The following is a 72,089-nucleotide window of genomic DNA, read 5'->3' on the forward strand; positions in this document are numbered from 1 at the left end:
TTGGCCAAAGAAACAGAACACTATTTTAATTTGCAAAATAAAAAATATCGTCATCCTGTCAATACTATGATGTTACTGAAGACAGTAGTTTTCAATGGGTGTGTTCGTAAATTCACTCTAGAGTGCCAGAGTGTGCTCAGAGTGCGCTCTGGGCGTGTGTAAATTCAGAGCATTGTCAGATTGTCTGTTCGTTTCGCTCTCCGAGCATTCAGAGCGCACACTGGATGCTCTGGCCGAGGAGTTGGGATGATCTGAGCGTTCTGACCTCACAACGGCAGTCAAGCAGCCAAGTTAACTGGCTAAAGTTCGCTAGCTTGCTAGCTACTTCCAGACACAAATGAGAAAACCTCACTCTGATAATTTTACTCACCCTAGCAGAGCTGGTTAGGCTGTTTTCATGTTATCTAGAGCGCTGGTGACTGTAACTGTGCTGCTGGCAACAAATATATATATATTTTTTGCCAACGTTTACTGACACAGGTCATATTCAACAGGTGTTGCGTGTTCGTAAATTCATCAGATGTTCTGCGCTCTGGCACGGAGTAGATAGCCAGAGTGAATTTACGAACGCACCCAAAATTCAAACTACAACATTCAGTTAGACTGATGTTGTAGTATAATATAGAATGCCTAGTATGCTCACAACTGCATTGTGGTATAGATATTGCCATCTCTTGTACATACAGTGGGGGAAAAAAGTATTTAGTCAGCCACCAATTGTGCAAGTTCTCCCACTTAAAAAGATGAGAGAGGCCTGTAATTTTCATCATAGGTACACGTCAACTATGACAGACAAATTGAGAAAAAAAAATCCAGAAAATCCCATTGTAGGATTTTCTATGAATTTATTTGCAAATTATGGTGGAAAATAAGTATTTGGTCACCCACAAACAAGCAAGATTTCTGGCTCTCACAGACCTGTAACTTCTTCTTTAAGAGGCTCCTCTGTCCTCCACTCATTACCTGTATTAATGACACCTGTTTGAACTTGTTATCAGTATAAAAGACACCTGTCCACAACCTCAAACAGTCACACTCCAAACTTCACAATGGCCAAGACCAAAGAGCTGTCAAAGGACACCAAAAACAAAATTGTAGACCTGCACCAGGCTGGGAAGACTGAATCTGCAATAAGTAAGCAGCTTGGTTTGAAGAAATCAACTGTGGGAGCAATTATTAGGAAATGGAAGACATACAAGACCACTGATAATCTCCCTCGATCTGGGGCTCCACGCAAGATCTCACCCCGTGGGGTCAAAATGATCACAAGAACGGTGAGCAAAAATCCCAGAACCACACGGGGGGACCTAGTGAATGACCTGCAGAGAGCTGGGACCAAAGTAACAAAGCCAACCATCAGTAACACACTACGCCGCCAGGGACTCAAATCCTGCAGTGAGAGACGTGTCCCCCTGCTTAAGCCAGTACATGTCCAGGCCCGTCTGAAGTGCATTTGGATGATCCAGAAGAGGATTGGGAGAATGTCATATGGTCAGATGAAACCAAAATATAACTTTTTGGTAAAAACTCAACTCGTCATGTTTGGAGGACAAAGAATGCTGAGTTGCATCCAAAGAACATCATACCTACTGTGAAGCATGGGGTTGGAAACATCATGCTTTGGGGCTGTTTTTCTGCAAAGGGACCAGGACGACTGATCCGTGTAAAGGAAAGAATGAAAGGTGCCATGTATCGTGAGATTTTGAGTGAAACCCTCCTTCCATCAGCAAGGGCATTGAAGATGAAACGTAGCTGGGTCTTTCAGCATGACAATGATCCCAAACACACCGCCCGGGCAACGAAGGAGTGGCTTCGTAAGAAGCATTTCAAGGTCCTGGAGTGGCCTAGCCAGTCTCCAGATCTCAACCCCATAGAAAATCTTTGGAGGGAGTTGAAAGTCTGTGTTGCCCAGCGACAGCCCCAAAACATCACTGCTCTAGAGGAGATCTGCATGGAGGAATGGGCCAAAATACCAGCAACAGTGTGTGAAAACCTTGTGAAGACTTACAGAAAACGTTTGACCTGTGTCATTGCCAACAAAGGGTATATAACAAAGTATTGAGAAACTTTTGTTATTGGCCAAATACTTATTTTCCAAATACATATGCCAATAAATTCATAAAAAATCCTACAATGTGATTTTCTGGATTTTTTTTCCTCATTTTGTCTGTCATAGTTGACGTGTACCTATGATGAAAATTACAGGCCTCTCTCATCTTTTTAAGTGGGAGAACTTGCACAATTGGTGGCTGACTAAATACTATTTTTCCCCACTGTACGTATATAATGGCGTTTGATAAAAAGTGTACTGACAAGTGTCTAAATGACTCCAGCTGCATCAGAAACCAGTAAAGTGTTGACTTCAACATCTGGATCAATTCATTGTGATATTCATGTAATGTATTTGGAAGGAACTAGCTTTAATCTCACTTCTAAAACAAATGATGCAGGGAGTTGGTGTATCATTTCAACTTTAATTTGTTGGCAAGTTAAACATGTTTCAGGTAGACTAGCTCGTTAAGAGCATTGGACCAGTAACCGAAAGGTTGCTGGTTCGAATCCCCGAGCCAACTAGGTGAAAGTCTGTCGATCTGAGCAAGGCACTTAATCCTAATTACTCCTGTCAGTCGCTCTGGATAAGAGTCTGCTAAATGTCTAAAACGTAAAACAGTAGATCAGTCTGTTAACGTAGTAAATAAGTAGACAAAGTGTATTTTCTCTGGAGAACAGTATGGCAATGTCTGACATACAGTGCATTTGGAAAGTATTCAGACCCCTTGACTTTATCCACATTTTGTTACGTTACAGCCTTATTCTAAAATGTATTACATTGATGGGGGGGGGGGGGGGACAATCTACACACAATACCCCATAATGACAAAGCAAAAACAGGTTTTTAGAAATGTTTGCTAATTTCTTAAAAATAAAAAACAGAAATATCACATTTACATAAGTAGTCAGACCCTTTACTCAGTACTTCGTTGAAGCACCTTTGGCAGCATCAAGTCTTCTTGGGTATGATGCTACAAGCTTGGCACACCTGTATTTTGGGAGTTTCACCCATTCTTCTCTGCAGATCCGTCAGGTTGGATGGGGAGCGTTGCTGCACAGCTATTTGCAGGTCTCTCCAGAGATGTTCGATCGGGTTCAAGTCCGGGCTCTGGCTGGGCCACTCAAGGACATTCAGAGACTTATCCCGAATCCAGTCCTGCATTCTTGGCTGTATGCATAGGGTCGTTGGAGGCGGCGTATGGTAGAGAAATTAACATTAAATTCTGGCAACAGCCCTGGTGGACGTTCCAGCCAAGGTGTCATGTAAAAAATCTTCCCAGAGTTAAATAGTTCCCAATCGTTCTAATTTCTCACAGCGTGAAAATGTTCCCAGTTCAAAATGTTCCCAGTTAAATAATTGCCAGCCGCACACAGACTTTTATCATTTAAACCATATTATCAACCGACTGGTAGAGCATGTTTTGACAGTTGATTTAGAAATAGATATGAAAAAATATTCACTTGAACCTGATTGGTCAACTCCCCTAGCCCTCCTGCATCAATTTACATAATTTGTATCCTTTTGGTTTGCTGCAGTTCAGTGGTGGCACTAAACTTTGCCCACTCAGTGGGCTGTAAGAAAACTCAATTAGTCACCAAAGATTTGGAATAAAAGGCAGGAACTCAGTTGGTGAGGGATTATTATTGCACCATTCCTGTTAGTAGAGACCATGAAGAGTAGGAATATGAAAATAAAGTTAAATGTAAAAAGGCTAAAAAGCACACATTTCATAAACATATGCTCTAACAGGAGGTTGATACACTATATGTGGACACCCCTTCAAATTAGTGGATTCGGTTATTTCAGCCACACCCATTGCTGACAGGTGTATAAAATTGAGCATACAGCCATGTAATCGCCATAGCCAAACATTGGCAGTAGAATGGCTTTCCTGAAGAGCTCAGTGACTTTAGGATGCCACCTTTCAGTTTGTAAAATTTCTGCCCTGCCAGAGCTGCCCCGGTCAACTGTAAGTGCTGTTATTGTGAAGTGGAAACGTCTAGGAGCAACAACGGCTCAGTCGCGAAGTGGTAGGCCACACAAGCTCACAGAACAGGACTGCCGAGTGCTGAAGCGCGTAAATGTTTTCTGTCCTCGGTTGAAACACTCACTACCGAGTTCCAAACTCTGGAAGCAACGTCAGCATAAAAACTGTTTGTCGGGAGCTTCTTGAAATGGGTTTCCATGGCCGTGCAGCCGCACCAAGCCTAAGATCACCTTGCGCAATGCCAAGCGTCGACTGGAGTCTGGAGCAGTGGAAACGCGTTCTCTGGAGTGATGAATCACGCTTCACCATCTGGCAGTCCAACGGACTAATCTGGGTTTGGCGGATGCCAGGAGAACGCTACCTGCCCGAATGCATAGAGCCAACTGTAAAGTTGGGTGGAGGAGGAATTATGGTCTGGGGCTGTTTTTCATGGTTCGGGCTAGGCCCCTTAATTCCAATCAAGGGAAATCTAAACACCACAGCATACAATGACATTCTAGACGATTCTGTGCTTCCAACTTTGTAGCAAAAGTTGGGGGAAGGCCCTTTCCTGTTTCAGCATGACAATGCCCCTGTGCACAAAGCGAGGTCCATACAGAAATGGTTTGTTGAGATCAGTGTGGAAGAACTTGACTGGCCTGCACAGAGCCATGACCTCAACCCCATCGAACACCTTTGGGATTAATTGGAACGCCGACTGCAAGCCAGGCCTAATCGCCCAACATCAGTGCCCGACCTCACTAATGCTCTGAATGGAAGCAAGTCCCTCAGCAATGTTCCAACATCTAGTGGAAAGCCTTCCCAGAAGAGTGGAGGCTGTTATAGCAGCAAAGGGGGCACCAACTCCATATTAATGCCCATGATTTTGGCATGAGATGATTATTTTTGACACTGACGCGTTTACCTTGAACGTAATATTGTTGGGAACCTAAACCGGTGGGTTTAAGTGACGCATAGTTTTGGACAGGTTTGTAGACAATTTTCTTCATATTGTTGTTTAAGATCCAGCACACTATTGAAGTACCGGACATTATAAAGCAACTTCATCACAACTCTCTCAATGACATTCAATTCAGCATTGAAAAAAGGCACAAGTTTAAGTTTGTTCCACCTGAGTGAGTCTAACCACAAGTCAGAGACAACTAATATGACACCAAATGCGTTTGATAGGTCATTTTTGTCTTCTTCTAATGCCTCTTAAGGGGAAAGTAATCCAAAAGAAACTGAAATTAATCATACTACGTTACTGAGTTTGGGTAATCCCAACATTACGTTACTTAACTAACGGATTACATTTAGAAAGTAACCTACACAACCCTGCCCGTGACCAACCAGCAGCCAATTTTAGATGATTTCCCATTATTTAGCCTGTTATACATTACCTCTTGGGTGCACTTCCCTATCTCTATACCACCAATACTCGAGTGCATAGTGTAGTGTCCTCAAACTCAACTCTGGACCACGAAGCCAATGCCACTGCTTCCCCTCCCCTAGAGAGCATACGCGAACCAGATTGGGCAAATTTGCCATTTATCGCAACAGTTTGTGACAAAATTATCCGTAGAGCGGAAAATGCAATGGAAACACATTAACTTTTCAGTAAATGTAACTTAATCACGCAAATAAAGTGTCTGATGGAAACACCTCTGGTGGGGAAATGCACATTTTTTAAATGCAGATTTGATAATATTTGCATGATCTGTCGCAAATTAGATAGAAACCTAGCTATTGACAAGTATTTTTCACCCTCATCTTGAGGTTAATTATTTTCACAGCAAGGCTTGAATTCAATTACACAAGCTCTTTGAGACACACCAACAGTTTCAGCATATACAATAGGTTAGAACCATGTCATTCAAGAATATTTCCATTAAGTACAAATATTTATTCTTAAAACAAAATTAAAATTAAGGGAGAGGGAGAGATACAGTAAAGACACTTCTCATCACGTAGCATCTGGGATGTGAGAACATTACAGAAAATCTGGCTTTTAACACAATTGAAACTCCAAGATCAGAGTGGGCATGGATGGCCAATACATATTGTGCTGGAAAGAGATCATAGTCCTTCAATGTACTTGTGAGTAGTCCCTTAAGTAAAAAAAAAAAAGTCTAACTGACAGGACTGCAAGCTACACTACGGCTAAAATGCAGACTGAGTATTCCCACACACACGCCTTGACACAATCTCACACACAGCAAATTATAGTTGCCACCAAGCACTTCAGAATCCTAAAAATAATTCCTTAAAAACAAACTAAAGACAAAGTATACCTGTGAATCTCCCATGACGGTTTCTAGACAAAACATACACACTACAAGCACACAGACAACAAGGACACAAACAGTTTCATCTGACCTCCCACCAACCTTGTGGATGCCGGCCCTGTTTGAGTTCAGTTCAAGCCCGCTTGATTGGTCGACAATGAGAACAATCCATCATCAAGGTACAATCTTCTCACAAGTCCTGGAAACATGAATGTTTCAGAACATGTTTAAGGAGGTTCTTTCGAAGTCCACCTTGAGGGAATGGATGATAATAGTCCAGAACAAAGCCCCTGTTACAGTCAATGGCTGCGCTCACACAGGCAACCCAATTCTGAGCTTTTTTCCACTAATTAATTGGTCTTTTGACCAATCACATCAGATCTTTTTCATATTTTGATCTGATTGGTCAAAATACCAATTAGTGGAAAAAAATATCAGAATTGGGCTGCATACCTAAATGCTGCCAATGTGGTTGTTAATAGGAGTTTGTGAGAGGAGGATATGGAGAAGGGGAATGTTCAGTAGAGGGCTTCGTTGTTGCTGCTTCGTGGCCTCTTGATCTTCTCTATGTTTTTCAGGATCATGTCGTGTAATGTCACCTGCAAGCGGATGGGGTTTGGTTATTACAGTAAACAAATATCTGCACCAGAACATGACAGGCTAACAACATAACGTTGATACAACTTGGTTGAACAGAGCCAGAACGGTGTGCATGTATGCTCACATATTGATTCCTCAGCTCTGACACAATGATCTTGAGGCTGATGTATTCCTTCTCGTCTATTTCAGTCACAGTGCGCTGGTAGTCCTCCTGCAGACAGACAGATGGTCAACATCGAGACAGCCTCAGGGAAGCACATCGAATGTAAACAGTAAACACTTACCACATGAGGGTACTTTGTAATTTTTGAGACTAGCTTCGCTCTGGTGATGTAATACCTGTCAATAACAACAAACGTTTGAGACAGTCCAAGGAACAGTTTCATAGATTTGAAGCTCTATGGTTACCCTGTTGCAATACTTGTTTCATATAGGGCGGCAGGTAGCTTAGTGGTTAAGAGCGTTATGCCAGTAACCGAAAGGTCGCAGGTTCTAATCCTCGAGCCAACTAGGTGAAAAATATGTCGATGTGCCCTTGAGCAAGGCACTTAACCCTAATTGCTCCTGTAAGTCGCTCTGGATAAGATCGTCTGCTACAATGTAAATACACACAAGGTAGAGTATACTGTAGCATACCTTGAAATTTGGTCCAGGTAAGAGGCTGCCTCTCCTTCCACAGTCCTGAGCTCAGCAACAGTTTCCTCCTGTGGACAGAAACAACCACAAGACCAGCGTTATCTGACGGAACGTTAAAAGCGTGCAAGTACTGCCCCCTAGTGTTGGAGATTTGTTCATGTTTGGAAAAGTAGACAAGAAGCTATACATGTGAATGTGCATATCTCTGCACTTATATTGATTGGAAAGTATAATACCTGGATGGATACGCCAAAGTTGTTACCATCCTCTATTCTGGGGATTAAGAGCTGGACCCACATTTTGACCTGAGAGTGAGAGACATACAGATGAGACAGTCATTTCTTAACAGTAGATCTCCACTAAGAAATTCAGAGTGAGAGAGCCCTCAAAAGGCAATCAAATAAATCCCTCAAAGAAAAATGGCTGTGTTTGTGTGTGTACATACTGTGTTGCATTTCTCTATGAGGGTTCTTATTTCTGGCTTGACTCTTTCGATCAGGTCCACCAGCTGGCCGTTGCTCTTTATCATCCCCCCTGGCATGACAAACACCTTGGGGCCATCTAGTGAGGTGGGATTGAGAGGTCAAACATCCAAGCAGCTTCTAGCTAATACAGAATACTGCAAATCAGTCAACTATTCCCTTCGATCAAGAAATATATTGAAGATTAATGGTTCTGGCATATGTCGGCATTGACAGACATTGAGAGAAATCAACAAGCGTATTTTACAGCACAGCAATGCCATAAGACTTATTATGCAAGTATTAAATGGCATGACAACAGGCAGTAGGGTTTACCTTGACAGTTTTCATCATCTAGTCCATCTTCCATTTTCCGTTTTCTGGCATTTTGCTATAAACATTAACCTCGGGTTAACATAGGCATTACTTCTGTTACACGTCTCCCTTGTTCAAAGGGTTTCCAAATGTTTCTCCTTTCGAACAGTAATGGTCAAGTGCTTTGAGCACAGTGCCCTGCTTAAAGGGAGTGAGAGACTGCTGTTGTTGGCTATCCTCCATTTTGTTCAGGGTAGTTTATTTTCAGATGTGGAACATACCCTTGTGATCAGACTAACGAAGTTGTTAGGCAGCACCATATGAACAAACGCTAGCTAACTGTGGGTGCAGGCTTTTGTTCCAGCCAAGCAGTAACACACCTGATTCTACTTTTCAGTCTTCAATCAAGATCTTGATTTGTTAAATCAGGTGTTACCTGTAACCATGGTAATGTAATTGACAAAATCATGTTTGTCACTCTGGTATTGAATGTGTAGACTTTCATGATACTGATTTGATGCAAATGAGAATCCATTCACTTACCACATCCAGTCCATCATGACTATTGTTGAGGATGATTGGGTCTGGTACTTTGACATTTATCTCTGAGTGGATCTCTTTCAGGTCTGCGACATTCAAAATGGGCTCCTGGAAAGGATGCAGAAATCAAATCAAAGTGTATTTGTCACACACTTTGTAAACAACAGGTGTAGACTAACAGTGAAACGCTTACTTACGGGCCCTTCCCAACAACGCAGAGAGAAAAATAGCAATATGGACAAAAATCCATGTTGTGATAAACTGCCTGAATTGATGCAATAACGATAAGTTATAACAATGTGCACTACAGTTTTTTGTATTATCTACTAATGGTTTGATGGTTGTAGCCATCAACTGTCCCATTAAATGACTAAAATGACAAAAAAAAAATATATATATATATATATATTATTTCCGTAGTATAGGCTACTTATCGTAATGAACGATATCAGCAAAATTCCTGAGATAATTTTCTGTTTATCGTCCCAGCTCGTGTGGACCATGTTAATTAGTGATATGGACACCGAGGAACTTCAGGCTCTCCACCCGCTCCACTACAGCCCCGTCTATGTGGATGGAGGTGTGCTCAGCCCTCCTTTCCTGTAGTCCATGATCAGATCCTTCGTCTTGCTGACGAGGGAGAGGTTGTTGTCCTAGCACCACACTGTCAGGACAACAAGGGTGGTGCCAGGACAATGCATCACAGCTGACAACACATCATGTCAGCTGTGACAGAGTACTTCAGGGGCTCTGCATTATCCTATATTCTATTTTAACAATGAAATGGACAACAATAGAATCCCTGTTATTAGAATATGAATTACCTTCAGAAAGCTGTCAAGTTCCAGCAACTTTTTAGGGAAAAAGTCTGCGACCAGGTTTTCAGCCTAGTAAAGAACAAACGTTTTTTTTAAACCAATGATCACGTGTGCACCAGCATCAGTATCTACATGATGCCTCCACTACACGATGATTCCAAACTGTTATTTGTGGTTGTTGTTTGTAAAATTTGTGAAATAAAAAGACTTTGACCATCAAAAGTCTAAAATAAGAAAATGTTGACACTCACCTCACCCGTGATTCGCTCTCTGAAAGTATCAACCTATGAGGAAATAACAATAATAACAACTATTTTTTTCCGAACACAATTTATACACCCGAAAGTAAAACCATGTTGAATATGACAGTCCAAGCACACCTCGTGCCATTTGATGGAAGCCGCTGTCCACACCACCAGTTTTTTTCCCCATACCGTAGTGTCTTTTCCTGTAGCTAGCAGGCTACCTATCTAGTTAAATTTGTACATTTGGTAATATTATTGCTCTCCCCAAGAACTGTTAGTGTTACCACAGATTAAATGGGAAATATGTAAATGATTTACTAGTAACGTTACTAGCTAACTGCAGAAAAAGACAGCCTCGTGCATAAGTATTTGTGTGATGCGGGATACTATAGACAAACAAACAAATCGGTGCTGTCCAGTCCCATCAGGATAGATAAACACCACTTGACTGAGCTCAGATTTTTCTAATAGAACACTCATAAGTGATGTTGTGCTAATGGCTAATAACGTAGTTAGCTAAGTAATGAGCAAAATGTAGCTAGCCTCCCTAGCTAGCTAGGCCTGGCAAGCAATCTCAATTATTCAACTTCTACTTCCAAGAAATTGTGAAAACATTACCTTTGTTTTGAGGTCATTGTCTACCTTAATGCCTTTTGATGACATAATTTGAAATAACTCAAATTAATTGATATAAACAGAAACCAAACAACGGTATTATGTTGCTTTTGCCGCACACCGCTTCGAAATCAAGTTATGACGTTGACAACATGCGACTCGCAACACAAAAAAAACACGTGGACCGAAATAAAAAAAACCCGTATGCTATGTTTCTCGTGGATTACTTCTTCTTCTTCAGTGGGGTTTATCGGCGGTTGGCATCCAACATTATGGTGCATTACCGCCACCTACCGTACTGGAATGTGGGCCAGAGACAGGGAGAAACTAAATCCTACCTGCCAACCCCGTTTCTCTTAAAAAAGATAACAAAATATTTGAAGCTATATCTAATGACGTTCTGCTCAATATACTATTTAAACTAATTTCCTGTATCCCCTTCTCCCTCATACTAAATATCATCCTCTCTCTTTCCCTCTGATACTGCCCACACTGTAGCAATACATGCTCCACAGTCTCTATTTCCTGACAATAATCACACTTTCCTGATGGATGCTTTCCTATCACGTTTAATGTCTTATTCAACTGGCTGTGTCCCACCCTTAATCTTGTAAAAATAGCCTCCTCTCTTCTGTCCCTTCCTGCTGTCCTCCCCTCCCCGACTTTCCTCTGTACCTGAAATAAATGCCTTCCCTTATTATTTATATTCCACTGCTCCTGCCATCTCTGCACCATCACTGTATATATCAGTCTTTTTGCCTCTGCCTTGCTCATTGTCACTTCAACATCAACATCCCCACTACTAAGTGCTTGTTTAGCCTATTCATCTACTGCCTCGTTCCCCTCCACCCCCACATGGGCTGGAACCCAAGTAAATCTTATTTTTAATACCCATCTGTTTAATCCTGCCATGGGTTTGTAGCACCTCATAAAGCAGGTATTGTCTGCTACGTGAGCTAAAGGACTGGAGACTCATTAACACTGCACTTGAGTCAGAGCAAATAACTATTCTGTCTGGCTTAACTTCCTCCACCCACTGCAAGGCCAACAGTATGGCTATCAGCTTCGCCGTATATACAGCCAGATGATCTGTAATACGTTTCCTGACTTCCACCCCACACTCCTGCACTACAAATGCTGACCCAGTACGTCCTTGGATCTTTTGAACCATCTGTGTAAATGGCCACAAAATCCTGATACACAGTTTCCAGACGTCTCTTAAAGAAATCAGCTGGATCAACCCCCTCCCTATCTTTCTGTAGTCTTTCCAACACTTCTAGATCAACTACTGGAGGCGGGAGTAGCCATGGTGGATTTACAGGAATAACTACCGTTGGACTAAACTCCCTTCCATACAGTCCCATCTCCTTCGACTGGGTATTACCCACCCACCCAAAGCTCGTGTTCGGTCTTCGCTCATGTTCCCAGCATGCCTGTAAAATCCCTTTCGCAGGATGAGACACTCCATGTCCTTGTAGGTTGACCCAATAATTCATTGCCAGCTGCTGTCTCCTAATCTGCAACGGCATATCCCCCATCTCCACCTGTAATGCAGCCACTGGGGACGTCCGAAACGCCCCACTACATATTCTGAGTCCTTGCCCCATATGACATCTAGCCTTTCCAATGAGGTCCGGGCTGCAGAACCATATGCTATACTGCCAATCTATTACAGATCGGATCAATGCAACATACATGGTCCTCAATGAGGAACGCCCAGCCCCCCACTCCTTCCCTGTCAGACAGCGCATCACATTTAGCACCTTCTTACACTTTCCCACCACTCTCTCAATGTGATCTGCCCAGATCAGTCTAGTATCAAAGTATACCCCAAGGAACCTGAAGGCCCCCACCCTCTCCAAGTTTCTCCCATATAACCTCAAGCATACCTCATCTCCCACCTTCCTCCTGGTAAAGATCACTGTTTGAGTTTTCTCTACAGAGAACCTGAATCCCTGCATTAATGCCCACCACTCTACCTCATCAATTGCTTCCTGTACCTTCCTGACTGTGTATGGCACATTTCTTCCCCTCTTCCATAAGGCACCATCATCTGCAAATAACGACCTCCCTATATCCGGCTGTACATTCTTCCTCCTACCCATATCAAGCTTGATTAACAACCCCTCCTTCCACATCATCTCATACGCCTTCTCCACATCAAAAAAGACAGCTACAACAGTTTCCTTGTTCACCTGAGCCTTCCTGACCTCTGCTTCTAAGCAGAGCACTGGATCCATAATTCCCCTTCCCTTCCTGAACCCACTCTGATATGGCGTTACTAGCCCTCTGCTCTCCAGGAAGTAAGTTATCCTCTCTGTAATCATACGTTCCATAATCTTACATACATGTGATGTTAAAGCTATTGGCCGATAGCTTGTTGGCTTTGTTGGATCCTTCCCGGGCTTCCGGATTGGTACTACTACTGCCTCCTTCCAACTGCCTGGTAGTTTCCCCTCCTCCCACACTCTGTTGTACAACACCAATACCTTATCCAGTGCAACATAACATAGTACACCTCATCTTTCCCAGGTGAAGTTAACCCACCCTTACCTATTGCTCTTTTCACCTCTGCCCTGGTAAATAGTGCACTCAACGCATCATTTACATCCTCCCTCCTTTCCAGCACTACAGGATGCTCCTCTCTCGTGTTCTCTCTCCCCCTCTGCCCCTCCTCTGACAGATTTGCGGAGCTATGCACTTGGACAAATGCTTTGGCCATCATCTCTGCTTTCTCCTCATCCGTTACTGCCACGTCCTCCCCACTCGTCAACACTGGATAATCCCACTCCCTTCTGATCCCACTCGTCCTCTTAATCATCCCCCACACTTCTCCCACAGGTGTCGCCCTTTCAATGATGTCACAGAACCGATGCCAACATGACTTCTTTGCCTGACGGATAGTTCTCCTCACCATGGCCTGGGCCTGCTTATACTGAATCAGATGTTGTAAATTATGCGTCCTTTTCAGTACTCTAAATGCCCTGTTCCTAATCCTCACCATTGCCCCACTTTCCTCCGTCCACCATGGGACTGCTTTCCTCCTCCCTGAACTCTGAGGTATAGCCTCAGTAGCAGCCCCCACTAACGCTATTCTCACCCAGTTATTCATGCTATCTACATCCCCTCTCATATCCACCCGAGCCATCACCTGCTCACTCAGCTCCTGAATTCTAGTGGATTATTTTAAAATACAATATTATATACTGATAAAAAAATGATGTCCGTGTATTACATTAACTGTGTGTCAGTGTTTTTTTTGCGCAGCATTGATCGTAAAAAAAATAAAAAAAAGTGATTCAAATATACGTTCCTGTCAGGTGATCATGTGGGTGTGTTTACATAGCTGACGATGTAAACAATAAAAGACGCCCATCCGGATAAATCACATACCATAAAGGCAGACAATCTGCATTTATTTCGGTAACAGCGATACATTTTTGTTTTCCATGTTATGTTTTAATTCATAGAAACAAGGAGCAATGGACTTCTACATCAATTTGAAGGTGAATTTCAGGGGGAATGCGAAACATTTTCTCCTGTCAGGCTCCGAGACTAAGAGTTGGGAGTCAATGGAGGCCATGGTAAGCAAGGATAACGACGGTGGTGTTTTCATAGCAGCATTCACCTTGGCATACCTTTACCGTAGCCTGTTACTGAAAGCTATCAACGATCGATCGCCGACCGCTTATTTGCTAAATGTTGTATACCTCCTATACATTATTGATACCCTGTAGTTGAAAACATTGTTTATTATTAACATTGCTCTAGCTATGACAATCCAGTATTGTAAAATTAGGGCCTAACGTTAGCTAGTTACAGTAGCTAGCTAAACGTAAACGAACAGAAGAGCAGTATTATAACAACGTCCCAGTCGCAACAACATCCGATCGAGCAATGTTAAAATAAGAGGCGCTGCTATTAATAAAAGTGGATATATTACATTAGGCCTACATTTTGCTGAAATAAATTAGAAAATAATGTATTGCCTGCCCTGCAGAGGACATCCACGTAGATGAGTATACATGCGTCGTAACCATGTCAATGGTAACAACAACAGTAAAGAAGACCAGTGACATTCTTGATATGAGCACTTGAAGCCGTGGTTGTCAAAATACACTACAAATATAACCTTTCGTCTCATTTAGCCCCATTATCATCTATTGTTGAAATTATTCAGTTGCATAATTTTGGGATTAAGTCATATTTACCCCAGTGACACTTTATTGACAACAGTCAGGCTATTGCGATGGAGGGCTACAGTTAATGTTGCTGGTTCTTTGCGGTTCTCATTTCCTTTTCATAAATGTAATATCAGAACAGATTACTAGCCTATATGATAGCTTGGTTCATGTTAGTACTGTACTCTTTTTGAAGTCAGTATGTGGAGCTTATTGATTCAAGGGTATGAGTCTGGCTAATGACACTTGAGGCTTCCGTCTCTCACTCCAGGGTTTAACAGCCCTGCCCTATGATGCCCAAATAAACATTTGAGCCAAGCTGCCTCATCTGACAATGTCCCCTTATGCCAAGATGTGTCAATTTACAAAGCAAGCCATTAAAATATCTTGCAAGAGTGCAATGGGCTGCATTCTCTCTCTCTTCACCCAGTAAAATGGGAAATCTTAATTTCAGGGAGTGCTAGACTGAGTGGATGATGCCAGTTGTTGTTGTGAGTTGTTGTTTTTCCTATATGGAGAGCTTATGAGACTGTTTCCCTCTGAATCTCCTGGCAGCACTATGCTCAGACTCCATCGTCACTCCACTGTCCAGTCACCAAGTCATGGAGTTCATCCTCATTGAAATTGCCATTGTGTCTCCATGTTGCCATGGCATTGCATTCAAGGAAAATTGATACATTTTCCTTTCAGGCATCATGCTACATCATAGCCCTGATTGTTCATTCAATTAGCAAATATGGGATACTACGGCATAGCCTAAATATAACCTTGATAACATTATTGATTTTATTGGCTTTCCTTGAAAGGATCACTTTTATTTACATTTTGGTCATTTAGCAGACGCTCTTATCCAGAGCGACTTACAGTTAGTGCTTCTACACCTGCATTACTAGCTGTTTGGGGTTTTAGGCTGGGTTTCTGTACAGCACTTCGAGATATTAGCTGATGTAAGAAGGGCTATATAAAATAAAATTGATTGATTGAGTGAGTGCATACATTTTTATTTTTCATACTGGCCCCCGTGGGAATCGAACCCACATCCCTGGCGTTGCAAACGCCATGCTCTACCAACTGAGCTACACAGGCCCTATGTCATTTGGAGGCACCTGTCCTTTATGTGTCTGAGAAACAGCTTGCTAAATCATGTAATACGCTGGTGGTTTATAGATTGTGTCTTTTGTCTACAGGTGAAAAGGTCCTTTGGCCTGTGTAATCTACAAGTGACTTATTTTGATGAGGAGAATGAGGAGGTGAGTGAGAGCAAAGAGTTACGGCAATGTTAATACAATGCTATTACAATGTTGTTGCAATACATTTCCGTTTTGTGTTTCAGGTATCCATAAACAGCCAAAGTGAGTAGTAAAGAAAAAAAGTTGTACCAAACATAATATTAGTTCATTGTTCAATGTAACATGTGCAATTTATTATATTTTTCCTCTCTTCTAGTGGAGTATGAGGAGGCATTAAAGGTAGGTGGTAACTTAAATCTGACTCCTGTCCATATTTAGGCCTTATGATAACAAAAGGTTAAAGTGAAGTGTAACTGTTACCAAAATACGCCTTCAAGTAGCAAAGCAATACATTTGCAAAATTAAATTAACCATCATTCCTCTGTTGATTTCATCAGAGTGCATCCAGGCAAGGGAATCGGCTGCAAATGAATGTGTATGAGACCAGGGGTCAGCCCACGCGTGTGCCGGCCAAGGCCAGTGGAGGGGAGCCCAAGAGAGGGTTCCGTCCCCCACAGCACTGCCCAACCCTGGCTCAGGTGGTGAGCAGGAAGGTCCAGGCTGCTGTCCCTGAACAGGGCATGGTAAGGACAGAGCTATAGATATACAAACTACTGTATACTTGCTACTTAATAGTGCTGAGCAATTGACCAACATTTTGGTTATGTTTCGGTTTTTAAACAACAAATTGACCGACGTTGGTTCAATTATTTGAATTCCATTTCGTTCGTTTTTTTTCTGTGAGCTCAATGCGCACATCTCACAGTTTCTCTAGAGATAGATTAGATCCAGCCTGAACTGTGCGATGTAGTAGGGAGTTGTAGTTTCCAACAGGTCAATATTCTACATAGTTTAGCTCATAAAACGTGGTAATTAACTACAATGATCATAATCCATTGCGCATCTACTTGTGCGCGATCGTGAGGTGATATAGAGAGCAGCTGTTGCTTCGTGAGGTATCTCTACCTGAAAATACATGATCTAAGGGATTGGTAGTTGGTATTTAGCAGTCATAAAAGTATGCCTTATTTACTTTGAAGAACTAAAAAATTGTAATTTTGTCAGACAGCATAGGCAGCAGCTCTATAGAGATGAGATGACTTGAAATGAAATAATAAAGTAATCAAATAAAACAAATGTAATATACACAACAACTGAAATATTTTAGTAAAGTAAAGTACGGTGAATAAATGATGGTTAATAAGTGATAAGCAGTAATGGGCAGTCTACCATTATGGGACTTTTATTAATTGTTTTATTCTGTGTTGTTACAGCATTCAACCCACATAATGCATAGTTCATTTAATGTTTGTTTTTTAAATAATCGAAATCAAAAACCTCAATATTTGTTAAATAATCGAACTGGAACCAAACCTACCTCAAAAAGCACTGATCGCGAGGCCTTCCGAGTGGCGCAGCGGTCTAAGGCACTGCATCGCAATGGTTGAGGCGTCACAACAGACCTGGGTTCGATCCCAGGCTGTGTCACAACCGGCCGTGACCGGGAGTCCCATAGGGCGGCGCACAATCGTCCGGGTTAGGGGAGGGTTTGGCCGGGGGGGGCTTTACTTGGCTCATCGCGCTCTAGCGACTCTTTGTGGGGTGCCGGGCACCTGCAGGCTGACTTCAGTCGTCAGTTGAACAGTGTTTCCTCCGACACATTGGTGCAGCTGGCTTCCGGGTTAAGCGGGCGGGTGTTAAGAAGTGCAATTTGGTTGGTCATGTTTCGGAGGACGCATGACTCGACCTTCGTCTCACCCGAGCCCGTTGGGGAGTTGCAGCGATGAGACGATCGTAATTGGATCGCAATTGGATATCACAAAATTGGGGAGAAAAAGGGGGTAAAAAAATACAAAAAAAATAAATAATGGCTCAGCACTATTACTTATATAGCTACTTCTTTAAAATTGAATGAGATTTTGTGTCATTAGGAATAAAAGTAAAAACTAAACTAAGTCATTGTGAAACATACAATAAATATGGCTTATTCGTCTGATTTCTCACTACTTTGGTTTCCAAGGTGATCATGAAAGAACTAAAGGGGACCAAAGAGGAAGATAAGACACCTCCAGCATGGTTTACATCTTACATGGAGAAGGTGAGGAGATGATTTGGACATTGATCTTTGGACCTTACTGTGGTTTTATCTTCAATTAATGTACTATTTACTATTGAAATGAAACAGTTGTATGTGTATATTTTATAGATCAAATTAAACTAACTAGCTAACCAGTAACCCAAACTCTTGTCATCCAGTTCAAGGATCAAGTAGTGAGGGAAGCAGTGGAGAAGATCTGTCGGGAGTTCTCGGGCCAGTGCTGCATCCACAAGCCCATTGGGGCTGAGGTCCAGATCCCTGAGGTGACCTCCTCTACCCTGCCTGGGGGTCCTAGTTCCACCCCTGCCTGCAGCAGCTGCCGGGGCCAGACCGCTGGGGGAGGATACCAGTGCAGGTGAGAAGGGGAGGAGGAGAGAGGTGGTTCAGGTGGCTCAGAGAGAGACTAGGGAGGACATTGACAAATGTGAATTAGTTAAAATGTCTGTAAAGGTAAATAAACACTAATGTAATCAGATATTTTCTTTCATGTTTTTGTTTTTGTAAATAGCCTACTCCCACATACTTTCAATTAAGTGCCTCCAAAATACATTGTGTTGCTCCAAAACAAACTAATTCCTTTGATCAGTTGTCGTTTCCATTTCTTAAGTATGCGAAACCTGAGAAGATCAGTTTCAATTCATCAGAAGGCCCTTTGGTTGGTGTGCCCCTCCCTGACTGTCTGGTTTCTTTTTCCCAGTGTGTGTACATCCTGCACGCTGTGTGAGCCCTGCAGTTTCTCCCATGACCCCAGCCACAACCTGGTGAGAGCCAGAACACCCCTCTCCATCCCTGAGCACGGCTTGCCAGCCCTAGATCACAGCAGGTAAGACTAGGGTTGGAACATATAACATATTGTAACAGAGTTACATATTCACTTTTTGGAACCTAATTTAACGCTTATGGGGTGCCAATGTTAATTAGTTATTGTTTATTTTGGGGGTTGTTTTGTGTTATGTCATTTTCAATCCTACAATGATCATTGTCGTCAGAAATGTGTCAGAACGGTGTCTGTCCTCTATGATGGCCGATCAGAAACCCTTGCATTCTCCCCTTCTCTACCTCATCCCCAGGTTCTACCGGCGAGGGGACCGGAGCTTGCGTAAGGCGGAGAAGCAGCGTCTGAAGGCTGAGAAGCGTCAGCTGAAGGCGGAGGTAAAGGAGATCAGGAAGCAGCTGAAGATGGAGAGGCGGGGCCTGCAGTGGAGTGCCGCCGGCGATGGGAGCTCCTCCCCCGTCCTGCTCCAACCCAGGGCCACCCAGGCCAACAGCCCAGAGTACGTCTTAAAGGGACAGTTCACCAAAATTAGATGAAAGTAGATACTGCTGGCAAGGCTTGGTATTCAGTGTATCATGAGGTAAAATCAGTGAGAGGCATAGGTCTTGTCTCTGTAGTTAGACTGCTGTCAAAAGGAGGGAAATGACAGAGAGAGTTGTGCTTTGGCCATAATTAAGGGATGGAGAGAGGAAAGGATGGAGAGAGATGTTCTGTGGTTTAATAGTGTATTTTGGCGCTTTGTCCCCCAGGCGTCCCAAGCGGCCCTGCCCTCTGGTGGTGCCAGCCATGACGGCCCTGTTCCTGGATGAGAACCTGCCTGATGGGACTCGTCTTCGCCCGGGCACAAAGTTCATCAAGTACTGGAAGATGAGGAACACTGGCAGTGTGAGCTGGAGCTCTGAGACCAAGGTACTATTATGGGATGAGAATGCACCTGGGATATGCACATTATCTGAGGTTACCATTGACAGCCACAGTACTCTTAGCTGAAAGAGAGGACACGACAAAGAGAGTTAGGCATAACACTGACAGTCACTCTCTCTCTCCCTCCCCCTCCCCCTCTCTCTCGCTCTACCCTCATCTTCTCAGCTGAAGTTCATGTGGGGGAACCTGGCGGTGGCGTCGGGCGACCGCTGGCGTGAGGTGGCTGTGCCTTTCCTGCAGCCGGGTCAGGTGGGCGTGGTAAGTGTGGCCCTGTGCGCGCCGGCCCTGGAAGGCTCATACACCTCCCACTGGCGTCTGGCACACGGTGGGGAGCAGTTTGGCCCTCGCGTCTGGTGCAGCATTATGGTGGACCCCCTGGCCCCTGCAGCCGTGATGGCAGATGGCGTTCTGGTGTCACCCTGCGTCACCCCCCAGGCAAGTCCACCCACACGCTTGACTTTGGTTCTCAGTGGCCAAACTGCTATACAATGCTGTAGTTCTCTGAAAAAGATAGTAGTAATCTCAGTTAAGTATGTATTCTGTCTGGGTAACAGTTATTTTGATATGCTGGTGCTCTACAGGGGAAGAACCCCCTCTCCACAGATAAGGGTGGGAAGTCTTGTGCTGCAGCCTCTAGGGATCAAGCACTCATGTCAGTGGACCAAGACGAACGAGAATACTACATTCCCTCTGTGGACCTGCTCACAGCCCAGGACTTACTCTCCTTTGAGCTGCTGGACATCAACATTGTTCAGGAACTAGAGAGCGTGCCCAACAACACCCCGGCAGGTAAGCCTTCCAATGCTATTTACATGCTAAAACTGCAGGGTGTTCTTAATCAGTTGACTGCACTTTTCCCGTCTCTTTTCTGAACTTCTCTCTCATTTTCTCTCTCTCTCTTCCACACAGATATGACCCCGTGCATATCCCCACTGCCCCATGATGGTCCCCTGCAGGAGAAGCCCACCCTGGGGTTGATCCAGGAGGAAGCAGAGGCCCATCAGGCCCAGGGAGTCACAAGCATCCAGCTGTCTCATTGCCTGGGGCCAGGGGCGGCGGGGGGCCGGGTTCCAGCCCAGGAGGAGGGAGAGGAGGATATCAGCGGGACTCAGTTTGTGTGTGAGATGGTGATGCGCTCGCTCACCCTGGAGGAGGCCCCAGACCACACACCTCTCTGTGGGAACTGCCCCGGCAAGTGTGAGTTTTTATTAATTCATTTAGTTCCATATTATGCCTATGTTAATACCAGATTAAGGGCCATAACAGTGTAACCAAAATTCCTTTCCCTGATCTTCACAGTGGTCCACCCAGCAGCCCAAGGTGGCGCCGCCTCCTCCTCTCTTAAAGGGAAAGCTGTTGAGAAGCGTTTGGAGGCGAAGGCGGAGAAAACCCAGGACATATCCACCATCAGCCCTGTGGCCCCAGCCCAGAAGATGCCAGGTGATTGGCCCACCTTATCCTCCTGTTTTCAATTAGTTGATTGGTTGATAAATACCACTTGGGCTCAAATCTGGGCCCTGCAAATCTGGGCCCTGTTATCAGGTAAAAAACAACAATTAAATAGTTTGACCGTTTGCAGATGAGGGACTGGAGTCAGACATCGAGAGCATCTGCGTGGACGCCAGCGGTGACGAAGACAAGGGCGAAGATAAAGGAGAGTTGACAGAGGGGAAGAGGGGCCCCCGCAGCCGTTCCTCCTCGGCCTCATCCGAGGATTACATCATCATCCTCCCTGACTGCTTCGACACCAGCCGCCCGCTGGGAGAGTCCATGTACAGCTCCGCCCTCTCCCAGCCTGGCGACGCCCCTGACACGCCCACAGACCCCGACCGCCAGGGCCGTACCACTCCCGAGGGGGAGCACAATGAAGCAGAAGAGACCGTTTCAGGCTCCAGCAGCGCCAACGATATGCTGTGCACCTCCCAGACGTTGGACGCCATGCCCCTAACCCCTGTGGTGGTGGCACCCCCTCGGCTCAACTCAGCTCTTACACTCAGGTGAGAAACCATGGGCCAGCTGTGCTTGGAAATAGGTTTACGGTGCTATTACACATTTTGACAGTGCTAAATTGCTGAGATGTTCCAAATGTATTGTTGGCGTTGTCTTCAGCCCAGAGAGCAATGATCAGACTGAGCCAGCAGCAGAGTCCCTTGACAGGACTGAGGTCTACCAGCTGGGGGAGTCAGAGGATGGTAAGGCACACACAAACACACACACACACACACACACACACAAACACACACACACTCACACACACACACGGTCACGTACATAGTTCTAGCAACTAAAGGAAACAAAGCAGTTGGGCCTAACTGACAACAATGCCCTAACCGTAATCGTGTTTTCTGCTTGCTGCAGTGCCTTTTTGCTGTCTGATCATTCAGCTGTAATATCGAAAGTACAATGTCTACTTGGTTCTAAACAAACACAAGTACTAAGCACTAGATGAATGGCTATGGGGTAGAGGTCTGCTTGGAGAGTCATTCTTGTCAAAGAGCTCCTTCTATACACTCCCCTCTAGAGCGCTACAACTTATCCATATGAGCATACCGGTATATCCTTTTCCCAGAACATAACCAACCAGTCATCTCTGTGATTGTGTCTGAAAGGTTCCAAGCAGCCAGACAGTCAACCAGACAGCCCATCTGCTTCTGGTGACTCAGAAGACAACTCCGAAGACCCTAGGTGGGACCCTGATGTGCAACTCAGTCAGTTCAGATGCTAATATTTTACTATATCTCTCTTGTTAAAGAGATTGTTAAAGCGGAATGTCAATTTAATGATATTAGTGTTGGCTGACCAGAAACAAAATGGTGTCAGTAAGACTCACACCCTGGCCCTCTCTGTCTGTCTTGTTCTTTCTAGGCACCCCGGCATCACTGGAGGCCTGGTGAAAGGAGCCCTGTCTGTCGCAGCATCTGCCTACAAGGCTCTGTTCACTGGGCAGTCTGGCCCAGTGCAGGTCAGTCCTCCATTCACTTCCTACAGTGCTGTTAATGATGGCATTCAAGGTCATCGTTTTTGCAATCACAGAAGATTGCTACAGTGAGGGGAAAAAAGGATTTGATCCCCTGCTGATTTTGTACGTTTGCCCACTGTCAAAGAAATGATCAGTCTATAATTTTAATGGTAGGTTTATTTGAACAGTGAGAGACAGAATAACAACAACAAAATCCAGAAAAACTAAGGTCAAAAATGTTATAAATTGATTAGCATTTTAATGAGGGAAATAAGTATTTGACCCCCTCTCAATCAGAAAGATTTCTGGCTCCCAGGTGTCTTTTATACAGGTAACGAGCTGAGATCAGGAACACACTCTTAAAGGGAGTGCTCCTAATCTCATCTTGTTACCTGTATAAAAGACACCTGTCCACAGAAGCAAACAATCAATCAGATTCCAAACTCTTCACCATGGCCAAGACCAAAGAGCTCTCCAAGGATGTCAGGGACAAGATTGTAGACCTACAAAAGGCTGGAATGGGCTACAAGACCATCGCCAAGCAGCTTGGTGAGAAGGTGACAACAGTTGGTGCGATTATTCGCAAATGGAAGAAACACAAAAGAACTGTCAATCTCCCTCGGCCTGGGGCTCCATGCAAGATCTCACCTCGTGGAGTTGCAATGATCATGAGAACGGTGAGGAATCAGCCCAGAACTACACGGGAGGATCTTGTCAATGATCTAAAGGCAGCTGGGACCATAGTCACCAAGAAAACAATTGGTAACACACTACGCCATGAAGGACTGAAATCCTGCAGCGTCCGCAAGGTCCCCCTGCTCAAGAAAGCACATATACAGGGTAATCTGAAGTTTGCCAATGAACATCTGAATGATTCAGAGGAGAACAGGGTGAAAGTGTTGTGGTCAGATGAGACCAAAATCGAGCTCTTTGGCATCAACTCAACTCGCCGTGTTTGGAGGAGGAGGAATGCTGCCTATGACCCCAAGAACACCATCCCCACCGTCAAACATGGAGGTGGAAACATTATGCTTTGGGGGTGTTTTTCTGCTAAGGGGACAAGACAACTTCACCGCATCAAAGGGACAATGGACGGGGCCATGTACCATCAAATCTTGGGTGAGAACCACCTTCCCTGAGCCAGGGCATTGAAAATGGGTCGTGGATGGGTATTCCAGCATGACAATGACCCAAAACACACGGCCAAGGCAACAAAGGAGTGGCTCAAGAAGAAGCACATTAAGGTCCTGGAGTGGCCTAGCCAGTCTCCAGACCTTAATCCCATAGAAAATCTGTGGAGGGAGCTGAAGGTTCGAGTTGCCAAACGTCAGCCTCGAAACCTTAATGACTTGGAGAAGATCTGCAAAGAGGAGTGGAACAAAATCCCTCCTGAGATGTGTGCAAACCTGGTGGCCAACTACAAGAAACGTCTGACCTCTGTGATTGCCAACAAGGGTTTTGCCACCAAGTACTAAGTCATGTTATGCAGAGGGGTCAAATACTTATTTCCCTCATTAAAATGCAAATCAATTTATAACATTTTTGACATGCGTTTTTCTGGATTTTTTTGTTGTTATTCTGTCTCTCACTGTTCAAATAAACCTACCATTAAAATTATAGACTGATCATGTCTTTGTCAGTGGGCAAACGTACAAAATCAGCAGGGGATCAAATACTTTTTTCCCTCACTGTATTAACATTGCTTGAGACGTCGAACTGGAATGCCACCATTGTGAGGCTACTTTAACATGTCATTACTGACTGAGTCAAGTTATTATCTAGGAGGTGTATTTTAAACAGTATGTTGTCCTTCCTGCAGCCCCCAGTGGACGGAGCCACCCAGGACACCATGATGGCGGTGCTGGTGGAGATGGGCTTTGGTGACCGGCCGCTCAACCAGCGGCTGCTGAAGAAACACAACTACAACCTGCTGGACGTGGTCAACGAACTGGTCCAGATGACTGACAATGACTGGTACTCCACCCGCTACTGAGGAGAGAGGGAGGAGGAGGAGGAGAAAGAGGTGACCTCTGACACTTTGACCTCTTTTCTCTCTTCCTCCTCTCTTTTAGATTTGGACAAAGTTGACAGGAGGTATCCTGACTATGACCTAAAGAGACATTCCCACAGACTTTGGGATATTTAGACTATCAAATAGCTACAGTATGTATGTAGATTCATTTAACATGGCCTTTTCTGGCTGTTGGCTTTTGCATAGGAAAGGGGGAGACTGAAGGGGGGTGGATGAGGTGGGCTACTCTTTCCAGGAGAACACCTTCATTTCTGTGGTAAAAAATGGTAAACATATCACAAGTTGCTATCGCCAAGCCATTCCTGTCAAAAGCATACTCACCCTTGAAGTCATAGATTGGAACACAGGCTGAATATGCAGCCATAGACTAGGTATATTCAACAAGAGTTACAGTATGTGTAAGTTTAGCTGAAGGGGTGTTGGGTGTAATATATATTTATCACAGAGAGACAGAACCATATAGGACTTGCATCTATAAGCTGTGGCAATAGTCAACATTGTATGATGTTAATCAACTTCATTGAGTGTTTGAATAGTGGACACGTCAGGTCCTCGTTCCAAGTGTGTATGACTGTCAGTGTTGGAGAACGCTATGCTTCTTTCAGATCACAGCAATTAAAACACCCACACACACCCCCCCCACACGCTTAAACCTTTCTCAGCTTAACTGTTCAAAGTATCAGCGTACTGTAGACATATGATGCGTGTCTTATTGTTTGAAGATAATCATTCCCCTACTTTCTGTGATGTCGTGCCATGGCTGACAACATGCTATGGATATTTGTGCGTAATGGTGTACACATTATGAAGTATTTTTGAAATGAGGACCATTAAATTGATGCACTCCATTTAATTCCATTTTAAGAGGGTATATTAATCCCCATTCTTAACTAGGACCATATTTAGGTTTAAAAAGAAAAATAATGTAAGTATAATATACAAATATATGATTTTTTTGTTGCACATGGAAGACATAAATACCGATGCAAACCCAAAAGACTAGCTGCTCAAGAAGTGAAGGATGTTATAATTGTTTAAGACCCCATTGAAGGGATTTTATTTATCAAAAAATGAATTAACCTCCTTTACAAAATGTCTTCAATCTGTTCTATATTGTCCTCAGAGGGAGGGGGTTCTTTTCAGAACAATACATGGGGCCTGGTGATCATGATATATCAAAAGCATTGACTCTTTCCACTTGGTATCATTCTTTAAACTTTGTATAATTTTTTCCACTTGATATCATTCTTTTTTTTTTTTAACAATGTACGTCAAGTTCTTTCAAAACATGAAAGCTGAAATCAAGCAGTGTGTAACAAGTTTGAAATGCTTTTATTATTTTCAATACAGAAATGCTAACGTGTTTCAGGTGATCCTAGGAGGTAATCTTTGTTGTTAAAATATTTTTGGTTTAAGAGTTGATTGCTTGAGGGCTGTTTGGAAATGTAAAGGAAGATTTGCCTATGTTCTTCTGGTTGAAGCTTGCTCATGTCATTGTGTTTGAATTTGCACTGTTCTATATGTTTATATTTGTAGAAAATAAAAGTTACTGGAAATGTTTGCTTAAGTCTTGCACACTAAGGGGAACTTGACAGGGTTGTGGGCATTGTGAAAAAGAATTATAGCACTTACAGTGATCAGTCATATAAAGCAAATGGATATTGGTAAAAATCATTGTTAATACAGAAACCCTTTGAATCAACCCTATTTTGGTATAGTGTAGTCTTAATGGTTCTTAGGGTTTGCCTTACCAAAGAATAAATAAGTGTCTGCTAAATGACTAAAATGTACAGTCCTGTATTGCCACTTATCAGTCAACTTTTAGGGTGTCAAGGAGAAACTGAATTAAAGGACAATAAAGGATTGTGGTGTTTGAATTAATTAAAATTAAAGTAAGCTTTTCCCACAGTGGAAAAATGTATGTCAGAAATGATGGCAGGTTAATGGAGGTCAGAAACAGTGAGATTCATACATTTCTACATACATGTACTTGAAACATTCATACCTTCCATATATGGGCAGGATATTTTCATAGAGGGTGAAGAATGAGAAAACGCCAAAAAGTTTTTGGGGAGGGATAGTGTGCAGATTGTCTGAACTCTTTCTGTGTTGCACTTAAAAGACTTGCCTTGAACCCTGATGTTGAATTGCATTGAATTCTAGATCGTGCTGAACTGAGCGTTTGAATCAGGAAAAGTTTATTCTCACGACCTCTACAAGCCAGAATGTTGAATAAAATTATATTTTAATGTACTTTACCGGCATGCGCACAAGATACAAATACATGCACTACTTGCCGAGCTCGTGCACGTGTTTACATGGTTTTGCGCATGCTTCAGGGGATAGAAATCTGAATGCACTACCAGGGCTTTGGAAAGTTGATGTAATTATACTTTCCTATGGATATATTGTATCACATACCTACCATCAAAAGGACCAACCGTACAGACAACCGGTAAAGTACGTAAAAATTCAATGTCGGGTTTCCAGGCAATTAAAAGACAAGCTAGTAGTTCCATTAAAATGGGGAAAAAATTGCTTTTTAGCAGAACTATTTCTCAAGCAAGAATTTTGTTAAGACTGTCAGGGAGTGGTCGTATGCCGTGTTCACATGCTTGTCGGAAGTAGGAAACTCCCGACTTGCTGATTTGTTGAACGCAGCACATGTAAAACAACCAGTTAGCAAGTCGTACATTTCAGAGTTTTCTAGTTCCGACTAGCAGTTGAACGCAGCATGACTGGAGTGGGGAAAACTAGCTGTTATTTGCAGATGTTTGGAGCTTTTTGTTATTGGTTTACTAACCGCATGGCGATGTCACCATGGAAAGCCGAAACTCCCGCCCATGCAAACCTGCTGATTAGAAGATCCTGTGTAGATTGTATTTTCAACCAGCAACTATCAGGAAATAACACTCGTCAAATTTTGTCACACTTTTACCACACTTTTACAGCATTAGTTTCATCACAATATGATACAAAACACAGGAAAAAAACATTTTGACTGCACTGGGCCTTTAATCAATACTCAACTTGTACATATCGTGTCCCCCTATAGGAAGTTGTATGTCACCGTGTCAGTGACGCTGTGCCTGCTGGTCAGCTCACTGGTCTTCTTCTTCCTGTTTCCTCGCAGTGTCACCCTCTCACCCGTGGCTGTCAAGTCTGTCTGTTTACTTCACCCTGACCACTGTCCAAATTTACATCACGGTGAGACCTCATTGGCCTTATTCATCCATATACCACACTGTCAAAACGGTTTCTATCTGCCATAAAATTATCTTCCTCTGCATCACTGCAGTGTGTGTTTTGGAAGTGAATGTAATAATCACCTTGTCTCTTTCCCATCACAGAACATCCTGAATATTACCAATGACAACTTTTTTACAGTTAAGGCCTACAACTTGACAGTGCAGGCTCTTTTTGATAAAACTGTTGTGGGAACGGCTGATATGAAAAATGTCACCACTGTGAAACCACTCACTGACAAAACGGTGAGCACCTCCCCTCATTACCAACTGCTATACTGCAGAGCCGTTAGCTTCTGGAAGCCTCTAAATATTGTTACTTGACTCACTGATGCGCTTCCATATTTCCCCTGACAGTTTGCCTTTGAGATTCCTGTCAAGCTAGTGGAGGAGGGTCTGAAGTAAGTACAAACTATAACCTTGGTTAAATTATGTCTGGTGCTGAATCTTCCATCAAGTCAGTACTGAGACATACAGTGGATATAAAAAGTCTACACACCCCTGTTAAAATGCCAGGTTTTTGTGATGTAAAAGAATGAGACAAAGATAAATCATGTCAGAACTTTTTCCACCTTTAATGTGACCTATAACGTGAACAATTAAATTGAAAAACAAACTGAAATCTCAGGGGGGAAAACTAAAAAAACTCACTAACCTGGTTGCATAAGTGTGCACACACTTAAACTAATACTTTGTTGAAGCACCTTTTGATTTTATTACAGCACTCAGTCTTTTGGGTAGGAGTCTATTAGCATGGCACATCTTGACGTGGCAATATTTGCCCACTCTTCTTTGCAAAAGCGCTCCAAATCTGTCAGATTGCGAGGACATCTCCTGTGCACAGCCCTCTTCAGATCACCCCAGAGATGTTCAATTGGATTCAGGTCTGGGCTCTGGCTGGGCCATTCCAAAACGTTAATCTTCTTCTGGTGAAGCCATGCTTTTGTGGATTTGGATGTGTGCTTTGGGTCGTTGTCGTGCTGAAAGGTGAACTTCCTCTTCAGCTTTCTAACGGACGCCTGAAGGTTTTGTGCCAAAATTGCCTGGTATTTGGAACTGTTCATAATTCCCTCCACCCTGACTAAGGCCCCGGTTCCAGCTGAAGAAAAACAGCCGCAAAGCATGATGCTGCCACCACCATGCTTCACTGTGGGTATGGTGTTATTTGGGTGATGTGCAGTGTTGTTTTTGCGCCAAACATACCTTTTGGAATTATGGCCAAAAAGTTCAACCTTGGTTTCATCAGACCATAACACATTTTCCCACGTGCTTTTGGGAGACTTGATGTTTGTTTTTGCAAACTTCAGCCGGGCTTGGATGTTTTTCTTTGTAAGAAAAGGCTTCCGTCTTGCCACCCTACCCCATAGCCCATTCATATGAAGAATACGGGAGATTGTTGTCACATGTAGCACACAGCCAGTACTTGCCAGAAATTCCTGCAGTTCCTTTAATGTTGCTGTAGGCCTCTTGGAAGCCTCCCTGACCAGTTTTCTCGTCTTTTCATACATTTTGGAGGGTCGTCCAGTTCTTGGTAATGTCTCTGTTGTGCCATATTTTCTCCACTTGATGATGACTGTCTTCACTGTGTTCCATGGTATATGTAATACTTTGGAAATTATTTTGTACCCTTCTCCTGACTGATATATTTCAACAATGAGATCCCTCTGATGCTTTGGAAGCTCTCTGCGGACCATGGCTTTTGCTCTGAGATGCAACTAAGAAAATGTCAGGAATATCCTACTAGAACAGCTGAACTTTATTTGTGATTAATCAGAGTCACTTTAAATGATGGCAGGTGTGTAATGACTTCTATTTAACATGAGTTTGAATGTAATTGGTTAATTCTGAACATAGCCACATCCCCAGTTACAGTGGGGGAAAAAAGTATTTAGTCAGCCACCAATTGTGCAAGTTCTCCCACTTAAAAAGATGAGAGGCCTGTAATTTTCATCATAGGTACATGTCAACTATGACAGACAAAATTAGAAAAGAAATTCCAGAAAATCACATTGTAGGATGTATTTGCAAATTATGGTGGAAAATAAGTATTTGGTCAATAACAAAAGTTTCTCAATACGTTGTTTTATACCCTTTGTTGGCAATGACACAGGTCAAACGTTTTCTGTAAGTCTTCATAAGGTTTTCACACACTGTTGCTGGTATTTTGCTCTCTGCAGGTCATTCACTAGGTCCCCCCGTGTGGTTCTGGGATTTTTGCTCACCGTTCTTGTGATCATTTTGACCCCACGGGGTGAGATCTTCCGTGGAGCCCCAGAACGAGGGAGATTATCAGTGGTCTTGTATGTCTTCCATTTCCTAATAATTGCTCCCACAGTTGATTTCTTCAAACCAAGCTGCTTACTTATTGCAGATTCAGTCTTCCCAGCCTGGTGCAGGTCTACAATTTTGTTTCTGGTGTCCTTTGACAGCTCTTTGGTCTTGGCCATAGTGGAGTTTGGAGTGTGACTGTTTGAGGTTGTGGACAGGTGTCTTTTATACTGATAACAAGTTCAAACAGGTGCCATTAATACAGGTAACAAGTGGAGGACAGAGGAGCCTCTTAAAGAAGAAGTTACAGGTCTGTGAGTGCCAGAAATCTTGCTTGTTTGTAGGTGACTAAATACTTATTTTCCCATAATTTGCAAATAAATTCATTAAAAATCCTACAATGTGATTTTCAATTCTCAATTTGTCTGTCATAGTTGACGTGTACCTATGATGAAAATTACAGGCCTCTCTCATCTTTTTAAGTGGGAGAACTTGCACAATTGGTGGCTGACTAAATACTTTTTTCCCCCACTGTATAAGAGGGTGTGCACACTTATGCAACCAGGTTATTGTAAGGTTTTTATTTTTCATTTTTCCCCCTCGAAGATTTCAGTTTGTTTTTCAATTGAATTGTTCACATTATAGGTCACATTAACAGTGGAAAAAGTTCTGACATGATTTATCTTTGTCTCATTCTTTTACAACACAAAAACCTGGCATTTTAACAGGGGTGTGTAGACTTTTTATATCCACTGTAAAGTTGCTTTTGTGGCTGTTTGGTTATACAAAGTATACACTTACAATATAGTGACGCAGTCCTTTTTAAATGAGTTGTGCTTTAAAGTTCAGCTTATTTTGATTTTGGCATGTTGTCATGAAAGTAATGTAACTCATTCGCTGAAAATGTGAGAATTTATTCCGTGTGCTCTACAGACAGTTAATTCCTTCCTTTTCCTTAGATAGTTGTTTTTGAATAATGTATAAAGACAAAGCAAAACTGGATATTTTTTGTTTCTTTTGTATTTAGAACAAGTCTGAAGCATTACTATCAAATGTTTGAACAGATTGATATTAAGTATTTGTCTTAGAAAAGTACATAAGCATACATAAACTAGCATAACCTGCTTAGCTTAGCATGCGTAATCCATCTCCATTTCCTCTATGTTTTGCAGGCTAATTGTCACTAGCAGTAGCACTTCTTATTCATAAAACAAGTCAAAAGCATTCCCACTGGGCACACCATGTCATTTCAACGTGGATAACTGGTTAATATTTGGTTGATCAATGAGATTGCAACATATATTCACCCACTCAAAAAGACAGCCAAAAGTTAGTTGAATTTCCAATGTGTTATCACTATGCTTTCAGCTATCTAAGAGCACAAACAAATTCCAATGGAAAAACAGTCTGATTTTTGGTTTAGTTGTCACCCAAAATGTCTCACTCTGCTATCAACCATTTTAAAAGCACAGCAACGTTCAAATGGGAATGCAATGTCAGATTTTGTTTATTTATAAAACAGATTGTGTTATCACTGCACTTCTTTTAAAAGCATGACCTGGATTGCGGTTGAGATTACATTAAAAGTATATGGTGCAAGTGATCAATGCCGTTCGAGATTCTGCACAGATTACAGAAATTGTGAAGATCTCCACAGACCTGTGACGACTTATGCATGCTTTTTGAACATGCAAACTTTATATGATTACATAAGAAATGTATAATTACAGTAACCTCAATGTGGCCTTGGATATGTTACTCATTTTAGGGTTGAATGTTACATTCTCTTGTAAGATAGCCTTAACTTTAGGCTATTTACTGTATTACAAAAGTAATATTGAATTGTGTTTTGTTGACAACGCAACCAAATATCAACATTTTAAAGGAGAGGTATGGGTAACTACCAAAATAAAGGAAACACCCATTTAAAGTGTCTTAATAGGGTGTTTGGCCAGAACAGCTTCAATGCACCTTGGCATAGATTCTACAAGTGTCTGGAACTCTATGGGAATGCAACACTATTCTTCCATGAGAAATTCCATCATTTGGTGTTTTGTTTATGGTGTTGGAAAACGCTGTCTCAGGCACCGGAATTTCCCATAAGTGTTTAATTGGGTTGAGATCTGCTAACTGATACGGCCATGGCATATGGTTCACCTCGTTTTCATGCTCATCAAACCATTCAGTGACCGCTCATGCCCTGTGGATGGGGGACTTGTCATCCTATGAGGCATAGCCATGGTAGCCAAAATAGTGGCCTGCCCAACATTTTTATACATGACCCTAAGCATGATGGGATGTTAATTGCTTAATTAACTCCGGAACAGGAACCACACGTGTGTGGAAGCACCTGCTATCAATATACTTTGTATCCCTCATTTACTCAAGTGTTTCTATTATTTTGGCAGTTACCTGGATCTGCTACTTGGAAGTTCCATCTGAGCCACTGGCTTAGTCCCATAGAGTACCACAGTATGAGTCATAATACCCATAAAACCAAGCGGTCAAACAAGGAAATGGTTCCAATTGTTTTTCCACCATTCATTTTTCCCATAGGGGATTTTAGAAACACTTAAAATAAGGGCTGTGTTTCGTGTAGGCTTACCCTGGCGTGATCTTTTTGATAACCATGTAAATCTCTCTAGGACAAAATGACTTATCAATATATTCGCCTGTATTTACCCCTCAAATGAAATGCTAATTAGCTGCTAATATGGCTATTATAAAGAACTACAAATGCCATGATGATCTGGACGAGACTGCCGAATCGAGGCAAAGGTAAAAATCTCTGGATTAACTATCTAAACTATTTAGTAATTCATATATTGGCAACATTTCTTTAAACTGAAATTTCTTTGAACTTTCTTGTGAAAGTTTTAAATTGACACAATACCTGTTAGCAAAGGTGTCAGCTAGAGATGATGCGCAGGAGCTTGCAGGGATTTGTAGTTTTGCATGACGTCTACTTTGATGCTAATTAGCTTTTTCAAATCTGAGTAAATAGAGCCGACTATATTGATAAAAGTCACCTTGTCCGAGAGATTTACATGGTTATCAAAATGTCACACCAGGGTAAGCCTACACGAAACACAGCCCCTATTTTAAGTGTTTCTGAAAATTCCCTGTGGGAAAAATGAATAGTGGAAAACGATTTGAACCATTTCCCTGTTTGACTGCTAGGTTTTATGGCTATTATGACACCTCAACTGTGGGGCTCTATTCTTTTAACTTTTTTTTTTAGTTGGGTTGGAGACATAGCATAGCATCCAACATTCCATTTGTTAACTTGTCGACAAGTTAATAGGCTATTTATTGTATTTCAAAAGTGATATTGAATTGTGTTCGGTTTATATGTTGGATTCATGTCTCTAAAATGTAACTTTTATTTAGTCCTATTCTTTGACTTTTTGATTTTTGGTAAAGATGGAGATAGGAATCCAACATATAAATTATACATTTGTAGGCTAACTGGAATTAAAGCCAGACTAAGTAATTGGCACAGATGGAACTATCCATGCAGAAGGTGCATCTCCTCGTTAAATTTGAAGTCAACCAGAGCTTGAAACGCTAGGCCTATTGTATTGTCAATTTTTAGATTAATTCTGGGTTGAATTTAAATAATAGCTGTTGATGACTTTGCAAATGCTATATAGGCTTAAATAGCATCATTGATGATATAAGTGCTAAAGTATGGTCACAATTTAATTTGCTCTGTTAAACCTACCCTTTGGAATGATTTCGATTAGCAACAGTGAATTTATTTAGTTTTAAAGTGAATGGCTCTCAACAATAATTGTCACGATAGCACATTGGTAAAAATCAATGACAAATCTCATAGCTAAGCTGGGCTGGGCTTGGTTAAAACCCTGCATGGGAGACTGAAGGGTAGCTGTAGATGGATGAATTCTCCAGTAGGAGGTGCTGCCCATCCTATTGTTTTTTTTCTGATAATGGATATAAAGTTGACGTTCTGACGTTGTTTTAAAGGTACAAATTCAACATATTTGATACAATGTTTGTCTGAAATTTGGTTACCATGATGACATGCATAATCGTGTGGTTGAAATTTCACCGTCAAAACAACACCGTCATATCCAATGTATTTTCAGATTCCACATCACAATATGTTGAGGTAGCTTAGTGGTTAAGAGCGTTGTGCCAGTAACCGAAAGGTTGCTGGTTCTAATCCCCGAGCCAACTAGGTGAAAAATCTGTCGATGTGCCCTTGAGCAAGGCACTTAACCCTAATTGCTCCTGTAAGTCGTAAATGTAAATTGTAACAACGCTAATTCAAGCAGTTTGTGCCCAGTGGGTTGTTTTGAAATCATATGATCTTTCATAAGGAAATCCTGTAGGTATTCATTATTTTCTCCTATTTATTCTTCCCAGCAATTACTGCAAGAAATCTACAATCAAGATCCACACGTTATTTGTCCATCTTCAGTGAGTATGTGCCCTGTCAGTCAGTATGGGTAAAACACCCCCCAAATGTAGCTTTGTTCCCACAGTTTAGCCATTTTAGATTCTATTAACATTATAATGCATATATTCAACAATGAACAAGAATCATAATGCATATATATAATGCATATATTCAACAATGTTGAATCTGTGTTCTGTGGGGAAAAATGTAATACCATAATAGTTCATGACTAAATGTTTTGATGATAAACGGACACAACCTCACCCACCTAGTAAACCAATGGGGTTAGAGACTAACCTATTTATTTCTTATCAGTGGTTAACATCTGAGGAAGTGCTATAAAAGGGCTGTATTGCTTGTTAACTTGGCCCAGTTTTTACAGTGATGGCTCAAGGGAGAGTTTCTTTCATGGTTGCGGTTAGGAAACCTTGATAGCCGGCTGACTAAATCTGATACAATTACATAAATTATCATTACATTTGATGAATTAAATAATAAATGAAAATGGTATAACCATCTGTATCTTCCACCTCCCTCAGGATGACTGTCTACTACCTGGCCCACTTTGAGCAGCTTTCCTTGGACACGTTTGAATACATTGACTGTGGGTCTAACACCACAACACCCCACCTCATCAACCCTACACCCTGAGACCGAGGGCTCCATGAGGGGCGTGATGACAAGGGTGAGGGGAAGACTGAGGAGTAAGCCATAAGGCTATGAGGTGAACTGTGGAGAACAACTGTGTGGTTTAAAGCCATACAGTTGGTTTTTCTTGAAAAAAGAAACAGCAAAAATGTGGAGCTTGAAATTAAAATGAAAGCTCTGAAATGTTCTGTTTCTCTTTTTTTATGCACCTCTGTAGCACTTGCTTTATAAGTAGGGTCATCGCTGTGGTTGGAAGCTCTGCGCTATGAAAATTACTTTTTTGCCACTATGTCCTACTGAAAGAGACACTGTTTTGTCTTCCAAGAAACTGAAAGACTTGAGTTGATTACAAATTTGCACACATTTTTGAAAGAGTAATTCAAATGTTATATTTTTGCATAATTTCCTATAAAACAGATTGCCAGTGCACTTCTACAAACAAGTAAATGCAACTTTTGTATGTGTTTCATTTATATTTAATTGATGTTGGTGGTTAAAATAGGTCAATTAAGTTTTCTTAAAGTTATGCATACAATTATGTAGCATTGATCACATAATGACTGTAGTAGACTATAACTTTTCTATGGAATCACATGGGAATTACAGTTCTCTGTCTTTGACTTTTACTCTAAGAATGTGATTGTGACTACTGACCACCCATGTGATTTCTATGTTATGCCATAATCTCTCTGTAATTGTATGCTAACTAACTGCTATAACAAGAAGATCTGGATATTAATTCATCTATGGTTTTTCCTGTGTCACTGAAATGAGATTATTAGTGAGGTGAAAATGGTGAAGTTGTTTGGAATCCACATGGACAAGAAGTGTCAACACAGGTATTTTTGGAATGGGGAAGCTAACCAATTTACTTCCTTGCCTTGTGTTCTTGCGCTACAATATAATCATGGCAATATTTATTGTACCCTGTTCAAATACTCGTAATCTTTACTTTCTCTATTCCTTGAGGTAAGGGTTTTAGTGCATTTATTTCACCTTTGTCAGCTCAGTGAAATAAATTCAATACAATATTTTCTCAGGCTTTGTGATTCCATGTTCTTTGTTTGGTCACATGATTAAAGGATGTGGTACTTTGAAATAGCCACTAAGTGGTGCTGAAGTTGCATAGAAAAAGTTGCCTTGACGAATGACAGTTGGGTCCGGTCCATATGGGTCTTCTTCTTCACCAATGACTGGTTATGGGCTCTTCACCACTGCTGAGAGTACTGTATGGACTGTAAAGTTGAGAAATAAACACTCCTATAATCTTATGTACTGTATCAATAATGCATAGCATTTTCAAGGAGTATCACATGCACACACCAAGTATCTGTCAATCTTAGCACTGTACTGGAGCTTGTTTTTGCAGTGTGAACATTCATTCACGGCTGGAAGACAAGAAGGAGAAGATAATGGCATGTTAGTGGATACGACGGTCGAGAGGAAGTCATCAAAAGTGCTCATACAGTACTCTAAGATTTTGTACAGATGTTGTAATCAGCGTTGTGCTGTTACTAAAAACATGTTATCCTTCCTGTCAACTGGTCCAGTTGTCTGTGACTGTAGTTTCACAGTTGATAATTCACCTGCAAAATAGCACAACGCAGGTGGCCATGCCAATGAACTGTATGTGACCCATGTCAACCGGCTGGCAACTACCTCTAGTCCTTTCTCACCCATGACAGGCACTCACTGGGGGTTGCATCCAGTAAGAATGAAACAGGAAAAAGTATTTTTGAAACTATATTATTACCACTACCTGAACTCGTAACCAAGCGTTTTCTCCTATTTGATTCTCCTGAACATAATTCAAGACTTGGCTGCCTGCCACAAACCTCAGGTTTCCAATCCCCATAACTCCTCATCTGTGATATTTGAGCCACTACACAGTAGGAGCGCAGAGTGTGGCCCCCATGTATTATTTAACAGACCCCATTCTAATGAGTGGACGGTAGAGCGTGACAACCTCTGCTGCTGTGGAGACTTGGTTTGGCCAGGCTAGAGTCATTAAAATGATAAAACTATATAGAAACCTGGTTCTATTTTAGTCCTGGGGACCCACGTGACTGCACATTTTTGTTCAATACCAGGACTAACACACCTGATTAAATTATTGATGTTTACATCATAAACATCTGTTATGCAGGTGCTGCGGTCCTGTGTTTTCACCAGGACTGGAGTTGGGAAACTTGACTAGTGTAGAACACTCCGAGCTGAGCATTCCTCCTAAATGGGAGGTTTTCTGTTTGTGGTGAGGATGTATGTTCATGTCATCTCTGTGGAATAGGTTGTTGTTGACTCAGTTAATGGAAATCATTGATGTGCCTGCAAGCGAGAAGCTACCAGATTACAGAGATATTCATGAGCCAATAGAAGGCTTTAGAGAGTAAACGAATTCCATTGTTCTCAAAGTGTTGGAGTCAATTGGGGATTAATGGCTCTGGTATTGTGGGCTCCTTGCTGGACGACATGGCAAAGTCATGTTTGAACATGAGCCCACAGATAATACTCCTTAAACAGAAGCCTCGGGGCATAGAATTGTTTGCTTATGAGAATCGATTCCCTTCTTTGCCTGAATTTTGCCAGTCAGATGACGGTTGTGGTTGCAGGGTCAGAGATTTACAAATAAGTATGCAAAAGCCCCTTTTCTGAAAGGCCTACTCATGAGACATAATAACATGAGCATGTCTGGCTTATAATGAATATGGTGCAAATTAAACATTTAGATATTACCTGCCTGCTGAGCTGGTGCATTAGACTCTGCCAGTGGCTTTGAGCTTGGTTCTGATGGGTCCTTTGTCATCTGTCACAAACAAAAGAGGTAAATGTAAATGCTGTTTACATGAGGCACCCTGACATGCAGCAGAAACACCAAATGCACCTGAGATATTTTGCATATAACTAGGGGTGTTGTACTTCACAGTTTTGTAAACAGTTGCGCACCTCAGACAGGGAGGGGTTCACCCCAAGTGACGGGTCAGTTTTACACCCTCCATTTAGATAGGTTTTAATGGCCTCCAACTTCTGAATACCTGACAATGTTGAACATCCAAAATGGGGTGGAGTGGAGATCCTATACAATGATCCCTGTTCTCAGTACCAAATTACCACCAGGAATTTGCAAACTTATTTGTAAGTGATAATGGACTGTATTGCATACGGTAGCACCTTGCTCTGCTGTTTCAAGAGGTGCTTGAATTTGTAAGCACCAGTAGCCAATAACATTTAATGGCACCTTATGGTGGGAGTGAGGGATTATGATGTTTTCCTACATTTCAAGGCTATTAATTGGCTCTCGGTCAGTGCTGGCACACATGACACATTCAGCCGAGACGTCAGGTATGACCAGAGGGACACAACCTGCAAAATGAATAATAGGAAATTAGGTTGGCCCCTCACATGGGTGTCGCATGTCCGACTTTGGTTTACACCTCCGGTGTTAATCAACTATGGAACAAGCCTACTGATGGTAGCCTACCTGCTGCTTGGCCCTGGACATCCTGCGGTCCACCATGGTCTGCCGGCGCTGGGCTTCCCAATGCATAGCAGACATCCTACACCAGCACCTGTGGGAGAGCGGAGCTAACTGTCATTAAACCACAGTGCCAGTGCTGTAACCTGATAGACAGACAAACCCCTATATCACTGTTTCACCAATTCTGATTAATGACAGCCCACACAATGTCTTGTCTTTGTCTTAATATAAACAGGGTCCACTGATGTTATTCCCTCCCTGTCTCCACACTGCTGCATTAGGAGTTTTACTGAATGTGTATTACAAAAAATGGCAATAACTGTCCCTGGATAGTATAAATCTAACCTAGAGTAACCACACTAACAGTCAATAATGAAATAAAATCATATAAGACATTAAAATGAACCTCTTGATGTACTGGATCTGCTATGTTGATTATTAATCTAGGTCAACCAATTGAAATAAGATATACAATGAGGAATGTAGCAAAATAAAATTATTTGCAAGTACAGCTACTTTAAAATATTAAATTGATAAGGAAAAACATAACTTATCTCAAATCAAATCACATTTTATTGGCCACATGCGCCGAATACAACAAGTGTAGACATTACAGTGAAATGCTTACTTACAGCCCTTAACCAACAGTGCATTTATTTTTAATTAAAAAAAGTAAAACAAAAAAGTGTTGAGAAAAAAAGAGCAGAAGTAAAATAAAATAACAGCAGGGAGGCTATATATACAGGGGGGTACCGGTGCAGAGTCAATGTGCGGGGGCACTGGCTAGTTGAGGTAGTTGAAGTAATATGTACATGTGGGTAGAGTTAAAGTGACTATGCATAAATAATTAACAGAGTAGCAGCAGCGTAAAAAGATGGGGTGGGGGTGGGTGTCAGTGCAAATAGTCTGGGTAGCCATGATTAGCTGTTCAGGAGTCTTATGGCTTGGGGGTAGAAGCTGTTGAGAAGTCTTTTGGACCTAGACTTGGCACTCCGGTACCGCTTGCCGTGCGGTAGCAGAGAGAACCGTCTATGACTAGGGTGGCTGGAGTCTTTGACAATTTTGAGGGCCTTCCTCTGACACCGCCTGGTATAGAGGTCCTGGATGGCAGGAAGCTTGGCTCCAGTGATGTACTGGGCCGTACGCACTACCCTCTGTAGTGCCTTGCGGTCGGAGGCCAAGCAGTTGCCATACCAGCCGGTGATGCAACCAGTCAGGATGCTCTCGATGGTGCAGCTGTATAATTTTTTGAGGATCTGAGGACCCATGCCAAATCTTTTCAGTCTCCTGAGGGGGAATAGGCTTTGTCGTGCCCTCTTCACGACTGTCTTGGTGTGTTTGGACCATGATAGTTCGTTGGTGATGTGGACACCAAGGAACTTGAAGCTCTCAACCTGTTCCACTACAGCCCCGTCGATGAGAATGGGGGCGTGCTCAGTCCTCTTTTTTTCCCCTGTAGTACACAATCATCTCCTTTGACTTGGTCACGTTGAGGGAGAGGTTGTTATCCTGGCACCACACGGCCAGGTCTCTGACCTCCTCCCTATAGGCTGTCTCATCGTTGTCAGTGATCAGGCCTACCACTGTTGTGTCGTCGGCAAACTTAATGATGGTGTTGGAGTCATGCCTGGCCATGCAGTCATGGGTGAACAGGGAGTACAGGAGGGGACTGAGCACGCACCCCTGAGGAGCCCCTGTGTTGAGGATCAGTGTGGCAGATGTGTTGTTACCTACCCTTACCACCTGGGGGCGGCACATCAGGAAGTCCAGGATCCAGTTGCAGGGGGAGGTGTTTAGTCCCAGGATCCTTAGCTTAGTGATGAGCTTTGAGGGCACTATGGTGTTGAATGCTGAGCTGTAGTCAATGAATAGCATTCTCACGTAGGTGTTCCTCTTGTCCAGGTGTGAAAGGGCAGTGTGGAGTGCAATAGAGATTGCATCATCTGTGGATCTGTTGGGGCGGTATGCAAATTGTAGTGGGTCTAGGGTTTCTGGGATAATGGTGTTGATGTGAGCCATGACCAGCCTTTCAAAGCACTTCATGGCTACAGACATCAGTGTTACGGGTCGGTAGTCATTTAGGCAGGTTATCTTAGTGTCCTTGGGCATGGGGACTATGGTGGTCTGCTTGAAACATGTTGGTATTACAGACTCAGTCAGGGACATGTTGAAAATGTCAGTGAAGACACTTGCCAGTTGGTCAGCACATGCTCGGAGTACACGTCCTGGCAATCCGTCTGGCCCTGCGGCCTTGTGAATGTTGACCTGCTTAAAAGTATTACTCACATCGGCTACGGAGAGCGTGATCACATAGTCATCCGGAACAGCTGGTGCTCTCATGCATGCTTCAGTGTTGCTTGCCTCGAAGCGAGCATAGAGGTGGTTTAGCTTGTCTGGAAGTCTTGTGTCACTGGGCAGCTTGCGGCTGTGCTTCCCTTTGTAGTCTGTAATAGTTTTCAAGCCCTGCCACATCCGACGAGCGTCAGAGCCAGTGTAGTACGATTCAATCTTAGTCCTGTATTGACTCTTTGCCTGTTTGATGGTTCTTCGGAGGGCATAGCGGGATTTCTTATAAGCGTCCGGGTTAGAGTCCCGCTCCTTGAAAGCGGCAGCTCTACCCTTTAGCTCAGTGTGGATGTTTCCTGTAATCCATGGCTTCTGGTTGGGGTATGTACGTACGGTCACTGTGGGGACGACATCATCGATGCACTTATTGATGAAGCCAATGACTGATGTGGTGTACTCCTCAATGCTATCTGAAGAATCCCGGAACATGTTCCAGTCTGTGCTAGCAAAACAGTCCTGTAGCTTTTTTATTAACCGAGTCACTGGTGCTTCCTGCTTTAGTTTTTGCTTATAAGCAGGAATCAGGAGGATAGAGTTATGGTCAGATTTGCCAAATGGAGGGCGAGGGAGAGCTTTGTATGTGTCTCTGTGTGTGGAGTAAAGGTGGTCTAGGGTTTTTTTCCCTCTTGTTGCACATTTAACATGCTGGTAGAAATTACACGTCTACCCTGTTAAATTCAGCATGCAAAAATGACAAATAATTATTGGATCTTTTACTTACAACAATCCCTGTAGACCAAAAAAATGCTGTTTTGCCCCCAGAGGCAAGATGGACTTCAGCAGCCTGAAGTAGGTAGCTAATGTTTTTCTTCAGCTTCAAGTATTTCCCAGCTGCCTCGCAAGTTACGTAGCAACTGAGTTGGTGGCGTCAGAGGTAAAGGTAAATCATTACTCATCCCAGTAGTTCACCCTCTGGAGATACAATTCTCACCTGAGGCGCCTGGAAATCTCCAACCCATTAAATCATGTAATACATGAAATGCACGTTTGGTAATATACCAAATGCATTGTCGTTCTCCAATAGTTTTGCACCTGTGAATCTTTCAAGTGTAAGCTTCACAATATCTGGATGTATTTCCCATATTAGTCGGTAGGGGGCGCTACTGTCATGTTTAGTAAAACAGACCCCCTTTCATTGCTCCTTTGGATCAATTCAATCTGGAGGCCTTTTTTATTGCATTCAAATTCCAATTGATCAAAGCGTTTGATTAAAAACATAGGCCTATTTGTTTTTCTAGCCTTTTTTTCTTACAAAGCAAACACAGTAATTGCCCATGAGAATACATAAGTAGATGCATAGACAGTCTACTTAGAAACATATTTTCTGCATGATATATTCAGTCCTAAAAGTTAATTGGTACCCAATTGATCATTTTCCAATTGTTTGTTAAGATAGCAACTGCTCTATAAATGTAGCACCAATTAATAATTGCCCACTCTATATTGAGGTTGTTCCCTTGTGATAATGACAGTAAAATGTATGTGTTGTGTATGTGCGGAGGTTGAGTGAATTTAAGATGAGAGAAGAAGCACAGTATAACATGCCTTTTCTCTATATTATTTGATTTGCTTCACTGGAAAGCTAATTTGACAGTGATTTGAATGTTGACTGTGTGTAATTACTGAGTTCTGCTACGAGGCAGACCCTTCAGCATGGAATCCTGCTCTGCAGGAAATATCATTATTGTTGCACATGCTGATGCAATTTCTCAATCTCAATACCCCTGTGAGTTTTCAGTTAACTCCCATGTGTGAAATCTGCCCTCCATTTGCTGCACTGTGGGTACATCTGATAACCACTCTATTTTCAAATCTGCACCCAGTTTTGCATCCTCCTCTCATGACAGGCTACAACCAGCAAGTGTTGTGCTGAGAATAGTAACTGGATTCCTCCCAGATATGCTGATATGATCTGGCTGGTTTCATAACACATGCCCTATGAATACAGGACACTCCAACTCCAGCGGGTCATTCACTGAAATGTTATCATGGTGCTGTTCAAGGAAAAGACTACAAAGACATTATCATTCAAACTGCCACAGTCGATCCATTGTCCCCTAGCTGCCCCCAACTTTGTTCAGAGCAGACAGACCTCAAGCGGCTACCCAAAATACTTTATACACATATTTCCATGATTTTTGCTGGTATACATTTCTCATAGGCTACTGAACATGATGTCTCATGTCAAAATATGAACTAGGTTACTGTTTAGTGGTTTACGATTATGTATTGATTAAATAAAAAAGGCAAAACAGCCAAGACAGCCAACCAAGCTAAGCATACCCATATAATCAATATCCTACTTTGTTTATTCCCTTAGTTTGACAATTCCATAGCAATAGACTGATAACTGTCGATAAGAGCTCAAAAGTTGACCTCTGATAGGGGGGTGGGCTGGAACTGGGTGTGTTTTCGGCATGTTTTCGTTACGTCACTCGTGGGTGTTGCGTTGGTGTTCTTCACTCGCGCTCACCTCATTTGGGTCCATTCCTTGCCTGGAGAATAAAGTAGAGGGCCACTGGTGCTTGTAGCACAGTTTCTTTTGGAATTCTTCTTCTTCAGTGTGGATTTGTGCTTATCTGTGTTGGAATGATGTTGTCTGATTCAATACAGAAACGCTATAAAGGTAAGATTATGTTTTATATGTAAATGTGCTAACTAATGAACATAGTTTGTTTGGGTCGGTTCAACTAGCTAACTAATTAACGCAAACGTTAAGTGTCCCTAGACACGGTTTCTCGCAAAGACAGAGCCAAGATTTACAAGTCCACCACAGTAGTTAGCCAATGTTTGATAACCCCACTGGCCACTGAAATTACTTGCAATTAAATAATTGTTACCCAACTATCTACCTAGACGGCTAACACTTCACGATAGTGTTCTACTATCTGTTTATTTTATCGCGTTAAGGTTAACTAGCTAGCTAACGTTACCGACACCAGCGTTACTATGCAGCCGCATATGCAACAAACCAACAGGACAGACGAGAGAAGTTTGCTGAAGAAACGTTACGTACATGGGACCAGAATATTCTGTGCCTTAACGACTAAACACATTTCAACGCGGTCAATTCATTTTTCTGCAGATAACGCGATAAACTAGTATGGAAATGCCTACTGTACGCTTTCTACTCTTATTGCCATGTAAAAAAAAAAATCAGTTCCATAGAATTACATATTGGAACTCAGTTTTTTCTGCTATGCAAAGATTAACAGCGTTGTTTTTAACAAACTTGTGACTAACTGAAATTGCCATTTTTTTTCTTCCAATGCATAGTCAGTAGACTTCACTTGCGAATGATTGTCATCCATGGTGCCATCTATAAAATAGATAACTAATCATTACCGTTTTCTTCTTCTTCTTATAAGGTCATCAGTGACTCCAGTGAATGCTTCTTCTCTCTGGAGACACCCACCACTTCCCTGACTAGAGTCTGCCACCTCACAATCAGGGCCAGACAACCAGCCAAAATGGGCAACCAGCTAACAGAGATAGCCCCCAACACTCCTTTCCTCCCCAACTTCCAGTCTCTGCACGTGGTTGTCATCGGCCTGGACTCTGCAGGAAAGACCTCCCTGCTGTACAGACTAAAGCTCCGGGAATTTGTGGAGACCATCCCCACAAAGGGCTTCAACACGGAACGGATTAAAGTAGCAGTTGGAAGCTCGCGGGCCACCTCCACCTTCCAGGTGTGGGACGTGGGCGGTCAGGAGAAGCTGCGGCCCCTGTGGAAGTCATACACGCGTCGCACCGATGGCCTGGTGTTCGTTGTGGATGCTGCAGAGACTGAGCGCATGGAGGAGGCCAAGGTGGAGCTCCACCGCATCAGTCGCTCGGCAGAGAACCAGGGAGTACCTGTTCTGGTGCTGGCCAACAAGCAGGACTTGGACTCGGCAGTCTCTGCTGTGGAGGTGGAGAAGGCCCTGGCCCTCCACGAGCTTAGCAACTCCACACTGCACCACACCCAGGGTTGCAGCGCACTGAATGGCCAGGGGCTCCAACCCGGCCTGGAGAAACTATATGAAATGATCCTAAAGAGGAAGAAGCTGCTCAGACACAGTAAGAAGAAGAGATGAGCTGTACGTCTGAGCTTCTGAAAGGCGCTTCACCCGCAGAATGTACCTTGTTGGTGTTCCTTGGAATTTTATGGGAATTTTGTGCCCTGAAGGATCTGCCTCTGGTCTCCCAGTGAGGGTCAGTCCAGAGGACAGAGAAATTGACCTGTTATACATTGGACACAGCACTGACTACATTCAGCCCTTTATATCGGCTCTTTGTATCGATAAACATTGCCATCTCCTTTTTATCAAGCTGTAGTGCCAACACGGTCTAGTCCAAACGTCCAGTGACGTATGGTAGTTCTCATTTAGTTTACCTTGTAGTTCACTTTGTTGCATGGAGGAGGTTCACCGTTGGGGAAGACAACGCTTTTGTAGATCAAAAGAGGGACTGTATTTCAACCCACTGTTCGGATGGCATTGGAACTGAAATGCCTGCTGCCACAGGCTGGCACGAGGCCTGAGGCTGCTAGCCATGATGCAAGTTTTCACCACAGTTTTGCTTGTCATGGTAGACTTAAATGTTTGAGGTGTGAAGTTGTTACAACCAATTGTTTTTACATTCTGTACATATTTTTATGTAATACTTACAAATGAATAAATTATTGAAGACACTATCTGTAAGTCCCCTTCTTTCCTTCTGTTTATTTGAACTTTGTAGCTAGAAATATTGTGAAAATGACCATGCTGACCAAGCGTTATATAGTTTGCACTGTTAATGGTATTCTCAACAGAATACCAAGGGTCCATATAACTTATAGGTTCCAAGTCCTCAGTCCAGTTTCCCTTTTTGCTCTTTGAGGTGGTTTTGCCTGAGAACGTCATTGAAAAAGTGTCCTTTCGAGTCAAAAACAACAAGCTGTTGTCTCCTATTTTAATTACTATTGTGTGGCAGGGAGTTGGGGACTTAAAGGAAAGATTCACTCATTTTGAATGTTATATCATTTTTGTGCATCTCTGAGCGGCATGATGCAAAACTCGTCATACCGGCTGTATTTCTGCCTGCTTGAACGGCAATAACTCAGATACAAATGAAATATTCACGGGAATCGAAAGAACATTGCTTAGATGCATAAAAATGATAACATTCAAAATGGGTGAATCTTTCCTTTAACATCTGCACGCTTGATCCCACCCTGGCAGAGATCGTCTAAAGAACAAACAATCTCTTTGGCGTCTCCTTCATTATAGCTTTGGCATCAATCACAAGAGGAACTGCTTACCTGTATTATTCAATTACATTTAATAAGCGATTTGCACATCAAAGGTCTCCTAGAGGACATTCATTAGCAGTTTTCCAGTCATTTTATATATCTATGGTAACTCCATTAAGTCATTACTTGATCAGTTCATTTATTAGTCAGGCAAATGGTATAGTTAGCCCACAAAGATCAATGGGAATAGTTGTGAGGAATGTGTTTTCTTGAAGGGCATCTCACCTTCTAGTGAGAGAAAAGGCAGTGTTACAAATAGTAGGCCAGAAAAGGCAGTGTTACAAATAGTAGGCCAAGAACCACAGGCAGTTGTAATCCTGAGACTGTTTTATAAGTTACTCTTCCTGACAGTGTGCCACATGATGTCTTTACATACTGAAAATAACCTAGTTCTTGCCAGGTGCTAATATGTAACTGGTTTCTCAGATATTGTATTTCATCAGTAGAGAAAATCTACAGGTTTGAACAAGTGTTACTACTACCACACGTCATCTACTTGTGACTCATATTACTTGTATAGTGGAACGGAGTAGATTTAGAAGTTGTGTTTGGTTTTGTATATGTTCACAGAATACTATGAAACAGGGTCAAGGATCTACAGAGTTTGGGTTGTATAAATATTTGAAAGCCATATGAAAGGAAAGCCGTAGGCAGGGCTGATTTCAAACATACCACATAATTCAAATCAATAATGGAGGCTAGGAGCCTACACCAGCACACTAAAACATTCACTTTAGTCTATTTCTGGTCATTCTAGTAATGGGGCCATGATGGGGCCATGACCAGGTTAATGCAATACAACTGTCACTGTGTCTTTGAGTTGTCTCTCCTCACACTTCACACATCTTTGGGGAAGGTATTGGTAAAAAAAAAAAAGAATTTTGTGTCCATGCTGTTATATTCCAATAGCATCACCTACGTTTTGGTGGCATTTTCACCTTTAAGCTTACCATATGCTTCCCAGTCAACAGTTCGCACAAATATTATGAAATCAGTGGAGGCTCCTCAGAGGAGGAATGGGAGGACCATTCTCCTCAGTGAATTTCATTAAAATTACAATTGAAAAACATTTAAAAAGTTGTATTTTTTAAATAAAACTATACTAAATATAATCACGTCACCAAATAATTGATTAAAACACACTATTTTGCAAAGAAGGTCTACAGTAGCCTCAACAGCACTCTGTAGGGTAGCACCATGGTGTAGCCGGAGGAGAGCTAGCTTCAATGTGTACATTGACTTCAATACAAAACCTAGGAGGCTCATGGTTCTCACCCCCTCCATAGACTTACACGGTAATTATGACAACTTCGGGAGGACGTCCTCCAGCCTATCAGAGCTCTTGCAGCATGAACTGACACATTGTCCACCCTTTCAAAGGATCAGAGAATTAATCTAGTACTGAAAGCATAAGCTACAGCTAGCTAGCACTGCAGAGTATGAAATCGGGTGAGTAGTTGACTCAAAGAGAGAGAAAGACAATAGTTGAAATGTTTTGAACAAATTAATTTATTCCAAAATAAAGGAGAAGCAAGAGAGAAATATTTCCTAATTTTCTTTCACTTTCAGTTTCACATACTTAGCTAGCAAATGCAGCTAGCTAGTTTAGCCTACTGAAACAGAGGGATGCTATGTTAGGTAGCTGGCTATGACTTTCCAACACAACACTGGAACTCTTCCAAGTCAAGGTAAGCTATAGGTATTGCTAATGTATTGCCACCGAGGCCCGCCAGTGTAACTGCTTACTGACTGTACACTGTAACGTTACTGCATGATTGTAGCGGGTTTCCTAACTCATTAGTTCTATTAGCTATGCTGAATATGACGTTACTTTAGCGAATATGGTGACAAAGATGTAGGCCGTGTGTAGCGGTTTGGCTGGGAAAGGTTTGTTCGCCTGGTCACATACAGCTGATGTGTTGTGCATCGAAGTCTACAAGAGAAGGGAAGAGGTGAGAGGAGGAGAGCGCATTGATGCGAGAAGGAATACAACATGGCTGCTATGAAAGTGAACTGTGTTTACGCGTGATCAGGGGTCTATTCATTCCACAGATTCTGTTGAAAAACGCTTCTTAAACGGAAGCACAGAACAATATGGGGATAAACATTCCTGAATTTGTCCAATAGAAACTCTTGTTTGCAACTGTTGACTAATGATTACACCCTATATCAGCTAGATGTGTGTCACTGTCTGTCACCTCAAATTTGTCTCTTGACCTGTGTACACCTACATTGTAAACATTCATTCATAGGCTAGGTTGTAGCAACCTCATGATGGGATAGGGAAAATTTGAGTATCATGTAGTAGCCTAAACCTATCGCTGTTACATTGAACTGGGTGAATGGAATATGAATGAGAGTCATCCAATATGCTGTAATAGAAATAAGGCCATGCTCATAAAAAAAAGGGTCCTCATCTTAAATGGCATTGACCACCACTGTATGAAATATTTTATGACATTTAGTGACATTTTGGTGTTTGGCAGTTTTTTTTTGGCCTGTTCGAGCAAGGCTAGTCGAAGTTAGGTAGCTGATGTCTACGCCCCTTCGTCGGTGATTGGTCAAAAATAAGGATTCTTCAATGAAGTGTTTGTTGTCATTCAATGAGAGACGACTCGTTTTCATGCAAATGTTTTCACTTGTAAAATTGCGCAACAAACTCCTACTTGGCAAAAACGTCAAAATTGATGACAGATTTCTTGATTTATCTTAGATTAATTCAGACTATTTTGAAGAAGTGTATATTGGCTATTTGTTACTACGTCGTCTCAAGAGGGACAAACAGTAATATTGGCACTTTTTTTCTAGTTTTTCAACCGTTGGTCTTTTAAGGGCGTATGCGAGACACAGATGTTCGCTTCGCCTAGCCGAGTTTTGCTAGGAGCAAACCGAACCTAGTGTGTGGACACCTTCATTCACTCTACTTGTCTGCAGGCCGATCTGGGAAGACAAGTCATGCAGGAATTTAAGAAGGACCCACCAATACCCACCCATCCACCATCACGGCCACAGTCTCACCACCAACCATACACTTCTACTGATACCAAATCCAATGACCTTGATTAGAACCTCCCTGTGTGTCTCAGCAGCTGGAGCTGGAGCTGGATTAGTCAGCAGTATTGGCTCAAACCATCACGGAAAACACAGTAGCCAAGTTTAATTCAATTAAACTTTTATTTGATTTGCGTGTTTTTGCGATTTCATCGTCAAAGTGCTCTGCTCTCCCAAGGCACAAGACCAAAACCACGTAAAGCAGGTCTACATGAATTGAAGTTAAGGAAATGTAAATGTAAATCTTTCACTAGAAGGTTTTATAGATCTTTGACCACACCATTCGGTTTTGCAAATAACTGTCATCCAGCTTGGCTTTGCTAACATTGTCTGGCCTCTTCTAAATATGCCCTGCATGCTACATTTCACCCCCATGGCCAGTGCTGTAATTTAGGGTGTTTCTGATGGGTATCTCCACATTCTATGGGAGGCTCCAGCTTTATGGGTAATTTAAGTTGGCTCACAGATAGTGCTTCCAGAATAGAACATTACCGCTCCCTCTCACTCCCCAAGCAGCCGTGATCACTGACCAGGTAATAAAGCAGGGAAATTAGTCTGTGCTAAGGGATTTTTTTTACCCTTGAGAAAAAGTACTCAACTTATTTGTGTACTTGGGAGACTTTTTGAACTGAAGTGTGGGTCTAGTAGTTACCGAGCTTGCGTAAAGCTCTATTATATCAAACCAACCCTGTGATCCACACCCACTGTCTAAAGAATAGCTGAGTAGTGACACAGGCCTGGCTATGCACTGCCCCCCAGGCACTACATGAGATACCCAGTCTGACAGCCTATGAGCTGGAAGGGTGCAACCCAGACAAGACCAGGGCAATCCAATGGACAGGTGTTTTGTTTATGCTCTTCCCTGCATCATGGAAGATAAATGTCTTAGAATATTTATCTTCTTGTTCTTGCTCATGTGAATATTTACATTAAACTACATGAGTCATTACAAGCTTGATGTCAACGTCAGTGATTTTTGAGCCAGTCCAACAGTAATAAGTGATACCGGAAAATAATCATGAAAATCAAATACGAATCTTGTATGGCAGAAGTACAAAGTAATCTAATAAGGATGGGTAAGATTTTGTATGTTTTAATGTACATGTCAGTGGTGTATTTGTATATGTGTTCATGTATATGCCTTATATAATATACACAATTGAATACATGATGTGGTGCATTTACTACAAAGATATGGTATGTATATTTGAGACAAAATATATGAATTATATGAGTCATCTATGAATATTATGAGAAAAGTGTATTTGCTGAGAATGTAACCTCTACAAAAGAAATGCTTTTGTTCTAGGTTTCACATTGTTTTTTATAAGTCAACCTATAAAAAAACATCACAATTACTATAAGAAAAATACAATATCTGTATATATATATTTTCAGGTATGTGTTTCCATGGTTAAGGCTGGGCATCACCTTCTGCTAGACAGTTGAAGTCGGAAGTTTACATACACTTAGGTTGGAGTCATTAAAACTCGTTTTTCAACCACTCCACAAATTTCTTGTTAACAAACTAGAGTTTTGGCAAGTCGGTTAGGACATCTACTTTGTGCATGACACAAGTAATTTTTCCAACAATTGGTTACAGACAGATTATTTCACTTACAATTCACTGTATCACAATTCCAGTGGGTCAAAAGTTTACATACACTAAGTTGACTGTGCCTTTAAACAGCTTGGAAAATTCCAGAAAATGATGTCATGGCTTTAGAAGCTTCTGATAGGCTAATTGACATCATTTGAGTCAATTGGAGGTGTACCTGTGGATGTATTTCAAGGCCTACCTTCAAACTCTGTGCCTCTTTGCTTGACATCATGGGAAAATCAAAATAAATCAGCCAAGACCTCAGAAAATAAATTGTAGTCTGGTTAATCCTTGGGAGCAATTTCCAAACACCTGAAGGTACCACGTTCATCTGTACAAACAATAGTACGCAAGTATAAACACCATGGGACCACGCAGACGTCATACCGCTCAGGAAGGAGACGCGTTCTGTCTCCTAGAAATGAACATACTTTGGTACAAAAAGTGCAAATCAATCCCAGAACAACAGCAAAGGACCTTGTGAAGATGCTGGAGGAAACAGGTACAAAAGTATCTATATCCACAGTAAAACGAGTCCTATATCGACATAACCTGAAAGGCCGCTCAGCAAGGAAGAAGCCACTGCTCCAAAACCGCCATAAAAAAGCCAGACTACCGTTTGCAACTGCACATGGGGACAAAGATCATACTTTTTGGAGAAATGTCCTCTAGTCTGATGAAACAAAAATATAACTGTTTAGCCATAATTACCATCGTTATGTTTGGAGGAAAAAGGGGGGTGCTTGCAAGCCAAAGAACACCATCCCAACCGTGAAGCACGGGGGTGGCAGAATCATGCTGTGGGGGTGCTTTGCTGCAGGAGGGACAAAATAGATGGTATCATGAGGAAGGAAAATTATGTGGATATATTGAAGCAACATCTCAAGACATCAGTCAGGAAGTTAAAGCTTGATCGCAAATGGATCTTCCAAATGGACAATGACCCCAAGCATACTTCCAAAGTTGTGGCAAAATGGCTTAAGGACAACAAAGTCAAGGTATTGGAGTGGCCATCACAAAGCCCTGACCTCAATTCTATAGAAAATTTGTGGGCAGAACTGAAAAAGCGTGTGCAAGCAAGGAGGCCTACAGCTCTGTCAGGAGGAATGGGCCAAAATTCACCCAACTTATTGTAGGAAGCTTGTGGAAGGCTATCCGAAACGTTTGACCCAAGTTAAACAATTTAAAGGCAATGCTACCAAATACTAATTGAGTGTATGCAAACTTCTGACCCACTGGGAATGTGATGTAAGAAATAAAAGCTGAATAAATCATTCTCTCTACTATTATTCTGACATTTCACATTCTTCAAATAAAGTGGTGATCCTAACTGACCTAAGACAGGGAATTTTTACTAGGATTAAATGTCAGGAATTGTGAAAAACTGAGTTTAAATGTATTTGGCTAAGGTCTATGTAAACTTCCGACTTCAACTGTATCAATAGCTATGCCTTTGGTCTCCCATCCAGGGTTTTAACCAAGCCCAGCTTAGATATGATATTTGTCACTGACTATTACCAATGTGCTATCATGAGAATGATTGTTGAGAGATCTCCACCTAATAACTAAATAGATTAACTGCTGCTATCAAAGTCATTCCTCCTTTTCCTCCTCCTCTTCCTCCCCCTCTTCCTCTCCCTCTCCTCCTTTCTACCTTTTCCCCCTCCTCCCCCTCTTCACCCTCTCCTCCTCCTCTCCTCTCCTCCTGCTCCTCCTCCTCTCCTCCTCCTGTCCTGCTTCTCTCCTCCTCCCCCCTACTCCTCCTGTCCTGTATCTCTCCTCTCTCTCCTCATCATCTCCTCCTCCCCCCCTCCTCCCCCTCCTTCCTTCATCCTCGCAGCGAACTTTGCTTCTTTTTTCCAATAAGTGTCACATTGCATGCATCAGTGACATCAGACAGTGCTATGCAAGTGCTTTGAAATGAGTATGTCCCATGTATGATACCTTAGAAGGCTTAGCTTACAAGTCTCTTGTATGTTTTTTATATAATACATGAAACATTTCTGTTATGTCTAAATGTTAACCACCCATATAAGTCAGATATTACAAGAATCTTCTATGAATCTTGTAAGGGTATTTGCTGCGATATGTATTACTCACAAGTTCCAGGTAGAACATATAAGAATCTTGTTAAATTCTTCTATCTTTTTCATATGAGATGGTCCCTGCTTTTGCATGAATACAGCTGGTTGACAGATGGGCTATCAGTTGAGTGCTCTCTTAGCGTGTTTCTGTTTCTCTCCAATGACCTGAGGTTGTGCTTGTGTGCATAAAGGGAGATTTAGCGCCACTTGCAAGTTCAGCTTCATGTGTGATCTCAAACAAAGCCATCTGAGTAAGAAGCCATCTGTTATGTTTTTGAAACTCATCTTTTGAAGATGTGATGATGTACGATAAATGTAGCTTCTCTTATTAAACCGTAGTCTGTTTTGATGAAAGTGACAGAAGACAGCATCATGAATCTTCAATTTTATGAAAACAAATCTAACTGAAACCATGGTGAAAGAGAAATCACTATCTCTCATTCTGCCTGTACAAACCACTCTTTCAATGCATAACATGTATGCACTGTATGAAAAATGTATGCACTCACTAACTGTAAGTCGCTCTGGATAAGAGCATCTGCTAAATGACTAAAAATGTAAAATAACATCCTATCTTGCCTCTGTACCTTAATGGGTTATTGGGATTAATGGGACGATCCAGGGGTCTCTCTGCATTGGACATCGTAATACTGTATTTGACACTGAGGGCCAGGAGGTAAATGTCTTCTGTTCTGGCCCATCCATAGAGGTCAACCCGGCTCCATTACTATCTATGACCTTAGGCAGGCTGGCGGAACACAGATAATACTTTCAATAGCACCCACCACTACTGAGCAATAGATAAGTGCCAATTCCAATTAATAACTCTATAACGATGTGACCTGAAATGGGTTACTGTGCAATCAGCTCCTGCACTGGTGTCTGGGAGGTGATCTGCCTCCTGCTATTGGGGATGGTGAATGGGAATATTCATACATGGATTGGCCTTGGTCACATATCTGTGTGTCTTGCAGACCTGGGTTAAGTATTTGTCATTTAAATACTTATATTCTGTTTATTTGAGTATTTCCAAATAATGTGGTGCCGAATCAATTACTTCTATTTGAAGTATTTTAAAAAATAACTTCCTATAAATAGCCTACTATTTTAAACTATTTTAAAATGCTTGTTTCCAAATACGTTATTTCAAATAACCCTAGGACCAAACAGACACGAGTTCAAATGCATGGGAGTTTTTAAATAATATAATATTTGGTTGAAAATATATGCCAATACTGTCCAAGTGTATTTTCAAATATATTCCAATATTCAACTGCTTGTTTTTTTTCTAAGAAGAAATTGCTGAATACTTACTTTGAAATGTATGTGAAAGTAATTGTAATAATTTAAATAGTATTTGAACCCAGGTGTGGTGTCTTGCAAGGAGATGTGATACATTGAAATGGTAACATCATATTATTATTCAAAGTCAGGTAAACTGTTAAATACTGTGTGACAGTGAGGACAACTGATGAGTGGCAACATAGTGTTTGTGTTTATTGCACCCCTATGCTTGCGACCAGTTACTCCATGTTGACTGTGAACACAGCAAACCCAACTTGGACCTGTCAACAAACATGGTAGCTTGGAAAACAAGCACAGTGGCTTGTGGAACATGGCTCGTTCAGGCGTTAAGGAGGCAATTAAACAGACTTCTCTCTGCCTCACACGGTTGTCACTCAGATGCTGTTGATTTGGCACTGTGCTGTGATCTTCAGATAGAAGTTTTCCCATAGCCACAGATCTAGGATTAGCTTACCCTCCCCTAATCCTGGTGTTGGGCATCAAAGGGAATTGTAAAAACTGTCTCTAGATCAGCATCCATGGGTAACTTAATCCAGACTCTGTGTGGCTTGTCTGCTACACACGTAGTCATTTAGCACCAGGCCTCAGGGCTTGCTGTGAATCAGCATGGGTCTTGTTGTAAACCACAATGAAATGGTTTGGACAGTAAAGCACAAACCTACTTTGGTTCTCAGATAAGTATGTATTTTTCTGTACCAAGGTTTTCCATTGAAAACAAGAGGTCAAAAAATATGTTTTTAAATGAATAGATAACTTTGCCATTGGTTTGTAAGTGCAAACATAATACCTATCTTATGTTATTGTTTCTATTCCTCTGTGATATCTTGTTTGGCCTATAAAGTTCCTCTCTCAATATGAAGACACTCCATGCTGACAGTTAGTTTTTGATAGATGTCCTTGCTTGCTTATTGCAATATGTTCCTATCTGCTTCCGGACAATGTTATTTTTCAATGTAGGTAGTAGAGACCTAAAACTGTCAGAAATCAGTAGATTAATGTGCAGTGGAGGACAAGTGTCTGGTCTATGTTAGTCAATGTGTGTGTGGGAGACTGACTTGATGTTTACCAGTGGCCTTGAGATAAGAATGCATTTGTGCATCGAAACAATATCTCCATTATGTGTTCCTCTCATTTTCATTATCTCTCTCTCTCTCTCTCTCTCTCTCTCTCTCTCTCTCTCTCTCTCTCTCTCTCTCTCTCTCTCTCTCTCTCTCTCTCTCTCTCTCTCTCTCTCTCTCTCTCTCTCTCTCTCTCTCTCTCTCTCTCTCTCTATATATATATATATATATATATATATATATTTGGAGAGTTTAACTAAATGGAATTGTGCTTTTTGTGAAAAGGCCACAGAAAAGGAAGAATATCGTGGGGAGGATTTCATCACTTTTAGGACTGTTATGAAGTATGTCTTCATGTGTATCTAATTTGTAATTACTGACAGTCCGGATTGTTTCTCTCTATCACCTGACCATGTACCTCATGACAGACAAGTGACATGATGTAAGTAAACAGAGCCCACAGTGTCACTGTGATTGTAACTGTCTACAGGATCAACCTCCACCATATGATGCCTAGACGCAGGGGACAGAGAGGGAAAGGAAAGGGGATACCTAGTCAGTCGTACGGTTGCGCCCTAATTGCAGTATTAGCTATATTTAGCCCTGGCTGTCCCCCCAGCACTTAATCTGCCCGTCTCTCTCTCTCGCTCTCTCGATTTATTTGCCTGTGAAATGTACTTTCTATCCCAAGCTGTGAGCTCCCAGGATACTTCATCCACTATTACACTCAGGAATGTTCTCATTAAACGCTTTGGGAACACTGTCCGGCCCATTCCAGAATTTTACCACGCCAGTTGCTAATTGAATTAATTGCTGTCGTTTGGGTTTTTGGTGGTGGTGGGACACAAGCGTGAAGTACAGTTCTGGAACTAGTTGGAGAGGTTAACTAAATGGAATTGTGTTTTTGTGAAAAGCCCACAGAAAAGGAAGAATAACATGTGGGGAGGATTTCATCACTTTTAGGACTTATTTTTTGATTTTACCTTTATTTAACTAGGCAAGTCAGTTAAGAACAAATTCTTATTTACAATGACGGCCTACACTGGCCAAACCCGGACGACACTGGGCCAATTGTTATGAAGTATGTCTTTATGTGTATCCAATTTGTAATTACTGATAAATTATATTGTTTCTCTCTATCACTAACCATGTGTGGCGATGTGATTTGAAGGAGTCAGGCGCAGGAGGGTAAATCACAGAATAACAGGTTTATTCCGTTGACACAGCGGTACGCAGCAATGCATCAAACACTCCAGTGCGGAAATATTCCACGCACTGGAAACAACAAGGCACACGGGTGAATATCCCGGTGATTCAAAATACAAGCGCTCCACCGAGCTAAACTAAACTTCACAATAAACAATCACACACAAAGACAATGGGGCAGAGGGAACACTTATACAGGTACTGATGAGGGGAATTGAAACCAGGTGTGGGTAATAAACAAGACAAAACAAATGGAATGATGAGGAGCGGCAGTGGCTAGAAGGCCGGTGACGACGAACGCCAAAGCCTGCCCGAACAAGGAGAGGAGGCAGCTTCGGAGGAAGTCGTGACACCATGTACCTCACGACAGACAAGTGACATGATGTAAGTAAACAGAGCCCACAGTGTCAATGTGATTGTAACTGTTTACAGTTGTTAGTCACAGTGTTTCTGCTCTTTCTCCCCGTCGCTCCTCACAGCCCAGGCAGTCAGCCGATCACAGTTTGTTTTCACTATAAAGTACTGGCCCAGGGAAGTCAGGATTATCTAACAGACAAGATGGGTGTCGGGATATGGGAGAGCAAGGGAGACGAGGGACGTATTAGGACACAAAACTGATTGTTATTACTCTCTGGGGCTTCTACGTCTGCCTGAACTGTCTGCCTGAACAGTCCTGCAAAGCTTTAATTGGAGCTGCAGAGGTTGGAGAATCTGCTCTGCTTGGCTCTCTTTGGCTTTTAGCTTTGCTGCTCTCTGGAAACAGACTGCCAGAGCACCACACAGGGACACAGCACTGCAGGGCAAACAGTTACAGTCTGGATCTCAGCTGGGCCATAGCAGCTGTTAAACCCTCCAGTTTATGACTTCACCTGAGAAACAACCATTGTTGTTTTGAAATGATTCAGGGATTTTATAGGATGGGTCTGATAGTGTGGTGTAGCCTGCCAAGTAGACTGATGATTAGTTTACCACTCCGGGCCCTGTGGCACTATACCTCTCGATTTGCGCTATTATGGAGTCTACCGCACACTATCATGCTAGGGAAAGTTTGAGATATTTCTGAATGAGAGAGGACGTGAGAATGAGTATTGGTTTTCCACATCTTTGCGTGAGCTGTGCCCTCTGACCTGTGAAACATGCAGAGAAGAGTAATCACTGCATAGACTTTCATGTCAAAGTAATCACAAATCCTAGTCAATATTTGGTTTTAGTATGTTCCACTTAAGAGCCTCAGCTGTAAAACTCAGTCTTCAGGCCTCACCACCAGTCCAGCTTGTAGAGGTTGACTCCTGTTTGATTACTCAGCAAGGTGCCATTCTATGCCAGGCATTCAAAGAATGTTTCACCAGTTTGTCTGCATACCCGCCCCCGCTTCCCTCCCTCATTCAGAGGGGTTGGGTTAAATGTAGAAGACAAATTCCGGTTGAATACTTTCAGTTGTGCAACTGACTAGGTATCCCCTTTCCTTTCACTCTCTGTCCCCTGCGTCTAGGCATGGTGGAAGTTGATCCTGTAGAAGGGTGGAATATTGACATTGTTTTCCATACTGTATTTCAGAATATCAATCAGGTCACACAGTTGAAATTAAAATAAAGTAATTTAGATACTATAGTATTTCCATGTCTAATGCCACACTCATCATAGCCCTTATGTGTCTGGTATTGACTGTCAATGCTTACAGTGCATCGTAACCATTACACCATTTGTTGGCTAAATACAGTACATCAGTCAAAATGTTTAATTCCCCCATCCGAACAAAACATTCTGTTATGTGTGGTACCCTTCATTGGTTACCTCAGTAAATCTAAAACAACGGCTGACGTACAGTATCAAAGGTACTTACTGACAACCATGCAAACTAACACCTGCTATAATACCATTACCAATGTCAGTCAGGCTTTAATATAACAGTATGGGTATGATAAACGCTCCATGTGAAGATAATCGAGTCTCACTGAGAATGTTGTTGAATATAAATAACCTTTTAAGCTTCAAATCCTTCTTCTCTTTCCATTCTACCCCTGTTCTATTCTATTCAGATATGCATACATTTTACAGGTAATCCATTTAAAGGCACGATGCACACAATCAAGCAATCCAAGTTAAGTGCCCTGCTCAAGGGCACTGCAGTAACATGCACCACTTTGGATTTTAGCATGCAACCATCTGGTAAACCCTCTTCCTCTACATACAAATTCATACAGCCTATTTAAGGCTCCTTCAAAGATTTTGGTTTTGTAATATTATTGAAGAGTATTGTCGGACGAAAAAATACCAGCTACATACCATTATCTGAAATCATTACAGGAAATATGAAGGCTATGAGCTATATTCAATCTGTATCACTGCGTGCTAGAAATGTAAAGGTAATTTCCGATTTAACCTAACGTTTACCGCTAATGTGGTAACATTGCCTTTAAATGTCAATCACGCTGTAACGTTGAACTTCCGTAATACGGATTGAATAGAGCCCTATGATATCTACAGAACACTATTCCACTATATGAATGCATAAAAAATTATTTTGTTGGCTTATTTCTCCTACATTGAAGTTTCTGTCCTCTTTGTGTATTCTCTAACATAGACACTGAGTGTACAAAACGTTAGGAACACCCGCTCTTTCCATGACATAGACTGACCAAGTGAATCCAGGTGAAAGCTAGGATCCATTATTGATGTCACTTGTTAAATCCACTTAAATCAGTGTAGATGAAGGGGAGGAGACAGTTTAAAGAATGATTTTTAAGCCTTGAGAAAATTGAGACATGGATTGTGTGTGTGCCATTCAGAGGGTGAATGAGCAAGACAAAATATTTAAGTGCCTTTGAACAGGGTAGCCTCAACAGCACTCTGTAGGGTAGCACCATGGTATAGCCGGAGAACAGCTAGTTTCTGTCCTCCTCTGGGTACATTGACTTCAATACAAAACAAAGGAGTATCATGATTGTCACTACCTTCCATAGACTTACACAGTATCTATGAAAACTTCCAGAGGACATCCTCCAACCTATCAGAGCTCTTGCAGCATGAACTGACATGTTGTCCACCCAATCAAAAGATCAGAGAATTAATATAGTACTGAAAGCTTAAGCTACAGCTAGCTAGCACTGCAGTGCATATATTGTGGTGAGTAGTTGACTCAGAGAAAGACAATAGTTGAAATGTTTTGAACAAATTAATTTCTTCAAAAATGAAGGAAAAGCAAGAGAGAGAGCGAGAAAGAGAGCTAGCTATATTTCATTGTATTTTTTTCACTTGCAGTTAGCTAGAAAATGCAGTCAGCTAGTTTAGCCAACTCAAACACCCAGCTCAAAACAGAGGGGGGTGCTATGTTAGCTAGCTGACTATGGCTATCCAACACTGGAACTCTTCCAAGTCAAGGTAAACTTTTGGTTTTATTAATTTATTGCCACCAGGCCCGCTGGTGTAACTGCTAAACTGCTTGCTGTACACTGTACTGCATGATTGTAGCGGGTTTACTAAAGTGTTAGTTCTAGTAACTATGTTGACTATGAAGTTAGCTAATAATGGTAACAACGATGTAGGTTAGCAGTTATGATATGAAGGTTTGGCTTGGATTTTTATTTTGTTGCCTGGTCACAGACAGCTGTTGTGTTGTGCAATGAAGTCCACAAGCAAAGGGAAAAGGTGAAAGGAGGAGAGCGCGTAGAGGCGAGAAGGAATTATATATATATATATATACAGTGGGGAGAACAAATATTTGATACACTGCCAATTTTGCCAGTTTTCCTACTTACAAAGCATGTAGAGGTCTGTAATTTGATCATAGGTACACTTAAACTGTATGATTTTTAAGTAATTCATTTGCAATTTATTGCATGACATAAGTATTTGATCAACTACCAACCAGTAAGAATTCCGGCTCTCACAGACCTGTTCGTTTTTCTTTAAGAAGCCCTCCTGTTCTCCACTCATTACCTGTATTAACTGCACCTGTTTGAACTTGTTACCTGTATAAAATACACCTGTCCACACACTCAATCAAACAGGCTCCAACCTCTCCACAATGGCCAAGACCAGAGAGCTGTGTAAGGATATCAGGGATAAAATTGTAGACCTGCACAAGGCTGGGATGGGCTACAGGACAATAGGCAAGCAGCTTGGTGAGAAGGCAACAACTGTTGGTGCAATTATTAGAAAATGGAAGAAGTTCAAGATGACGGTCAATCACCCTCTGTCTGGGGCTCCATGCAAGATCTCACCTCGTGGGGCATCAATGATCATGAGGAAGGTGAGGGATCAGCCCAGAACTACACGGCAGGACCTGGTCAATGACCTGAAGAGAGCTGGGACCACAGTCTCAAAGAAAACCATTAGTAACACACTACGCCGTCATGGATTAAAATCCTGCAGCGCACGCAAGGTCCCCCTGCTCAATCCAGCGCATGTCCAGGCCCGTCTAAAGTTTGCCAATGACCATCTGGATGATCCAGAGGAGGAATAGGAGAAGGTCATGTGGTCTGATGAGACAAAAATATAGTTTTTGGTCTAAACTCCACTCGCTGTGTTTGGAGGAAGAAGAAGGATGAGTACAACCCCAAGAACACCATCCCAACTGTGAAGCATGGAGGTGGAAACATCATTCTTTGGGGATGCTTTTCTGCAAAGGGGACAGGACGACTGCACCGTATTGAGGGGAGGATGGATGGGGCCATGTATCGCGAGATCTTGGCCAACAACCTCCTTCCCTCAGTAAGAGCATTGAAGATGAGTCGTGGCTGGGTCTTGCAGCATGACAACGACCCGAAACACACAGCCAGGGCAACTAAGGAGTGGCCTAGCAAGTCTCCAGACCTGAACCCAATAGAACATCTTTGGAGGGAGCTGAAAGTTCGTATTGCCCAGCGACAGCCCAGAAACCTGAAGGATCTGGAGAAGGTCTGTATGGAGGAGTGGGCCAAAATCCCAGCTGCAGTGTGTGCAAACCTGGTCAAGACCTACAGGAAACGTATGATCTCTGTAATTGCAAACAAAGGTTTCTGTACCAAATATTAAGTTCTGCTTTTCTGATGTATCAAATACTTATGTCATGCAATAAAATGCAAATTAATTACTTAAAAATCATACAATGTGATTTTCTGGATTTTTGTTTTAGATTCTGTCTCTCACAGTTGAAGTGTACCTATGATAAAAATTACAGACCTCTACATGCTTTGTAAGTAGGAAAACCTGCAAAATTGGCAGTGTATCAAATACTTGTTCTCCCCACTGTATAACAAGCAAAGTGATCATGCTGTTTATATGTGGCTGCTTTGAAAATGAACTGTGCTTGCTGTTGATCAGGTGTGTATTCATTCCGCCGATTATGTTGGAAAATGTTTCTTAAACGGAAGCAAACGGAACGAAACGGGGATAAACATACATGAATTTGTCCAATAATTATTACACCCTAGATCAGCTAGATGCAGGCAATAGTGTGCAAGGTGGTATTGAATGTGTCACTGTCACCTTGATTACTGACATTTTCTCTTGACCCATGCACCTACGTTGTAAACTTCGTAAGCTAGGTTGTAGCAACCTCATGATGGGATAGGGAAAATTTGAGTATCATGTAGTAGCCTAAACCTATCGATGTTACATTGAGCTGGGTGAATGGAATATGAATGTTAGTCATCCAATATGCTGTAATAGAAATAAGGCCATGCTCATGAAAAAAAATCGTCCTCCCTTATCTTAAATGGCACCGACCGCCACTTGTATCAAGAATGGTCCACCACCCAAAGGACATCCAGCCAACTTGACACAACTGTGGGAAGCATTGGAGTCAACATGGGCCAGCATCCCTGTGGAACGCTTTCGACACCTTGTAGAGTCCATGCCCCGACGAATTGAGGCTGTTCTCATTTCATTTTAGTCATTTAGCAGACGCTCTTATCCAGAGTGACTTACAGGAGCAATTAGGGTTAAGTGCCTTGCTTAAGGGCATATCGACAGATTTTTCACCTAGTCGGCTCGGGGATTAGAACCAGCGACCTTTCGGTTACTGGCACAATGCTCTTACCCACTAAGCTACCCGCTGAGGGCAAAAGGGGGTGCAACTCAATATTAGGAAAGTATTCCTAATGTTCTGTACACTCAGTGTAAACTTACATGCTTAATTACTAACATCATGAGTAATTGCAGCTGCACTGGTCCCCGCTGGTCTCCTCTATTTTGGTCTTTAATCATTAGGACCTTTTTAGGAATGTGAAATGTAAATAAACACCAGTGACATGCCTTCATTGCTTTTTAAGGGGGTGTTAAAAAGCTGTGGAGAAATGTAATGGACAAAGATAGCGAACACACTGAACTGACACAGACAGATGCAGCCGGAGAGGATGGATGCATTGAAGTTTCTCTCTGGATGACAAGGCACCCAAATGCTGACCATCCTCCCTTTCGGTAGCCATGGAAATCACTGGCAGGTTACCAAGAGTGACCTTGTGGAAGCATCAGACATTTACTGCTTTTGTGGGGCAGGGTTGCATATCATCAGAGGCCATGACCTTTAATGTAGGGGCTGGGTTCATTGGTGGGATTTTGTCATGTTCAGCATTGTACTCACACTGTGCACTGTTTGACTAACCAATATGATAACACAATATATTCTTGGTAGTAGCTCCTGGTTGCAAACAGATTTTGTTCAAAACAAAATAACTTCTCATCAAGGTTAGACGTAGGTCATTAGCTCATAATAATGTTTGTCCTCTATTGGATTAAACTGTTGTTAATTTTTAGGGTGTCCAATCAAAAATGCATCTTTTGACCAATGGGTAAAATAACATGTTAATTGTGTAGACGATCCTCTAAGACAGCGTTTCCCAAACTCGGTCCTTGGGACCCCAAGGGGTGCACGTTTTGGTTTTTGCCCTAACACTACACAGCTGATTCAAATGATCAAAGCTTGATGATTAGTTGATTATTTAAATTAGCTGTGTCGTGCTATGACAAAAACCAAAACGTGCACCCCTTGGGTTCCCAAGGACCGAGTTTGGGAAACCCTGCTCTAAGAAAACCAATGGTCCAAACCTTGTCTCTATCATAATCCGTCCAAAACTTATTGGAGTTTTTACCCTGGTAGGGTGGTAAAAATTGGGGCGAGTAAATCAATGGAGGCCAGAGAAAAAAAGTGGTCATAAATCAGCAAAATAGCATGGCTTCAGCTAGGCCAGATGCTGTGTGAGAATTAAGGGCTACCTGACAGGCTACCAGACAGGCTACCGCTGAACTCGTCATCTTTCTCCTCAAATCTGGAGGACATAAAACAGTATAAAGGTAAGATAGATATCAATTTTGAGACATTACATTCATTCATATTTTAGTATACGCTGTTCATATTAATGTGAAGTTCCTGTTCTTTTTCAAAAACTTTGTATCAATAGCTAGGTTTCCATCCAATTGGCGACAGATTTTCATGCTAAAATTCTAAAATCTGCATTCAAACAATATGCACATTTTCCCACCAGAGATGTGCTCCAATCAAATTGACTTGTTGCAGATAAAAGGCTGTGCGTGATGACATAGTATACATAAAAATACAGTTTGCAGTTAAATTCCCATGTGTTTCCATCACATTTTCAACTCTACTGATGGTTTTCTCACTAAATAAATTGCGATGTAGCAAGTGTGCCCACTCTGGTATTGGCATTTGCGCGAGCTGTTGGCTAAAGCGCACGTATAGCCTACATGATGAGATTATTATGGACAAAAGAGCGAGATTATTTGTATTTGTCAAATGGCAGACAAGCATCGATGATCATGTCACCAGAATAAGAACCTCGATATTTATTGGAAAGGAGCATCAAGCTCATCACCTTGCACTTTCACCACCCTGTGAAGTTAATCAGAATTGATTTCATCTATAGCCTAATAAACTGTGTGCTTTCCTGACCAGTCGAAGTGGGAGGACCACACAACATGTCATTGCGTGACTCCAAGTTTACTTCGATATGATGGTTATTATATCAATATTTGTACATTAAAGCGTTTCCACCTACATTTCTCACCGCAACAAGAAGATCCCACCTTGTCTAGCGTATTTTGTTTTGTCGACATTTGGAACGTTTCCATCAGGCCTGTCATTACATTTTTTATCCGACATGCACTTTACTCGCATAAAAAGGTTGGATGGAAACCTGGTTTCTGTAAAATGTCAACGGAGCACGTAGCATACCCCAAGCTTTTTATTTTCAAAGCCTTTTACATTTACAGTTGAAGTCGGAAGTTTACATACACTTAGCAAATTTCTTGTTAACAAACTATCATTTTTGAAAGTCGGTTAGGACATCTACTTTGTGCATGACACAAGTAATGTTTCCAACAATTGTTTACAGACAGATTGTTTCACTTATAATTCACTGTATCACAATTCCAGTGGGTCAGAAGTTTACATACAATAAGTTGACTGTGCTTTTAAACAGCTTGGAAAATTCCAGAAAATGATGTCATGGCTTTAGAAGCTTCTGATAGGCTAATTGACATAATTTGAGTCAATTGGAGGTGTACCTGTGGATGTATTTCAAGGCCTAACTTCAAACTTTGCTTGACATCATGGGAAAATCAAAAGAAATCAGCCAAGACCTCAGAAAAAAGATTGTAGACCTCCACAAGTCTGGTTCATCCTTGGGAGCAATTTCCAAACGCCTGAAGGTACCACGTTCATCTGTACAAACAATAGTATGCAAGTATAAACACCATGGAACCACGCAGCCATCATACCGCTCAGGAAGGAGACACGTTCTGTCTCCTAGAGATGATCGTACTTTGGTGCGAAAAGTGCAAATCAATCCCAGAACAACAGCAAAGGACCTTGTGAAGATAATGGAGGAAACAGGTACAAAAGTATCTACAGTGGGGAAAAAAAAGTATTTAGTCAGCCACCAATTGTGCAAGTTCTCCCACTTAAAAAGATGAGAGAGGCCTGTAATTTTCATCATAGGTACACGTCAACTATGACAGACAAAATGAGGGAAAAAATTCCAGAAAATCACATAGTAGGATTTTTTATGAATTTATTTGCAAATTATGGTGGAAAATAAGTATTTGGTCAATAACAAAAGTTTCTCAATACTTTGTTATATACCCTTTGTTGGCAATGACACAGGTCAAACGTTTTCTGTAAGTCTTCACAAGGTTTTCACACACTGTTGCTGGTATTTTGGCCCATTCCTCCATGCAGATCTCCTCTAGAGCAGTGATGTTTTGGGGCTGTCACTGGGCAACACAGACTTTCAACTCCCTCCAAAGATTTTCTATGGGGTTGAGATCTGGAGACTGGCTAGGCCACTCCAGGACCTTGAAATGCTTCTTACGAAGCCACTCCTTCGTTGCCCGGGCGGTGTGTTTGGGATCATTGTCATGCTGAAAGACCCAGCCACGTTTCATCTTCAATGCCCTTGCTGATGGAAGGAGGTTTTCACTCAAAATCTCACGATACATGGCCCCATTCATTCTTTCCTTTACACGGATCAGTCGTCCTGGTCCCTTTGCAGAAAAACAGCCCCAAAGCATGATGTTTCCACCCCCATGCTTCACAGTAGGTATGGTGTTCTTTGGATGCAACTCAGCATTCTTTGTCCTCCAAACACAACGAGTTGAGTTTTTACCAAAAAGTTATATTTTGGTTTCATCTGACCATATGACATTCTCCCAATCCTCTTCTGGATCATTCAAATGCACTCTAGCAAACTTCAGACGTGCCTGGACATGTACTGGCTTAAGCAGGGGGACACGTCTGGCACTGCAGGATTTGAGTCCCTGGCGGCGTAGTGTGTTACTGATGGTAGGCTTTGTTACTTTGGTCCCAGCTCTCTGCAGGTCATTCACTAGGTCCCCCTGTGTGGTTCTGGGATTTTTGCTCACCGTTCTTGTGATCATTTTGACCCCACGGGGTGAGATCTTGCGTGGAGCTCCAGATCGAGGGAGATTATCAGTGGTCTTGTATGTCTTCCATTTCCTAATAATTGCTCCCACAGTTGATTTCTTCAAACCAAGCTGCTTACCTATTGCAGATTCAGTCTTCCCAGCCTGGTGCAGGTCTACAATTTTGTTTCTGGTGTCCTTTGACAGCTCTTTGGTCTTGGTCATAGTGGAGTTTGGAGTGGACAGGTGTCTTTTATACTGATAGCAAGTTCAAACAGGTGCCATTAATACAGGTAACGAGTGGAGGACAGAGGAGCCTCTTAAAGAAGAAGTTACAGGTCTGTGAGAGCCAGAAATCTTGCTTAAAAATCCTACGTGTTTTTCTGGATTTTTTTTCTCATCTTTTTAAGTTGGAGAACTTGCACAATTGATGGCTGACTAAATACTTTTTTCCCCCACTGTATATCCACAGTAAAACGAGTCCTATATCGACATAACCTGAAAGGCCGCTCAGCAAGGAAGAAACCACTGCTCCAAAACCGCCATAAGAAAGCCAGACTATGGTTTGCAACTGCACATGGGGACAAAGATCGTACTTTTTGGAGAAATGTCCTCTGGTCTGATGAAACAAAAATAGAACTGTTTTGCCATAATGACCATCGTTATGTTTGGAGGAAAAAGGGGGGGCTTGCAAGCCAAATAACACAATCCCTACCGTGAAGCACGGGGGTGGCAGCATCATGCTGTGGGGGTGCTTTGCTGCAGGAGGGACTGGTGCACTTCACAAAATAGATGGCATCATGAGGAAGGAAAATTGTGGATATATTGAAGCAACATATCAAGACATCAGTCAGGAAGTTAAAGCTTGGTCGCAAATGGGTCTTCCAAATGGGCAAAATGGAAGCATACTTCCAACGTTGTGGCAAAATGGCTTAAGGACAACAAAGTCAAGGTATTGGAGAGGCCATCACAAAGCCCTGACCTCAATTCTATACAACATGTGTGGGCAGAACTGAAAAAGCGTGTGCGAGCAAGGAGGCCTACAAACTTGACTCAGTTACACCAGCTCTGGGCCAAAATTCACCCAACTTATTGTGGGAAGCTTGTGGAAGGCAACCAGAAACATTTCACCAAAGTTAAACAATTTAAAGGCAATACTACCAAATACTAATTGAGTGTATTTAAAACTAGGATTAAATGTCAGGAATTGTGAAAAACTGAGTTTAAATGTATTTTGGCTAAGGTGTATGTAAACTTCCGACTTCAATTGTAATTCAGCTCGAGTTGTTCTAATTTTGCTATTTGCAACCTGCGGAAACAACTTGGAAGACAACGACAACTAAATGTAAAATCCTCAAAAGTTTTGGCGATAAAGCTGCACAGCTCTGTCAACAGAGCTCGGCGCTTATTATCAGATGTATTAGGTTACGAAATCCGCCTTTTGGGATGTAATGTTAATGATATGTTAGAGAAAGACCCCACTGAACGATTCAGTATATGAAGAATCATATTTGTCTTGGTAAAATGTATTTTATAACATAAGGAAGTGAAATGTCATCACCAAAGCATGTTTTCACCCCCTCAGGGCAGAGTCATTTGTTGCTCGTATATCCGACTTGCCCAAAAGCTAGATCTGAAAACACTTGATTAGATTTGTGCAGTTATACAGGCTTCATGCAGAGAGATTGGTTTGATGGAGCTCAAAGGCAGCTACAGTGCATTCGGAAAGTATTCAGACCTCTTGACTTTTTCCACATTTTGTTATGTTACAGCCTTATTCTAAAATGGATTCAATACAAAATGTTCCTCTTCAATCTACACACAATACCCCATAATGACAATGCAAAAACAGGTTTTTAGACATGTTTGCAAATGTATTAAAAATAAAAAAACAGATACCTTACTTACATAAGTATTCAGACCCTTTGCTATGAGACTCGAAATTGAGCCCAAGTGCTTCCTGTTTCCATTGATCATCCTTGAGATGTTTCTGTAACTTGATTGGAGTCCACCTGTGTTAAATTCAATTGACTGGACATGATTTGGAAAGGCACACACCTGTCCATATAAGGTCCCACAGTTGACAGTGCATGTCAGAGCAAAAACCAAGCCATGAGGTTGAAGGAATTGTCCGTAGAGTTCCGAGACAGGATTGTGTCAAGGCACAGATCTGGGGAAGGGTACCAAAACATTTCTGCAGCATTGAAGCTCCCCAAGAACACAGTGTCCTCCATCAATCTTAAATGGAAGAAGTTTGGAACCACCAACACTCTTCCTAGAGCTGGCCGCCCGGCCAAACTGAGCAATCGGGGGAGAAGGGCCTTGGTCATAGAGGTGACCAAGAACCCGATGGTCACTCTGACAGAGCTCCAGAGTTCCTCTGTGGAGATGGGAGAACCTTCCAGAAGGACAACCATCTCTGCTGCACTCCACCAATCAGGCCTTTATGGTAGAGTGGCCAGACGGAAGCCACAGCTCAGTAAAAGGCACATGACAGCCCGCTTGGAGTTTACCAGAAGGCACCTAGAAACAAGATTCTCTGGTCTGATGAAACCAAGATTCAACACTTTGGCCTGAATGCCAAGCGTCAAGTATGGATCAAACCTGGCACCATCCCTACAGTGTAGCATGGTGGTGGCAGCATCATACTGTGGGGGTGTTTTCCAGCGGCAGGGACTGGGAGACTAGTCAGGATCGAGGCAAAGATGAACGGAGCAAGGTACAGAGAGATCCTTGATGAAAACCTGCTCCAGAGCGCTCAGGACCTCAGACTGGGGTGAAGGTTCACCTTCCAACAGGACAACAACCTTAAGCACACAGCCAAGACAACGCAGGAGTGGTTTCGGGACAAGTCTCTGAATGTCCTTGAGTGGCCCAGCCAGAGCCTGGACTTGAACCGGATCTAACATCTCTGGAGAAACCTGAAAATAGCTGTGCAGCGACGCTCCCCATCCAACCTGACAGAGCTTGAGAGGATCTGCAGAGAAGAATGGGAAAAACTCCCCAAATACAGGTGTGCCAAGCTTGTAGTGTCATACCCAAGAAGACTCATGGCTGTAATCGCTGCCAAAGGTGCTTCAACAAAGTACTGAGTAAAGGGTCTGAACACTTATGTAAATATGATATTTCAGTTTTTTATTTGTAATACATTTGCAAATTTTTCTAAAAACCTGTTTTTCTTTTGTCATTGTGGGGTATTGTCTGTAGATTGATTAAATCGTTTTTTTCCTCATCAATTTTAGAATAAGGCTGTAACATAACAAAATGTGGAAAAAGACAAGGGGTCTGAATACTTTCCGAATATCTGCACTTGCTCTTTAATAAACATGTCTGCCCATGTAATATCAAAGGTTTGACTTTGACCTGACATGACTTTCTTCAGATCAAAGATAACTCTGAGACTAAACAAAAACAACAGTGCTGAATATTTTTTCTCATTTATTCAGAACAACAGTAGGTTCTGTCTACTTTTTGTTTAGTCTGAACACAACACACAGGTTTCCTCCAGTGAAAAAGGCATCAACTTTACTGGTTTCATACAGGGTGTGCTTGTTAGTGTTTGGAGACTTGTAGGGTCAGTGTTAGGGTTGATATTGAAAAGGTTCACCCTGGATGTTGCTGTATGTCTGAGTTGTGATGTCTGGGAGTCTGGATGTTTTCACTGTGTGTTTGTGTCTGGAAGTGCTGCGTAGACAGATCGTATAAACAGAACTGTTTGAAGATATCTGACAAGGAGACAGAAGATATCTGTCTCCTTCAGAGTGAGGTGGTAGACCCACGCTTTAAAACTCATCCTGAACAAAAGCCGGACACAACAGGGATGAGAAGGGTGACAACAGGCTATAAATCCACAGACCTCTTCGATGTTGGTGAGTCCTCTGGTGTGGATAATTAGTCCGTCTCCCCCCCCACCCCCCACCCTGTCCGCCACTGAGCTCCTAAATCCTGGTCGTAAAGTGAGGGACCCTGCTGCATAGGGAGGTCACAGAGTTTTACTGCCAATCAAGCAGTGGCAACCCCCAATTCTCCACTTTATGTCCTGCCTTTGTCTAAGTGCCTGTACTACTTCAATGGGATTTGGTGACAAACACTTCCCATGGGGTCTCTCTGTACAAGCTGAGGACACAGAGAAGTGTATGCACTCACTAACTGTAAGTCGCTCTGGATAAGAACGTCTGCTAAAATGACTAAAATGTAAAATGTCTATCACACAGAGGTTGTTCTTGGTCTATTGAATCTTAAACTTTGCTTTGTTGCACAAAGTCACACTTCATGGACTAAATTGATTTCTTTACAGTCTTACGGCTCTTTTTGTAAATAGTGGGGATCATAATCCTTACATTTCAACAGTAGAACAATACCTTGAGAGTGGATAGCCTCTTTTAATATCAGATATTCTTACAAATGTGAGTGCCATGTAGCACAGTTAACACGTGGACTGGTCCCACTCCATATTTAATCCACCACAGCTATTACAGCCCCAGCAGGAGAGACTGAACCATGTGTGGGACAGGAGGAGGGGGAGGAGCAGGCGGAGGAAGAGGAGGGGGGTGATGAATCAGTCGGCCCCTGTAGAGAGGAGATCTCACCTCAGATCTGCTTATCTTGCAAAGGAAAAATGAAGGTCTCACACTGTTTAGCAGCAATGCCATTGAAATGCCTTGCTTGTTCTCTAACCTTTTGGTTTGATTACCATTAATGCGTTCAATGAGTGCTTGGATTATTATTTGACTGTCTCATTTTGAAACAACTGAGCTCAGCCAGATGTGCTGGGGAACCAGACAAAACAACAGACATAGCCTTGACATGGTAACACAACATGGCAGAATAGAGTAGAGAAAGACTATACAAGAAATAGTCACATAATAACATCATGTTAAGATTTGTTCTTCTGCACACTGGTTTACCTTGGCATAGAACTGTAAATAAAGGGCAATTGTTGTAAGCCAATCGATGTAAGCCAATCAATGTTGGCTTGTCTGCTTAATTATGACTGTCATACACACAAAGAAAGAACCTTGGTAAATTATATTAGCAAAAGCATTATTTTATCCTGGATAAAAAGCAACATTTATGACAACCGTGTTTCTCCCATGAACACAGGAGCTTTTTCAGACAAAGAAAACAGTGTATAAAGTCAATATTACTGGCCACATATTTCTGTGAAACATGATATGTTAGACAGAAATGAAACTAGCACTGATCTGTGTAAACATATAGGATGACTTCCGTATGCACACACCCATCTTCTTCCTTATATGTGTTAATAGGGCGGCATGAACGTTTCTCCTAGATGCTCCACAAAGTGCCTATTGTGGCTTCACCTTGGTGAAGACATATGGAGACTGTCACGATCGTTGAAGGAAGTGGACCAATGCGCAGCGCCATAAGTGAACATACTTTATTTATTTCACCACACGAAACAAAACGATAACGTGAAGTCCTTGGTTACCTACACAAACCAACACGGAACAAGATCCCACAATACACTGTGGCAAACAGGCTGCCTAAG

General features: G+C 42.1%; 3 protein-coding genes and 1 pseudogene across 4 annotated transcripts; 3 read left to right on the forward strand and 1 right to left on the reverse strand.

Annotated features, from left to right (window-relative positions):
* Positions 1-5,688: 5,688 nt before the first annotated feature.
* LOC311104192 (proteasome activator complex subunit 3-like) lies at positions 5,689-10,705 on the reverse strand. The gene is made up of 11 exons (XM_084145896.1): positions 10,541-10,705; positions 9,929-9,961; positions 9,684-9,746; positions 8,863-8,967; positions 8,341-8,395; positions 7,989-8,104; positions 7,780-7,848; positions 7,544-7,611; positions 7,192-7,246; positions 7,032-7,118; positions 5,689-6,906 (listed from the first exon to the last, which is right to left on the reverse strand). Exons 1-11 carry the CDS (start codon positions 10,583-10,585, stop codon positions 6,826-6,828), a joined length of 777 nt encoding a protein of 258 aa, XP_084002022.1. The 5' UTR covers positions 10,586-10,705; the 3' UTR covers positions 5,689-6,825.
* Positions 10,706-13,879: 3,174 nt separating this feature from the next.
* LOC311104180 (next to BRCA1 gene 1 protein-like) lies at positions 13,880-26,828 on the forward strand. Its single transcript, XM_084145873.1, has 19 exons — positions 13,880-14,121; positions 15,906-15,968; positions 16,052-16,070; positions 16,165-16,187; positions 16,346-16,531; positions 17,968-18,045; positions 18,204-18,400; positions 18,743-18,868; positions 19,116-19,319; positions 19,570-19,729; positions 19,910-20,179; positions 20,326-20,533; positions 20,654-20,941; positions 21,044-21,184; positions 21,324-21,741; positions 21,854-21,936; positions 22,354-22,429; positions 22,610-22,706; positions 24,523-26,828. The coding sequence occupies exons 1-19, from the start codon at positions 14,020-14,022 to the stop codon at positions 24,694-24,696; spliced, it is 2,913 nt and encodes a 970-aa protein (XP_084001999.1). The 5' UTR covers positions 13,880-14,019; the 3' UTR covers positions 24,697-26,828.
* A 713-nt stretch (positions 26,829-27,541) lies between these two features.
* Positions 27,542-35,322, forward strand: LOC311103899 (transmembrane protein 106B-like; annotated as a pseudogene). Its single transcript has 6 exons — positions 27,542-27,549; positions 27,791-27,942; positions 28,086-28,226; positions 28,338-28,381; positions 34,638-34,691; positions 35,211-35,322. The product of its transcript is annotated as a transmembrane protein 106B-like (transcript).
* Positions 35,323-43,626: 8,304 nt separating this feature from the next.
* Positions 43,627-45,813, forward strand: LOC311104193 (ADP-ribosylation factor-like protein 4D). The gene is made up of 2 exons (XM_084145897.1): positions 43,627-43,766; positions 44,509-45,813. Exon 2 carries the CDS (start codon positions 44,611-44,613, stop codon positions 45,214-45,216), a length of 606 nt encoding a protein of 201 aa, XP_084002023.1. The 5' UTR covers positions 43,627-43,766; positions 44,509-44,610; the 3' UTR covers positions 45,217-45,813.
* The last annotated feature ends 26,276 nt before the right edge of the window (positions 45,814-72,089 follow it).

Source organism: Coregonus lavaretus (genome assembly GCF_964263955.1).
Source record: "Coregonus lavaretus genome assembly, chromosome: 28".
Classification (NCBI taxonomy): domain Eukaryota; kingdom Metazoa; phylum Chordata; class Actinopteri; order Salmoniformes; family Salmonidae; genus Coregonus; species Coregonus lavaretus.

Coding starts and splice junctions, on each gene's coding strand:
- LOC311104193 (XM_084145897.1), top strand. CDS start 44,611: ATGGGCAACCAGCTAACAGAGATAGCCCCCAACACTCCTTTCCTCCCC.
- LOC311104192 (XM_084145896.1), bottom strand. CDS start 10,585: ATGTCATCAAAAGGCATTAAGGTAGACAATGACCTCAAAACAAAG. Junction 9,962..10,540: donor ACAATGACCTCAAAACAAAG/GTAATGTTTTCA, acceptor ATTTCCTCATAG/GTTGATACTTTCAGAGAGCG. Junction 9,747..9,928: donor GAGAGCGAATCACGGGTGAG/GTGAGTGTCAAC, acceptor GTTCTTTACTAG/GCTGAAAACCTGGTCGCAGA.
- LOC311104180 (XM_084145873.1), top strand. CDS start 14,020: ATGGACTTCTACATCAATTTGAAGGTGAATTTCAGGGGGAATGCGAAA. Junction 14,122..15,905: donor GGGAGTCAATGGAGGCCATG/GTAAGCAAGGAT, acceptor TTTTGTCTACAG/GTGAAAAGGTCCTTTGGCCT. Junction 19,320..19,569: donor ACCCAGGCCAACAGCCCAGA/GTACGTCTTAAA, acceptor TTTGTCCCCCAG/GCGTCCCAAGCGGCCCTGCC.